Source organism: Rhipicephalus sanguineus, chromosome 2, assembly GCF_013339695.2.
Source record: "Rhipicephalus sanguineus isolate Rsan-2018 chromosome 2, BIME_Rsan_1.4, whole genome shotgun sequence".
In the NCBI taxonomy this organism is placed as follows: Eukaryota; Metazoa; Arthropoda; class Arachnida; order Ixodida; family Ixodidae; genus Rhipicephalus; species Rhipicephalus sanguineus.
This window is the reverse complement of record NC_051177.1, coordinates 137,674,141-137,746,229: the sequence shown is the minus strand read 5'-3', so window position 1 is coordinate 137,746,229 and position 72,089 is coordinate 137,674,141. Positions and strand designations below refer to the sequence as shown.

Sequence of the window (72,089 nt, the reverse complement as noted above, 5' to 3'; positions counted from 1 at the left end):
TACGTGGTCATGTTGAGCGGAGAGCGGATGACTTAAATTGTCCAACCCATTACAAAGGGCTCAGCTACAATTCTTCATCATCCTCAACATCATCCACCACAGCAACAACCAAGTGTGAAGCTACCTAGGTGCGCATATTGTCTTACAAATGCGTACCAAATGCTTTGCTACTTCTCAAATTAGGATGATTTATTGCGTAGTGGGTACCGTGGAACTGTACGTGAAGTAGGCGCCCTAACAGTTTTTAAAACGATCGCCGCTCTTTCAGCTTACGCTCTGACTTTGCGGCCCGTTCTGCACCGGTCTTCCCTTTCATGTGTTAAGTTGCGCTTGAGCGCTCGTGGTTAACAAAACACTTTGCGGGGCTCATTGGTGACGCATACGTTTAACAGCGGAGTTCTTCCAGCCGGCCGCAGTCTGTCAAACGGGGACAAAGGTTTCCGGGCGGATATGCGCCACAGGAATTGGGCAAGCCGCCCTATGGAGTACAGCAGGTGCGAGCGTTAAAAGAAATGGAACACGTGAAAGAGAGAGACAGAAAGAAAGCAGAAAGGATAAAAAAGATAGAAATAGGAAGAAATAAAGGGAATAAAGACATAAAAAGATAGCAAGGCAGAGGAAGACATAGACAGAGAGAGAAAACGATAGAAAGGAATAGACAAAAGAAAAGAGGTAGAAAAAGCGGAGAGCAAGACAGAATATAGAGAAATAAAGAGAAACAATGAAAGAGAGATAAAGAAACAGAGAGAGAGAGAAAAAGAAAGAGTAAGCGATAATTAGAGAGAGGAGAAAAGGGAAGAAAACGAAGGAATAGTAGAAATAGCGAGAAAGAGAAAGAACCAGATTGAGAAAGAAAGAAAGAATTACAGAGAAACAGTTACAAACAATAGATACAAAAAATAAAGAGAAAGAAAGAGAAGAGGAACGATAGAGAAAACTAAAGAGAAGCAAAGAAGGCCTCACAGGTCGGCACTTTCTCGGGGCTTGGCACGACTAGTGCGAAGTTGCCATAATATTCTTCATGAGAGTTATTCAGCGCTACATTTTCCAACAAACACACAGAAAGAAACACAGAGTTTGTCTTGTCATGTCTCCCTGTGTGTTTGTAGCCACATTTCTAGACACAAGGCCTTTGCCTTGTGCCTTCGTTTTTACTACCCCTTTTTACAATGTCATATCACATTGGCCAGAAATTATTCCGTGTAAGGTATACGCAAAACAATAACGAATATGTATATTAGACATTATTTTGTGAAACTTGTTCTGAAATTTGTCCACAGCCTATACCCAGCGACAGACGTGCCAGTCCATGGGTAATTCATGTGTACCATGGTATCACTGCCCCATAGATAAGTGGACATTTGCAAGTGGATGCGGGAGATGGTCTGTTTGCTGCGACCTTAGTAAGTTATTTTGTCTATTTATTTTACGTATATATGAAAATAAATACAGCTATGTTTAGAAATAAGCCTTAGCCTAGCGCCCCCTCATTTCGATAACAAATTTTACCTTAACTCGCAAAAAAACACCTATTGACACGAGAATACAGCCTTACTGCATGTGTTATTAGATAGGATTGATACCTGCAGTAGTTTCGGCTGCACTTGCTCAAGTTCATGACAACAGAGTCAAAGTATCGACCTTAAGCCTCTCGCGACTGATGTGTGGCAGAAACGACGATACCTTACCATCCGCGGAGCGCGCGCGCGCCCATTTCACTCAATGAAAAAAGTGTTAATTATTGTTTAAGTAAGCGTAGTACTAAGACTCACCTTGATCCTAATCTCAATAATATACATTAAACAATCCGACAATATCCGGGAGCAGTCGGCAGCATGCAGCTGATTTTGTGAATATGACTTTGTAGCGCCAGTGTCGCAGCCTTCAGTTTCAGCTGTACCTAAATAAAAGTCGCCGTTTTCACGGTGGGTTGTGTTGCGAATTCTCTCCCATCGCTATTCCTGCAGGACAGTAGATTTATTGAGAATTAGCAACTCTTGAACGGTGTCCTTCGCGTATATGTTTCTGCCTCATGTGTGGTTGTTTTCCAGCATTATTTGCTACTCGGATTATTGGCTACTAGCAGTTATTGCCTAAAATAGTCAATCCGCGCGTTTCAAGTATTAGTTCTTTGACATTTCTAAGCGCACAGCTTACATTTCCTTGCAGCGTATTTCTGCACGTAAATGAATCAATTTTCTTAATTTCATGAAATAACATTGCTGCATTTGCATGCCACTTTCATCCACACATCAGTAAGGATTACGTGTCATCTGCTTAACACTACTGGACATCTAGTTGCTGAAGCCAAATTACTGCATGAATGATCTTTCCTGAATGGCTCAAATTATAGGAAGTGTCTGTGGCCAGGGAAAAAACGGCGCAAACTTATGGTCGGACAAAAGCCGACGAAGGCAGAACAAGAGCGCTGTTGTTGTGACTTCTTGTTTTTGTGTCCTGTCAGAATTTTGCGATTTTTTTTCTGGTATAGGCATGAAGCAACTAGCCCAAGCCTCAACTCTAGCAAGTCTGTTGGTGCCTGGCCACATCACTAAAATTGGAAGAGCCCTTTTTAAAGCAAGCTTGATTATACAGTCATCTTTCATACATCGATGCCTGCTCAAAAATAATTAGTAGTTGATGATCTTTCATACATACATCTTACACATGGAATTAGGGCAAATTTACTTTGTTCTGAACACTTACTACCACAGGCGGCGTTAATACCTGCTACGCTGCTGGTGGAACGTGCCGCCGAGAGTGCACAAGCGGTATCCACTCAAGTGCCAGATGCTCGTGGGGCCTGAAGTGCTGCGTCCAAGTGCTATTCTAACGACACTACACCACATCCGCAAAGCAAACATTTCGGAACGTTTCTTAATGGATATCCACAAAGTACCCTTTACTACTACTTCTATCCGGCTAAGCATAAAACCAAACTAAGCTTAAATATTCAAAGCCGTACGTTTTCAATAAAATGATTATCCTAAAGTTGAAGTCATTTATCTCTTTTCTGCAAAATGAGTAATGTATTTTATGTACAATTTTATAGACACGTACGCCTTAAGATTTCAGGAATAGCCGAGCTTTTCCTTTTTACTGTTTATAACCTAAATAACGTGTCACGAACGATGAGAATCGTCAGAGAAGAGCATGTTAAATTATTGTGATGCATGCAACCCTTCGGAGGAAGTGATATGCGACAAGCCCTGCACGAACTCGATGGCGGATCGGCACTGGGTCCGGATAGGATTACTAACAAAGCGCTTAGGAACCTGGAAGATGACTCTGTTGAATTTCTTACTGATGATAGTAATGTGATACGAAAGGGAGGTGATATACCGGGGCAGTGGAAGCTGGCTAAGGTGATACTCATGCCAAAGCCCGGTGAAGCGTAGCGTGTGGATAATCATCACTCCATTACTCTCACGTCGTGCGTGAGAAAGGCGGCGGAGCACGTTATCAGAACAAAATTGCGGATTACATAGAACACAGCGATCTCATTCTACATTACCCAATTGGCTTTAGACCGGCCCTCTCTACCCAGGATGCTATGAAAATAATTCAGACTCATATTTTACAGAAATATACTAGGGATAGCAGGTCGATTTTGGGCTTGGATCTAAGGAAAGCATTTGATAATGTCCGTCATGATTTTATATTGAATTCAATGTCTAGTCTCAACCTAGGTTCACTGTTTCATACGTTTGTCAGATACTTCCTGAGTGGTAGGAGCCATCCTCATAGTTGGGGATTAGGAATCGGATGTGAATGTACTGTGCGATATGGGCACCCAACAGGGCTCTGCTATCTCATCCTTACCTTTTAACATTGCTATGTCTCTCGAGGCACCTTAGTGGAATTCCGGATGTTGGTCACACAATTTACTCAAACAATATCACCATTTGGTGTACAGGAGGTAAAAATGGCGCTGTAGAGGCTGCCCTACAGGAGGCGATCGACACTACCGAACGTTTTCTGGAAGGCACATGTCTTTCCTGCTCCCCGGAATAGTATCAGCTTCTCCTCTATAACCCAGTCAGGAAGGGCCCCCGACCCAGAGGCCAACAAAAACAACTAACAACAGAGCCAGGCGCGCGATAAATCCCCGTGACAACACTAACATGTAGCAATTGAATACGGAAATGAATGAATGTCCGAAAGAAATGTGGCGCGTAGGTGCGCAGTAGACTACGTAAAACCGGGAAAGAAGAAAAACAGGAAAAATCTTGAAGATAATAAAAACAACTACTCAAAATAAATACAGAACAGAAAACCCGCTTAAATGTGGCTACTCATGAAACGCGCTTCCTTGTTAACGAGAGCGAGTGAATCGACGCTCACGCATAACCTGAAGAAGGCCGCGGCAAGGCATCGGGTAGATCTTGTTTTCTCCGCTCCACGCAAGTTAGCTAAACTATGCAGACGCTTGACAAGTACCCAAACAAGAAAACGCTGCACTGCCAACACGAATATCAGTATGTAGACTGCACGGACTCGGTCGTGCACAGAATTCCAATAAGCTGCGGTCGTGGGGTAGCCTGGTCATCCGTATCGGAAAAAACAGCGTTTCCAGTGTCTCCCAGTGCCTTTCAGCGCACTGGGTGGCATTGGAAACGCTGTACAGTGTGCCCCAGTGTACTACAGCGCGCTGGGACGCACTGGGACAGAATATACAGCGTGGCTAGTGCCGCCCAGTGCGCTGAAAGACACTGGGAATACTGTACCCAGTGGCCCAGTGTCTTACAGCGCACTGCGAGGCACTGGCCACGCTGTACAGAGTCTGCCCGCGCACCGGGAACACTGGCAGCACTTTGGAAAAAACTCGGCGCGCTGGCTGGAATTCATATAAAATTTGGTATTGGGTCGCGAGAAGTCGAAAGAAAAACTTATCGAATATTTTCAAAATAATATTCTATTCTGTGTACTACCCATATCTAGCTTTAGCTTTGGTTAAGCGATGGACGTACGTATACGCTAAAGCAATCATCTGTCGAGCGCGCGCGCTTTCACCGACGTGTGTGATCAAGTGTCGTGAACGTACTTTATATAACTGCATCAAAAGAACTTATCACTCGCAACACTATATGACATTAGTATTAGTCTGATAATAACATCAACCTACTCTACCAGTCGGTCCTTCCACATGGGCTCGTAGCGCAGAAAGCCGCACCATGGCCGCACGTCACCGGCAACAGTGAGCCAATGTAACGCTCAATCTCGTCGTTTTTAGCTTCTGATTTGTGTAATTGAAGGTGCAAATATGGCCTCGCTTTAGTCAGGTATGATCGGAACTACATTGGAACGGTTATTCCATTCCTTGTAATTGAATATCCACGTCCTTCACAGCGATCGTGGCGCACGGAGTACAGCTCTAAGCCTAACGATCGGTTCGGCAAGGGTGCACTACTGCGGCTGTATATTACGCGGAACGTAAACAAAAAAGACGGAAAATATGTTCAAACGGGTGACGAAAACTAAAGTGTTCAGTGTGCAGTTCAGATAAACATTGTTTTCTACATAGGTATGACTAACTGCATAGCGAGTCAGTGCGATCGCCGCAACACATCTGCGGTTACGCTAACATTTTTTTGCGGCAAAACATACCAGATAATGTAATAATGTCGAAGTCTGGGTCACTTGGTACATGACGCTGACGCAAAAACCAGTCAAAAAGACGCCGGACAAGGGGAAGAAGTGACAGATAGACGTTCTGATCCTAGGCAGCACATAATAAACAAATTAACTATCTTCTGTTAGGTTCTCGCGAGCACGACGAGATTGATATCTGTGTCTAAACAAGAAAAATGAAAGTACTGGCTACCGGAAGTAGTTATAAGATGAAGAAAAAAAGATGGTTGAGCCCTCCGTCATAGGAATCGGAATAACACGAAAGTAAAGCATGCCCTTACAGAAGTAACTGAATGTTTACAGAAGTAACTGAATTGATATAACAGAGTTTGCAGGATGTATATTGATGTCTGGCAGCTATAGCGCCGTTTACCGTGTACTTAGCTTTAGGTGCACGCTAATGAACCCCAGGTGGTCGAAATTTCCGGATCGCTCCACTACGGCGTCCCTCATAATCACATCGTGGTTTTGGGACGTTAAACCCCAGATATTATTATTATTATTATTATTATTATTATTATTATTATTATTATTATTATTATTATTATTATAGCACTATTTAACGTGGATGCACCCACTTTGATGATTGGTGGTACATCTCCATCCCGACGACGAACGTCCATGTTAAATGATTTGACACACCCTTGTGGTAGCTGTAGTAGTTAACGGTGAAAGTGTAATCAGAGAACGAGGTGTGACAGCCAGAAGAGCGGCGCACATTGGACGCAGAACTTGGTCGCCATCCCGAGACATGTTAAAATGTGATTGAACACGACGGCCGGACTAGAGGGAAACGCAAAGCGCGTCGTGCCGCCCCGGTAGCCCGGCCACGATTTTTCTCGGGGCGAGCGCGTCAGCGGGGAACGCGGTGTCACAGCCAGGTGAGGCAGGCGCGCGTTGCAGAGCTATTTTCGGTTTTGATTCGCGTGATGAGCCAGACCGACGCCCTTGAGACGCTTGGTCTAAGATCGCCACCTGGCGGTGTGTTAAGGCATTGACAAAATTGAACTTTTATTGAAAACGCGCTGAATGGAACGGACGTGTAACGCGTTGCAGGTGCTAATCGCGGGGCCACAGTAATGACGAATTACTTTACTTTACCGCTCCCAGAGGGCAACACTAACCCATCGACCGGGACAGTGGTAGATATAAAAGGCGCGTTTCTAGAGTGTGTGACCGTGGCGCAGTGGATAGCGTGCCCGGCATCTGTTGTTGCGGACCGAGCGGTCGTGGGTTCGATGCACGTTGACGGAACAATTTTTCTTTGCCATCTGATTGTATAAATTTTTTTGACGTCATTTCCGTGACGGAAATACGTCACTGAAGCCTTGGTGGACCCCGGCATAAAACACTTTCGTGTTAAAAAAAGGTTGTCACTCGTCTTCCAGGTGTGCCGTAGCGGTAACGTGTCAGGCTCACGATGCACGGTGCGTCGAGGTGGTGGGTTCGAGTCCCACAGGCTCGTTTTTTTAGGTGCTTTTTTGTCGCAGTGCTCGTGTTTCAGCCCTAATTACGATCTGGGCATGACCACAGTTTTTAAAAACAATTTAAAAGCCCGATTTCTGCCTGTAACGGGTGTCCCAGTGTGCAGCGTGCCAGCATCCAGCGTGCCTCGTGCGGCGTGCCAGCATCCCAGTACCCAGCGTCACACTGGTCCAATAATCATGTATGGCACTGGGACAGTGCCACTGGGTTTTCCGATAGGGATTGCCTTAATTACCGGCTACGACAGCACTATAGGTGCTTGAAGTAAGGAGAGGGGTCTAACCTCGTCTTACACTTTAATGGTTGCGGTTGACACACGGTTGAAGAATACGGATGGCGTAGGTCGCGGAGCCATCAAATTAGAGCGAGAGATTTTAGAAGCCGCTTTTGTTGAAAATTGTAGATCCGACTTTTGCGTCAGCGTCACTTCAGTCGCTCTCTAAAACAAGAAAGTGCATTTCAAGAGTGGCCACATTTCAGTGGGTTTTCTACTCCTGTATTTGTTTTTAGTAGTCTTTTTTTTAGCGTCTTGACTCGTCCTGTTTTTCATCTTTTCCCGGTTTTACGTAGTCAACTGCATATCTACGCGGCCCATTTCATTCGCATATTCTTGCGAATTCATTTGCCACATGTTAGTGTTGTCATGGTGATGTATGTCGCTCCTGGCTCTGTTGTTAATTGCTGGTCATCAGTTGTCTTGTGCCCATGCGCGTATTGTGTAGCTGCGGCGATGTTTTTCAATAAATATTCATAGTTGTTAGTAGCGCCTCGTCCTCTCTGCCTCCCTTTTTTTTTTCATGCGTAAAGTGCAGTGCGCACGGGAAACGACGGACGAAAGAGTCGAAGCAAACAGCTCGTGTGCTTCTTCTTTTTATTCCGTCATTTCCCATGCGCGCTGCACTTTACGCATGATGAAGATGTACCAGCTTACTCAAGTTTCCATATTATTACTTTTTTGCCTCGTTTATTGCGCTTCATTTGGTAAGTATGGAGCACGAACTGGCCCAAACTTCTAATCTTCTAAATAATGAGAACAATTAAAAAAACATATATAAGTGTCCTTTTTTAAAACTATTATCAAACTTCTGGCGATCTTGGTATAATATATATGTTTCTCCGCAATTTTAAGGCATAGCGGTGCATATCAAAGCCAGGCAATTCGCTTCAAAATAAAGCAAGAGTACAGAAATCAATACCCACTATGATTTCGTATCCTCAATATATTGTTACGGAAAAACACCAACTCAGAGGGATACGTATCCCTGTATTGTTTTCAGCTTAAGCGAGCAGCACAACCGACGCGAACAGCACACGCCAGTCTGTCTGTTTCGTCCTTCTCTTCGTCTCCTTGGCCGCGATGCCGCTGGTACGTAGCATTACCCCCGGCGGCCGAAGCACCGTCCCGGAGCTTTAGAGGTCGTTTTCGGAAGCGGTGTTGTAGGGCTTGAGCCGTGAAACGTGAACAATATCGCTGGACCGAACAGATGGCGATGGACAGATGGGGCCAATCTCATAGGTAACAGGTGTTACCTGACGCAGTACACGGTAAGGTCCCGTGTAACGAGACAAAAGTTTTTCGGATAGGCCGACGTGACGATGAGGGGACCAGAGTAGCACAAGGGCACCGGGAACGAAATGTGCGTCTCGATGAGTAGCATCGTACCGGCCTCGTTGTTTGGTTTGCGACGCCGTCAGCCGAGCGCGGGCGAGCTGTCGGGCTTCGTCGGCTCGCGCGATTGCGTCTCGGGCATACTCGCTGGTGGACGAGGTGGAGGTAGGAATGATCGTGTCCAGCGGTAAAGTCGGCTCTCTTCCGTACAGGAGATAAAAAGGGGAAAAGCCTGCCGTGTCGTGACGCGATGAATTGTACGCAAAAGTTGCGTAGGGTAGGGCAACATCCCAGTCTCGGTGGTCCGGCGACACATACATAGCGAGCATGTCCGTAAGCGTGCGATTAAAGCGTTCCGTTAGCCCATTGGATTGAGGGTGGTATGCAGTGGTCAGTTTGTGCTGCGTAGAACAGGAACGTAAGATGTCGGCGATAACTTGAGACAGGAATTGACGGCCACGGTCTGTGATCAGTTGTCTTGGGGCACCGTGAACCAAGATAACGTCCCGTAGCAGAAAGTCAGCAACGTCGGTTGCACAACTTGTCGGTAGTGCTCGCGTGATCGCATAGCGTGTAGCGTAATCTGTAGCCACTGCGATCCATTTGTTTCCTATGGTTGAGACGGGAAAAGGTCCAAGAAGGTCTAATCCAACGCGGTAAAAGGGTTCCGTGGGTATGTCCAGTGGTTGAAGATGGCCAGCGGGTAGCAGCGACGGTGTTTTGCGGCGTTGACATAACTCGCACGTGGCGACATAGCGGCGTACTGAGCGAGCAAGGCCTGGCCAAAAGAAACGGCTGCGTACGCGCTCGTATGTGCGAGAGACGCCGAGGTGTCCAGCTGTCGGCGCATCGTGAAGTTCAGCGAGGACACTGCGTCGTAAATGCTTAGGCACGACAATTTGAAGGTCAGGTCCGTCAGGTCGGAAATTTCGATGGTAGAGGACGCCCTCTTGAAGCACAAAGTGGCGAACAGAGGCGTCGTTTGGGAAAGATTCCGTGCGGGTGATGAGGTCAAGGAGCACGGGATCCCGTTTCTGTTCTTCCCCAATGTGAACCAAGTTGGACACTGAGAATATGGAGCAGATCGTGTTGGCGTCAGTGTCATCAGGATCGTCGACAGGGTACCGGGATAGGCAGTCGGCATCCTGGTGCATGCGGCCAGATTTGTACACGACTGAGTAGGAGAACTCTTGGAGGCGCAAAGCCCATCGACCAAGCCGCCCTGAGGGGTCTTTAAGAGAGTTCAGCCAGCAGAGCGCGTGGTGGTCGGTAACGACCGAAAACGGGCGCCCGTATAGGTATGGCCTGAACTTGGCGACCGCCCAAACGAGAGCCAAACACTCACGCTCTGTGATTGAATAATTGCGTTCGGGGGCGGATAAGAGGCGGCTGGCGTATGCAATAACGCAGTCGTGGCCACGTTGGCGCTGAGCAAGCACGGCGCCGATGCCATGACCACTTGCATCCGTGCGGATCTCAGTAGGGGCAGCAGGGTCAAAGTGGGCCAAAATTGGAGGAGTAGTGAGGAGCGCGATGAGATTGGAGAACGCAGAAGCCTCTTCTGAGCCCCATGTAAACGGGACGTCTTGCTTGAGGAGCTGCGTAAGAGGTCTCGCTATATCCGCAAAATTTTTCACGAAGCGTCGAAAATACGAACATAGTCCGAGAGAGCTGCGGACATCCTTCACAGATAGTGGAACGGGAAAGTTCTTGACTGCGCTGATTTTCGCCGGGTCTGGCTGTACTCCGTTAGCGTCCACTAAATGGTCAAGTACTGTAATTTGGTCGCGGCCAAAATGACATTTTGATGAGTTCAGCTGCAGGCCAGCACGACGGAAGATGGCTAAGACGGCTGAGAGGCGTTCTATATGAGTTTCAAATGTTGGGGAAAAAACAACGACATCGTCCAGGTAGCACAAACAAGTGGACCATTTAAATCCTCGGAGCAAAGAGTCCATCATTCGTTCAAAGGTGGCTGGGGCGTTACAAAGGCCAAAGGGCATGACCTTGAATTGATATAGGCCATCGGGGGTGATAAATGCCGTCTTTTCACGATCCATATCGTCCACCTCAATCTGCCAGTACCCGGAACGGAGGTCGATGGAAGAAAAATAGCGGGCACCATAGAGGCAGTCAAGGGCATCATCTATTCGTGGCAGAGGGTAGACGTCTTTTTTGTAATTCTGTTTAGGTGGCAATAATCGACACAGAAACGCCATGTGCCGTCCTTTTTGCGCACTAGCACGACAGGGGATGCCCAAGGACTGCAGGACGGCTCAATGATGTTCTTGGCGAGCATTTTGTCGACTTCAGCTTGGATAATTTGACGCTCAGTCGCCGACACGCGATATGGGCGCCTATGAATAGGAGGCTGGTCAGCTGTGTTGATGCGGTGGGTTACACCAGTAGCTTTTCCCAATGGACGGCCGCTGAGATCGAAAACGTCGACGTAGGACAGCAGAAGCTGGTGGAGCTCGTCAGTCTGCTGCGGCGTTAAGGTGCAAGCAATCATCGATCGTATCGCGCTGTCGGGACAAGGATTAGATTGTTGCTGGGCATGGGGATCGGACGGAGCGGTCACCGTGAGAGCAGCCACCGCGCTGTCTTCTAAGGTCGAAAGTAATGCCAAAGAGATGCCTTGCGGGAGCACTTGCGGTGTCAAACTAAAATTGACAACGGGAAGGCACGTGGAGTTCCCTGTGACAGAAAGAACCGTGTGTGGTAGCGTAATACCACGACTTATCAGGACATCGGTGATAGGGGTCAGTACATAGTCGCCGTCGGGAACTGGTGGTGTTGTGACAAATTCGACATAGGTCAGTGTTTGGGGTGAGAGGCGAGCGTATCCCGTAGTGCAGAGGCGACTCGGCCGCGGCACAGGAGGGTCGATCATGGGCAAGTGGAGACGGAGCGTACTGGCCGAGCAGTCAATGAGGGCAGAATGCGCAGACAAGAAGTCGTGGCCTAGGATGACGTCATGCGGACATTGTTCAAGGACGGCGAAGAGGACAACTGTGTAGCGATCAGCAATGCTTACAGGAGCGGAGCACATTCCCACGACAGATGCTGTTCCGCCGTCGGCCACACGGACAAATGGAGTCGTCGCAGGTGTGAGAACTTTCTTGAGCTTGCGTCTAAAATCAGTGTTCATAACGGAAACTTGAGCGCCAGTGTCGACTAGAGCTGTCACAGGCACTCCGTCGACTTGTACGTCAATAAGGTTCCGTTTCGGCGGTATGGTCAGTAGAGGATTTTCGCTTGGTCCGATTGATGCAGCGCCACCTCCAGGGGCTGCAGCATTTAGTTTTCCGTCGGCGAACGTCGTGGGGGAGCGGGGGAAGGTGGTCGTCGGGGCTGAGGCGAACGGGACTGGCGACGGTGGGGTGAGGGAGAGCGGGAGTAGTGGGGATCGTGGGGGGCAAAGTGGTCCTGATGGGAAGAGTATGCCTGAGGGGCAAAGTGGGCCGGAGGGGCGAAGTGGGCTGAAGGGGCGAGGTGGGCAGGAGGGGCAGAATGGCCTGGGCTGGTTGCAGAACGAGGAGCGGGACGATTATTGAAGGAAGGCGGGAAATTTTGTGCAGGAGAACCCCAGCGACTTCGGCAATGACGAGATATGTGTCCTATGCGGTGACAGTAGAAGCATATGGGCTTGTCATCAGGTGTTCTCCATTCGGACGGATTACGGAACGCTGGTGGCGAGCCAGACGGGGGTCGACGTGGGGGCGTGAAGTGCGGCGGGAAGTCGGTACGGGGAGGCGTCGAAATAGAGCAGACACCCATGCTGGCAATTTCCTGTCGGATTACTGCTTGAAGAAGGGGTAAAGGGACGGAAGGAGGTGTGTCAGAGGATGGTGGTGCCACGGTAACAGGGGCGGCTGCTTCAAGTTCACGCCTAACGAGTCGGGTCAAGTTATCGCAGGCGTCCGGTTGCCGGTATGTAGCGAGGCAAGAAGACGTCACTGCGGTATTCGGAAGGCGCGGGAACAGTTGGGAGACACGCCTACTTTTAGCCTGTTCCAAGCGACGACATTGTTGAAGTACCGCATCGACAGAGGACACGTTAGTGCACAACAACAAGTTGAACGCGTCGTCGGCGATACCCTTGAGTATGTGCGCAACTTGTTCTTGCTCAGACATGGTTTCGTCAGCTTTGCGGCAAAGGGCCAGGACATGTTGAATATAACTGAGGTAGGACTCAGTGGAGCTTTGCGTGCGAGTCGATAATTCAGTCTTTGCGGCGAGGCGACGTCCAAGAGAGTTGCCAAAAAGTTCGCGAATCTTTTCCTTAAAGCTGTCCCAGCTGGTAATCTCATGCTCATGGGTGTCAAACCAGAGACGAGGGGTTCCGTCCAGGTAAAATATGACATTCGCGAGCATAAGGGTGGGATCCCACCTGTAACTGGCGCTGACGCGTTCGTACAGGCGCAGCCATTGGTCGACGTCAGAACCTTCGAGGCCCGAGAAGACGCCAGGCTCTTTCACGGCGGGAAGCGTGAAGAAAGTGGGTGCGGCCGGTGGGTTGGCAGGTAGGGCAGGAGGCAATGCGGGCGGCGGGGATGTAGCCGAGTCTTGGGAGGCCATGGGGAAATCCTCGAGACAACGTCCGCTGCGGAGTTCCGTGGCGAGGTAGGGGATCGCACCACTCCACCAAATATGTTACGGAAAAACACCAACTCAGAGGGATACGTATCCCTGTATTGTTTTCAGCTTAAGCGAGCAGCACAACCGACGCGAACAGCACGCGCCAGTCTGTCTGTTTCGTCCTTCTCTTCGTCTCCTTGGCCGCGATGCCGCTGGTACGTAGCAATATTCTACGTAGAGCAATAAATTCCTGAATTACAGGTATTTTGGACCCTTAACCATGTTTGCGAATTTGTTTCTCAATATCTTTTCCAGAACACGGTAAAATAATATACACGTTAGGTAGAATTCCAGGTGTTCTTTTTTGAGAAAATCAGTTTGATGAATTGTACCATTTTTTCGCTAAGTGCGCTCAAAATTCACAAATCGCAAAATTGCCGAAAATTGCAAGGAGGGTTCCAGCCGACTACTTAGAAGAGGACAGAGAGACATACGACACACCACTGACTAGAAACTGGACTAGCAACAGTTGGACTAGCAATGACAAACCGCTGGACTAGCAACTATGAACCGCTGGACTAGAAACTGGACCAGCAGCAGTTACTAGTCCAGCGGTGTGTCGTATGTCTCTCAGTCCTCGTCCAAGCAGTTGGCCGGAACCCTACTGGCTATGTGCAACGAACAAGCTCAGGCAAGCACCATTCTGAATTGCCAAAAAAATTGTTTTCTTGGGCCGGAAAATAAGTTCTTTAGCCATAGAATTTTTTTCACACTAATAAGTTTAATATCACTGTTCTGGGTCCAAGTTCTGCCTCTAAAGCAAATTTTATTAAAATCGGAAATGCTGACTCAAAAACACTCATCCGTTCTCGTCCGGATTCACCCTTTACATGTTTAAGTAATGCTATTTGCCCCTAGATATTTGAGTGGCACCCTCTCTCGTGTGACGTCAGCAGGATGACTCACATGCTACTCTTCGCGCACGCGCTCACTCGTGTAGGCTGCTCGACGCTGCCGACCAGTCTGTCCTGCTTGAGTTAATGACACATGAGTTGTCAAGTTCATATAACAATTTGGAATGAGTGTCCAAGAAAAATGTCCCGCGAAATCGAGCGGAGTTGCCGTCAGGAGCACGTTCGGTGTCTATGCTCCTGGTGTGGTCTGCTATCCATCAATGTGTACATCTGCATGTATGGCGTGGATTTGTGTTATACGGCCATTGCGCACTCTAAATGACTTGCCGTCCTGTTTTCGATCACTCACGTCAGCGTTTTGGCTTCCGCTTCGATATGTGCCTTTTAGCGCGTTGTATGTGAACAGCCAGCTTGCTGCGCTTGTTCGGTTGCCACGCCTGCTCCGTCGGTTAAATTCCGTTGTTCCGAGTTTTAAGCATAAGACAAACAACGCGTGATGACATTCAAATAAATAAGGTGATCGTTATAGGCAACAATTGTTGAGTAGATCTATTTTCAGCAGCTGCAGTGTAAGCGCTTCTTAAATATTTGACATTTAAACCAGACAATAACAAGGTTGGGAGCACGAAGAAAAGCGGGAGGCACGACGGTGACATGAAATATTGACAGGTATTTCGGAGTTCTTTTTTGCAACATATTTTATTCCCTACGTTGGTAAATTTATGTTTTCTGACTCGTTCATGATGGTCTGAAAATATGCTAAACAGAATTATTGTAAATACACTAATGTACAAAAATACAAACCTTTCGCACCGGAAATACAAAGAAATAGTTGAAATAACTCTCAACGGTCGATTCTTCATACAGCGTGGTGCGACCATTGTACGAAACCTGATACAGCACGGTAAAGAACTGGAATAATCGGCCAAAGCAGCCAAAAAGACGGCGGGAAAGAGAGCTATTTCTTCGCTTCCTGGCCCCTTTTCGTCGATTTTTCCTGCTTTTTACCGAGCTGTTTATCGGCGTCAAAGCAAACGTGAAGAATGCAGTGCGTGGCCCAAGCATTAGCGACTGTATAGTGCGCGCCGTCCTGTCATTATCATTGACAGCCGCGCACCACACATCAGGTTAGACAACACATTGCGCGGTCAAAAACATGAATGTGGCGCACGAGCGGCAAACAGCATAAGCTTATGTATATCTAATCAGGCGTGTGCAAACTGTGCCACGCACACCAATGCTGGCGTTTCATTCGGCTCCGATAGCAAGTGCAAGCAGTTTGAATATGCAGTGTCAAGTCGCCCAATCCACGCTAGTTATCCGCAATAACACGCTGGCTGGTGAAGTTATAAATGTTATTTTTTGAGAAACGTATTCTGCATACAAGTCCACGTGACTGCAGTTGTGAGTGAAGTGTCAATTTTTGTTCCGTTAAAGTTGTTTGTATAAGACGCTAAGTTTTGCGAGTATGCCCTAAAATCTATCGGGCTTCGTCAACTCGCTCGGTGAGGCGTTCGCGCTTTCACGCAAACTATTTCAACGCCACCCAACCCAGTGAGCTACGCTACTAACTCGGGGGCATAATACTGACCAAGATGGCTGTGGGTATATAGAAGATACAGTATATGTAAACGTTTCTTAACCTCCTTTAATGCTGGCAGCAATCTATAGGACTATTACTAGAAGAAAAAAAAAACGGAGGAGGCTTGAGCTTCGCTATCAATAGTAGAACGCGTAATCGGGTCCCGTACGCATCGGCTTCTCAATTGCTAGCTTCGCTTCGGTTCTGGTGCATGCCTCAACCCTGCCGCAAGGAAACGAACGTCTGTGCGCTTTACACTGGCCGTTTGAAACTATCCTAGGACGCCTACTGCAAGTACAGTTGCACAAGGCCCAGTACGGCATAATTCTTCGCTTTGTGAATCAACGAGGGACCACTTCGCGTCCGTAATGCAACACGCGAACCTACGTAGCTGCTCACATTTTGATGATTTTGCTGATGATGTTGTCTAATTATGTCTGAGCGCTTTATAATGGATGGGCCTGTAAAACACCCGCTCGTTGCGTAATGCATATGTTTTGACGGCTGGCGCGATTGTACGCTACTGCCGCGCAATATCAGATGCGTTAAAGTGACACTAAAGACAAATAACAATTTATGTCAGAGTGAAAGCCCAATGTATCAAAACTTCTAAAACGGCAATATTATCAACAGTAGTGCCCTACTTACCGAGAAATTAAGCTAAATGTATCACATGATGAGCGCTACGAGTGGGACATTTTCGAAGTGATCCCGATGACGTATGGAAGTCGGTCTACAATAAATCACTAGTAATCAAACTAGGAGCAGTAAAAAAACATTCCGAGCTTCAAAAGACGTGATAAAATGCTGTTTGTTCGTTTCCGCTTGATTCGTGGAAAACAAAACCTCCGTGGCGTTGCCATGGGGAACGGCGCGCGTGGTTCAAAGGTTCCGTTTTCGCCGAACTGCGCCTCGCCTGTCTCAGTGGCAGTTTCGGGATCGCGTACTGCCGTGCGTGTTTTGCGCGCTCGTGAAAGTCGCTCTGACAGAAAGTTCGACAAAATGCCGCATGCGTGTGATATTCCGGATGCCCGAATGGTGCACAACGCCAGTGCTGTAGCAAGGAAACCGGTGTGTCTTTTCACTGGGTGCCGCGGAATGAACCCTTACGCCCGACGGGGCTTAGTGTCATGCCATTGCGCCAGTGTGCTAAACAGTCAAAACCTCTGCGTGTGTGCTCGCTCCACTTTCGTACTGAGGATTACGAGACCAACCGCAACTTGGTGAAGGCTTTGAAAGTGCCCATCCGAGCAAGTCTTTGCCGCAGCGCCGTTGTTGCTACTGTGGGTCCCGCTACTTCCGCTCGGCTGCTACTAGTGTCGGCGGCCGCGCAGTAAAAGCGGGCAACGTTGGGCACGGCAGCAGTGACGTATGAAAGTCGTATTTTCAGGCGGGAGATTTGAAGCGCGCTAACGTGATGCGGACCACTAAAAACGTGATTTTATTTCAAAATAAGCGCTTCCTTGGCACAAAAGCAGCACTACGAGGTTTCTGGACCGCTATTTCAACAATCAACGTCGACTTATTATTTGCCTTTAGTGTCCCTTTAAGGAGACTTCTTCCACTACATGACATTCACATAGTTTTTTTTTTCGAAGAAGTTTCAAGCAATCTCGTGGCTGTGTGGTAGAACACCTGCTTGCCACGCCGACAGCCTGGATCGATTCTCAGTAGAACAGAAGATTTTTATTATTTATTTTATTTGCATCTTTCTTTACTTTTCGCTGACGGACAACGCTGATTTTTCGCTCACAACCGACGACGCCGGCATCGGCTTTCTGCAAACCAAGTTCATAGCGTTATCGCGTTAAAATGCAGCTAGTAGTTTAGGAGAGCCGTGCGACGCAAGCGGACTATGATGAAAATGCAGCCGTTCTAGCCAGAGCCGAGCAGACGACAAAAGCCGAACCTCCCTGCTTGCGTCACTGGAACGCCGTTCGCAGCGCTGCCATCGGTAGCGCAGGAGGGGAAATGATCATGCGGAACAATCAAATGTGCCGGTCGGGCGCCGCTGCGGCGTCCGCGGTCAGGTGTCGTGGGTCTGTTTCTCACCATGCACGTAATCGGGAGACAGGGATCTGACATCCTTCGATAGCTCCTAGATATGCGTAGCTCAGGGCCAAAGAAGCCTGAGGCGAACACTCGGCAAGAAAAGCGTCCTGGAAAAAGCAGTCCTGGTTATTCAAGCTGTCATGAGTCTGCGGATCTCTCTAACAGAAACCCACGGAAGCGTCCGCCAGCCGCCGCTTCCAACCAGGGCTCCAACCAACATAAAACCTCTCCTACGTTCACACTAGGTCCTGCAAAGTAGCCCATTCATGTATAGCGGGAGGCCACAGCATAGGAATTTGGGGGTCATCACGTCGGTGTTTAGTTTGAGAGTCAAATTCTAGCTGCTTATAAGTCATACGTGCGCGTTCGAATAGCGGTTGTACTAGGTTTTTATTAGGAGAGGTGTTTCGAAAATTGTTAGCAGCCTCATCGTTAAACTTGTAAAGGATGCCGTTCTAGATTTCATAATGGGGAAATGTTGCACCCTAGTAAGAGGAAATGTGTGCTGGGGTGTGTTGCTTTCAATGCTTGGCTTGCGACAGACAGTAATATTTGAGTGTCCGTAACACACACCAGCAGTGTCGGCTACGCCCATGGGCTGTGTGATAAACAAAGCATTGATCCCTTCAATGCTCGGAGTAGAAATAAGAGATATGCATGAGAGGTCATGGTGAAAAACAATGACAGCACCACCTTCCGACGCCTTGAAGATAATTTAAATACGCATGAAAACGCAGTGTGTAGGTGTTTAGACGACATTCGTGATTCGACCACTCTGTCGAGTTTTCATTACTGTCTAAATGTTGCTTATAGCTGGGAGAACAATTTTACTTTAAGCGCATTACTTTCAACGACAGTCTTGTAAGGCCTCTTAAAGATTAGGTACTTTAATTAACTGAAGGCTTACACGGCTTTATATTTTGCTGATACTGCCCACATAAATCAGACTATTCTTAAATGCATGCCAGCCTCTATGCAGGAACAGAAGTGATTCACATACTTGGTCAATAAATCATGCTGTCAATCGCTCAATCAATCATCGCATTTTCCACTTCAAAGAGTAAATGAAATTGAAAAGAAAATGCCTTAAGAGCTGTAATAGGCTTCTCATCCGATTGCAGTTAGGAACGTATGCAGTGGCAGTACACGTCCTAATAAAGCTTTCATGTGATATGCTTAAGCACTGAGCGAAGTGTAAACGCTGTCTTTCGAAGACACAAATGCTGCAAACCTGCAGTGCTCAGAAATAGCACATCAGACACTGTGGAGTTTCAGCTTAACTGCACTTGCTCCGGATTCTGTATAAAAAAACCTAACAAATAAGCACGGCTACCTCTGCTCTCAAGCACTTATAACCATTGTACTCAAAGTCGCTCTATGTTTCTGATATAAAAAGCACCTTCAGATTTCAAACAAAACAATGGCCTATTGTTCGTTCCATGCGCACATTCTAAGAGCCAAAGCAACTGGAACTGGCTGCAGTGTACCAAACTGCCTTACAATATTCATGAGTTCAATTCTTACACGCCAGTACACCGTTCGATACGTTGAAAATAGCGTTGCTATTGAAGCGCGTAAAGACCGTGTGTTTTTTTGTATAACGCATAAGGTAAAATATCTAAAAATATTAAGTACAGAAGCGAAGGCTGAAGACGAATGCCGAACTACTCAAAGAATTATGAAGGAAATTTTTGATGTCATGAATATTACATCCTGATATCAAAAGTAAAAAAAAAGTCTCCGTAATGAAAGGTGCGTAGTTTTGATTAAATGTTGCTTCCAACGTAGGAACGTAACACATATTCTCTATATTGGAGAAGCAGAAATAACAGCAGGTTATAGGAGAAAATATTCAAGGCAATTGGCAATGTTCGCAATAGCTTCTGTATAAAATATTAGTAATGTATCGCATCTGATCCGCTTCAGTGTCTTAGCCCGCACATCATTGTAAGGCCTTGCACAACACAGACAAAGCCTTGCACACACGAAATGGCAAGGTATCGCTACAGCACAATCAGTAGTAAGACCACATATAACTTCTGTAACCTTCGCACGCTCATTCTGCGAGTAAGCGGAAGTGTGCGTAGATACCACTGGGGTATGCGCAGTGTCGAATGTCGTAAACTTGTGCCACTTGTCCCATTGACCAGAGCGTTCTCATGATTATCACCATCATCATCAGGCTCAGTGCGCCCACTCCAGGGCAAAAGCCTCTTCCACAGGCCCTGTGCTTGCTGCGGCCGCGTTTTTCGACAACACGAAGTGCATGTCGGTGTCAAATGGGAAAGAGCCTTTGTCGATTACGCATAAAATAAAAAAAATAAGGATGTTAAGTGATCTAGTCAGATAAAATATGTCGGCGTTAAAATTACTTCGAATCTAACCTGGAACAAGCATAATGAAAATATTTATCGTTAGGCTATACGTACGCTGTGTGTAGGCGAAAATTAACCCTCTATTGAAAGAATTACACAAAAGTCATTTGAAAAATATTTTCTCGAATTTTATCATAAGTTAGACGAAGAAGAATATATGCAAATATTTTCAGATTTATTGTGACTGTATTAATGAAGGTAGAGGTTGATGCCAAATATGGCACGCTATGCAGATGGGCGAGTGATACTGCTGCCATGGCTGAAAAACAAAATATCACAAATTGAGGTTGTTTAATGTGATGAGTGGAAGGAAGCAAAACATTTGCTTCCTGTATTGAGGCATAATTGTACATTTCACTTAGTGCATCTCACCGCCGTTATCTATGTACAAGATGGCCGCTTACACGTTCGGTTATTCGCATGTTGCCGCATTGCTATGCTTTCCTGCTTGAATTAGCAGCCACTGATTCGCGGTTGGGAGCGCCAGTTGCCGAGGAAATCGGAAAAGCTAAATGTGGACTTGAACTGGTTGGAGCTAACATACTTTTTTCATGTACCTACGCCAATATTGTAACAACAAAATTTACAGGTACATTTCCTGGCACCTCAGTCTTTCGTGAACGAGCTAAAACCTACCACCACAGCCTACATCCTGCACAACAGAGCTGCACTGCATGATCTCAGAGGCTGTGCTTTATTTAAATTTGTATGGTAGCGCACAACATAGATGGCAGCATATTGCGCATTTCGTCACTGATATTCATGCTGTCCCAAATATGGCACATACCGATTTCCGGATGTATACCGTAATGGCAAAAGAAATTGAGAAAAGTAACGAAAAGCATGAGTTTTTAAGGTCATGCGATATGCCAAAATAATTTTTTCATGCTTCTGCAGCGAAAAAAAGGTTGTGATAAAAACATCGCGATCTATGTTGTTTGCATGCCGAACTTGCACGTGCACTGCTAAATCTGTTTCACGCCTGTTTTTTGTTCTGCTCCATGGATGACAGCGCTTTCTTATGTTAAGTGCGCATAACTATGAGAATTACTCTGGCAGGGTCATATTCTCAACTGGATCTCTTGCGCTCTCAGTAAAAAAAATTTAATCGGTATGTGTAATAGAGGGTTAAGAGACGCCATGCCTGAAACAAAGCTGATGGATTATAAAGCAGTAGTGCTCCCAACGCTTGAGTATGATAGTATAATCTGGGACCAACATAGTAAAAAGCTAGTTGATGAAGTAGAACGGATCCAACGAATGGCAGCCAGGTGTATTTAATCATGCTACCGGAGGACGCCACCAGTGAGGCGTTACTTCACAGGGGAAACCTTGAAAAACTGCCTTACGTGCAGTCAAATGGTGCGCTTGAAGTTGTTATACGAACTGTATAATCGAAAATTCGGCAGATCCCACGCCTTGTTGGAATCAGTTTCATGCGATGCAATCGGCGAGTAATTCTCTATGCTCCATTTCTGTCGCTTTGAGCCAAACGTTACGAGGTGTATCGACGTATCTTCGTAAGTGTACTAGTTAGGTGCTCATCGTGGACTTAGCAAGGACGTCGACTAAACTGGCGCTTAAAGGGTAACTTTAAAAGCGGAGCCAATCCTGGAACCACAGACGTTAATCTGATATGATGCCTGTATCGTAGGAGTGGTTATGTAGTGTTTATTGCTTTTTTGTAAAACTAGATAGCCAGCACAACAACCACAATTGACGGTGCACCGGCATTACGCCTGCATAAGCTGTTTTTACAAACCAGTTTATAGACCTGGCGTGGCTCTATGGTAGAATACCTGATTGTGACGCAGAATCTTCGGTTCGATTCCTGCTGGGATCCTAATTCTTATTCCTAAGGCTTTTCTTAACGCTCTCGCATTTAAACGACCATGGTCTGTTCTCACCGTTCCTGGGTAGATATAAACTGTCAATCACCTGTGGCGCATACCCGTACACCACTGCCCGTGGCAAACGGGTATGTGCCACACGTGTGTGGAGGAAAGGATTTGACGACATTATTCATATCATGAATTCACGATATGAATATCATGATATGAATTCATATCATAAATCAACGTTATTCATATCATGACCCGACAGTCATATTCGGCAATCCCTCTTACCCTCGCATGCCAATTTTGGTCTACATCGAATTAAGGAGGCGATCACGAGAGCACCCAGACGTAGGCGGCTAGATAGATAGATAGATAGATAGATAGATAGATAGATAGATAGATAGATAGATAGATAGATAGATAGATAGATAGATAGATAGATAGATAGATAGATAGATAGATAGATAGATAGATAGATAGATAGATAGATAGATAGATAGATAGATAGATAGAAACGCTCAAAGTGCCAAAGGTTCGCTAAGAAATGCTTCGCATTTAAAATACTAAACATAGATCCTGCTTTGTACTTGTACCCTCTAGCCCGAGTGTCACGGCTTATCAATCATTCAGAGGCTATTTTACCCTATGCTACAAGAATTGATGTATTCATGTTTTCCTTTCTGCCTCGTACGATTGCCGACTGGAACATTCTCGATTCCAGGGTATTTGTTGATTGTGAATCAACGGACGGCTCTCAGCGACGTTTGTAATTGATTTAATCATAGTATTGTATCATGTCATTTTCCACCCATGTAAAACTACGCGAGGGCTTACAGTAACTTAAATTGAAAAAAAAGCGGTCTAGCAATACTCAACTGCAGGAATCAGCAAGTTCTCTATGCAGCTACATATTTATTTCATTTATTTCATTTATTTTATGTATAATACCCGCAGGCCCAACCAAACTTTTACTGAGAGGAATGGGTTACTGGTAACATGAGATGATGTACAACACAATGAGTGATATTTGACATGCATTGTTCAGTAGGAATGCAAGGATTGAAAAAAGAAGCTATTAGAGGGTATTTGAGAAATACAAAAATAACAAGATTTACAATATATACGCATATAAGTACAACTGAATTCTAGTTAATAATATTGAGGCATCACGAAAAACGGAATTGACTTAAACTTCTACGCGGTCGGTTTCACCAACAGCGATAGGTGCGTGGCAGTGTCAACATATAGTAAGAATAAATGTCAATATGATAGTTATGTACCAGTGTTTATCGTGGAAGACTCTGCAACAATTAAAGCGGTTGCTGTAGCTAACAAAGCTAGCGCTTTATTATTAATACACCTCACTACGAAATATATCTTAGATCACATACTCTGAAGATACTACAAACACCGGCTATATTGGTGTCTTTGCTGTAGTACCATTTAGTGGAGCAGTCCTTGTTGTAGTATGATTTGAATATTGGTACAGCGAGTTGTGATGAGATGGTTTTATTTACAGGAGATGGAAGATGGTGGTAGCGCACTGCGGCCTTGCAAAAGCTCTTCGTTCTCTTCCTCTTCTCTTCTTCTTATCCGCCTTTCGCATGTCTGTTACATTCCCCCGCATGCAGACGAAGCCCGTGGGCCGAATTAGGGTAGACAAGGAGGGTAGAAAGGTTTCAGGCGAACAATATGAGTGAGCTGCCTTCTGCTTGATCGTCGACCATTGCTCACGAAGCGAGCTATTACGTAAGTGAGCTGGCTGAGATTGTCCACGACTACAAATGGGCCCAAATATCGTGACAAAAGCTTTTGACACAATCCGCGCTTTTATTGCGGTGCCCAAAGCAACACCAAATCGCCTTTTTCGAACGATACTTGTTCGTGACGGTCGTCGTATCGCTCCTTCGAACGACATTGTGATGCCAGAGTCCGAAGACGAGCAATTCAACGGGCGTCTTCCGCGAGGCGCTAGGTCTGCGATACAGAATCATTATTGTGCAGAATAAAGGGTAAGAAATTGTCCAGAGGTCTTCGCGGTAACCTTGCGTACAGGAAATAAAACGGACTAAAGTCCGTTGTTTCGTGTTTCCCCGTGTTGTCAACGAGACCATTTCTCTGGGGATGATACGGCGTTGAATGACGAAACTGTGTAGTACACATACGAAGTAATTTTTCAACGGCATCAGCAGTGAACGGGCGTCCACGGTCACTGATAATACGCGGTGCGCCATGGTGAAGGACCAGGGAGTGCAGCAAGAAGACCGCCACGGAAGCAGCGGTGGAAGAGGACATGGCTGCAGTTTCCGCATACCATGTAATATGGCCCACGCAGACGATTATCCAGCGGTTCCTATTGTTAGATAAAGGAAATTGACCTACAATGTGATATCCTACTTCTTTGAAAGGCGTACTGAGTGGTGTCAATGGCTGAAAGGGACCTGGCGCTGCGGTGGCCGGTCGATTGTCACGTAGGCACGTTTCGCAACCAGCGACATAGCGCTTGGTTGTTTCGTATATCTTGGACCAATAAAAGTGTTCCTGCGTGCGGTGCAGCGTTCGTACGAAGCCGAAATGGCCGGATGTCGCATCGTCATGCATGATGCGTAGAACATCGGAGCGGAGGCTCTCGGGGCCAACTAGCAGAAAACGCACTTCAGGCCTGGAGTAATCAGTCTTGTAGAGCAACTTGTCACGAACAGTAAAGCGACCGTTGCCTTGGGAAGTACGGGCGGCGATACAAAGCGGATCCAGGGTGAGATCGTTGCGTTGTTCTCGCTGAATGTCGGCCGCGTGGAGAAACGTGCTAGTAACAGCAGCGAGACAGTCGTCAAAATTATCAGCATCGCAGTCGGTAGTCGCAAGAGGAATCCGAGAGAGGCAGTCTGCGTCAGTGTGACGACGGCCATTCTTGTATGACACCGTGAAGTCGTATTCCTGAAGGCGCAGCGCCCAGCGTGCGAGGCGACTAGAGGGATCACGAAAACCGATCAGCCAGCATAAGGAATGATGGTCGGTGATTATCTTGAATGGTATCCCGTAAAGATAACGGCAGAACTTCTGTACGGCGAAAACAGCTGCCAGACATACCTGTTCCATAGGCGTATAATTGCGTTTATATTCTCTCAGGCAACGGCTGGCATATGCGACGACATGCTCATCACCACTGTGACGTTGTACAAGCGCTGCTCCTATGCCAATACCACTAGCGTCGATATATAAAAAATAATCATTCCAGTCTAAAACACGGGTTTTCTGGAAACTTTACAGCGTCATTCGCGTCAGCATGTGCACAGGCACACCATCGCTTTTAAATGGCTACTTGGCCGGTGTTGCCACGTGTGCTAATACAACACCTGGATATCGCGGTTCCTATTCTGGCTGCAGTTATAGCTGGATGCGCTTCTAGATTATCTCTAAATCAGAGTACCGAAATAAAAAATCATTAAAAGAAGCCTAGCCGCGTCATATGTGAAATATGCGCGATCAGACAAAAAGCGAAGTAGTCACATCTTCGCCCTTTTACAGCCGCGGTTGGCTAACTCTATAGAAAGTCTGTTGTTCCCATGATTATGCTTATTGACTGCAAATGTCCTCACACATATGTATGAACGTTTACTTCAGTCGACATCGCATGAAACAGGGCAAGAGCCGTTCCCTCTATTAAGGCAGAAATCACGCTGGCGCAGAGAATTATAATTGGCTCATATTGCCATTTGATATGTAACACAAGTCCCCGATAAAAATTTAATAGATAAAATGAGCGTTAAAAGGGCCATTTAGATAAAGAGACCTCGACGCCAAGCTTTCAGGTGAGTGGGTTCTATGATTCTCAGTTATACGTAGGCAACTATATCTAAATGCTAGAACGAATGTTGCCTTAGACATGTTTTAATATGGATTTAAGTTCACGTAAATGCTAATCGCACATAGCAGTACTTTTGTGAAATTGTCATCAATATCAATCATTTACTGGCTAAATTTACTGACACTGAGCGAGTAGCACTGACGTCATAGATATAAGCAGGGGCGTAGCAGAGAAGACGGGAAGGGTTGGTGGGTTCAAACCTCCGCGATTTTTTTTTAATTTTTATTGTGTAGGCATAGAAGCACACATACAAACGAACGCCCGAACATACAAAACGTATCGTTCACCGTCGCCCCTCCCCCACCTTCGAACAAAATTTATTGCTATGCTTCTGGATATGGGCGGCGAGGAGATACGGAGTCTCCCTCTATCCAATGCGCCTGTCTTGAGTGCTAGCTAGGATAGCGCTAGCGCGTTCCTCATGCGTTTGGCTGTCGGCGCTCTACGAAAGCGCCACGCGGAAGCCCTGCTCGACAATTTTGTCAATACTTTAAAGACTAGTGAAGTTTTTACATTCAAAATAATAATCTTGTGCGAAAAGAAAGCACAGAATTGTTTGCAGGCGCTCTCTGTTTACAGAACATGTACAATGAGGTCCCATAGCGCGCTGGTCGCCACGATGGGGCATTCTTAAACAAGCTCCCTGCATGAAATACAGGCGATCCCTGTGGGCGAACTGTGTGTCATACACTAGCTCTTACCTTATGTCTGTATAAATAAATTGGGGATACCATAATAAAGTCTAAGTGAAGCGATGGCGCGGACGCAGTAGAAATCGACATTTATGAATGCATACACAATTAGCCGTTCTTCCGTGAAGGTTAATAAAGGTTTTCGAAAATAATTTCTTACAAAAGTGAAAGAAACTGGCACCTCCAGTGACTTGTGCGCGGTCAACACGATTAATGTGCTTTCTTGGAAGTTTTTGGATGTTTCTCCATCATTATATCTCAAGTGATGTCGTACTCTACGTTTATTGGTCAGTTTCCTGCTGCTTCTCCTTTTTAATCCAGTTAATTGATTTGCCGGGGCTAAAACAAACGTGAGCATATGCCATGCCTTCCCTCTAACACCATTTCTACCGCTCCTTCTCTCTTCTAGTGAACTTGCAGTATCTATATGATTAAACGTGCATAAACGAAAGCTTCCTGTGAGAAGGAAAAGCAGTCTATGAGGCGAATCATGTGGAATCGAGCAACGCGAAGGCGAAAAAATATCACAACATAGTTCGCTGGACTAGCTCTCCAAACGACGGCAGTAAAAAAAGCGCCTGTCCTGTTGTCTCTTCCTCGTCCGTGTGTGTTAGCGCTATGCCCCATTCTGAAGTAAAAAAGGACCCACATGTGTTAGGAATCGCAGTGAAAAACAGAGAACTTATTACAGGAAGTAGCTGCGAAGCTGGGTATCAACGAGATGCAGAGACCATAATGGACTGTTTTAGTGCGCAACATTATTCCGTAAGTTCGCAAGCAATTGTGGAGGCAAATTCGTGTCTATAACTGAAAAGGCGCGGCAGCTACCTGACAAGTGTACATATGGCCCAGCTGAAAACAAATAATGTTGGGATGGCGCAATTGAAGTTGGGAGTGCATGCACCTAATTTTGCGGTTGATATGGAAATGGCAACATATGGACCACCTTGCGGTAGGAAATCGTCAATAAGCGACGAACGTGCACTGGACGGCGTCTGAGTGAGCGCTCTCTACTACTCAGCGAGCAGCGCAGCCCACTCCGAAGTAAGAGTCTTCCTCGCAGAAGTGGTGGTTGCATGCGCGTATGGCAGCCGATGGCTGCTTACCATTTATTTTACAATCCAAGCTACACGCAGCTTCTTCACACTGACACGTGTGAAGGCTGACACATGGGCTGTGTTGCGTACGTCCTGTACTGCGGCACCGAGTACTGGCCTTCCCTCAGCGGCGCGCATATTGCACTGCTTTCAAGTGTTCTCAAGCACACAGCCGAAGCGGGAAAACATCCTCATTTAATCACAATTAAAGAGCTGCTGGCATTCTAAAACTTCGTTTTCTGCGCGCGTAGGCGCTCCTAGAGAAGACGACATCGCTGCTGATCCTGTCTAGCACGTCACGCCGACAATGGCGCCAGCTTTTTCCTGTGGTGGGCCTCATGCCCAGTAAGGAACTCTTCGCGGCCGACGAAGGGTCGCTCTCTTTTCTCGCACTGCTGTCGAGCTACCCTCTATTTCGTTCTCGCTGCTCATACCTGTATTTTTCGAGGTACTCAAAAAGACGTATTTTTTCTAAGGCGCACTCTTTTGACCTTGAAGTGACGACTGGGCAGGCGGTTAAAGCGTGCCTTGATGCGCTCGAGTGTACCGCAAACTCAAGCGGGAAGCCATAGCACAAGCTTTTCATGTTGATATTGGTACCCTTCGTGTAACAGCAAAAAAAAAGGCACCACGCATGCTTTTATTAGACTCCTTTTGATGCTGCAGGCTTCAGGAATCAATCATCGTGTCCTTCTTTATTTATTTCCGCACCATTCTTCCACTGTCAAGTACAGGTGTGCGCTTGATTGGCTACACGAACAGTGGTCTGCAATGTGGAGAAAATCCCAATAGACCCGTATCTCTTCCGTCCGTATTTTGTATCGGCAGCACATGGCCTATACAAATGAACAGGTACTTGCCAAATAACAGAGAGATGCTATAAACAATCCCGCTGTTGCACACAATGAGGGCACGTTTTTGCAAGTAGAGAGGGCATTTTGTAGTTTATGACTCCGCACATATGGGCTTGATTGTCGGGCGCTGAAAACAGGTCTGGAACTTCGTGTTTAGCGGCTTCATTATTTAGGTGGTGGTTGGACACAAGGCAACAACCACTGGCCATTTATCTGTCCAAGATTCGGGGACCTTTTGCTTTTGTTTCCATAGACTTCGCCTTCTTTGAATGCTTCTGCTCCCTTACAAGGCCGTAAACATGCAGGATAACAAAGAGACTAGAAAAAAAGTTAAGGACCATGCGGCTTGCAACGGAACGAACAATGGAAGGCGCAACATTGAGAGATCCGCGGACGGCAAAATGGGTCAGGGAACAGACAGGCGTTGCGAATATTGTAGCTTACATCAAGCGAAAGAAATGACAACCTGGTCAGTTAAACAGCTTGGTGGACAAGCTAGCTTAGGGTCACTTGCAGCAACAAAATTTTTATCAAGAGATGGGAAATGCAGTCGAGCAAGGAAGCGATTTAGATGCGATGACGAAATTTAGAAGCTCGAAGATATAACATAGAATGAGCTCGCACAGGATAGCGTAAACTGGAGATCATTGGGCAATGCCTTCGACCACACCTGAATGCTCGTTAGCAGCCGCTACTGAAGCGCCCTACAGCTATCCTGCTATCCTGCTAATAGCTGTCCGGCTAACACATATAGGGCTATGCTGCTACAGCTATATGCGTCAAAAAATTTTGGTACTTACATTTTTGAAGAGCCACTTGACTGTGGACAACAATGCCAGCCTCCTCGAAGTCTTGTTGCAGTATTTATCATTCACAATTTTCTGTGTTCAACACCAGTTACTAATCACCACGAGCAAGTTTTCTAAAATAAAACACTGAAGTGGCTAGGGTGCGCTACACTCCGTGAGATTATGGGAAACTTTCGCGAGCGCCGTCTGCAAAGACCATGTCAATGCATGAGATCCGTATGTGATGTAATCATGTCATCACAGGTCGTCGAATTTGCGACGTCATCAGCGTGCACCGTGGCATAACATGATAACGTCGTAACTTAACATCGTCGTACGGTCAAATGTGGGCCCGTCCCGGAAGCACCCCAACACCACGTAAGCCGCAGAAAACTGCATTGCAAGGGGAGGGGCATTGCAATCGATTGACAAGGTCTTTTAACAGTGTCTCTCACACTGCAGTTTATTATGTCTTGCAGGTAGTGTGGTCCCCGATTGTGTAACCTAATGCGTAACGAAATGTACGGCAGGCTTTCTCCTTCAAGTGTTCCAGAATGTGTAAGATGCTGGCAGTTTAGTAACGCGGATGGGCTTTAATTGTCCTGTGGCTCCCCGCGCCAGCTCATCTGTTTTGGCGTATGTTTCATCGTCTACTCTGCTACAATCAATAGCCTTTCAAGCACTAGTACAGAATTTACAGGGCGGATACACCTTGTAAATCACTCGGATTGTAGTTGGCGCAGATGACTCAATGCACAGGTATGTGAGTCGATTCTGATTAAACAAATGAAGCAGTGCAGTTTTCGTACCTTATAACACTTTCCTTATAAATTGTACGAATATAACACAAATGTTCGTGCATATTACAAACCATCATATGGAATCGCTTTTCGAGCAGTTAATCACGCACTCGATTCATTTTGCAGCATACTTTCTTGCAATTCTCTGCTAAAAGTTGTAGGTTGCTGACGAATTTGTGACCATTTCGTAAAATTCCTTAGTAAAGACAACCGACTGCTTTATTCCCTAGGGGCACATCAGCATTCAGAGCATATTCCTCATATCAGAAGCCACATATTATTAAACAAAGAGATATCGTAAATGAAAGCAATGATATGCTATTTGATGCCATTTGTAATACTGTGGTAGTATGCACGCAAACATTGATTATCTTGTTGGGCGGCTACAAAGTCCACAACATTGCGTAGGCAAATCTTTACGTCAGTTCAACGAGGTCTGCTGCTGAGTGGACGCCGTGGTAAGCAGATTTTCGTTAATCATGTGTCTGGTCTTCACATTAGCTCTACACTACAGCGCAGTTTTCGCGTAAAGTGCGACAGAGACCTTCCCTAGAAAAAGTTGGGCCGAAAAATTCGCCGAGGCGCCCTGCTCATACGCTTGCTTTAGCTCTCTGGTGTTAGCTGTCGCTTGCATCGCACATGAATTGTTGTCATATATAAATAATCGGGCTATTGTGTGCTCTTGCAAATACTGACTGAAAACAGATTCGCCTGCCCAAGCTGTATTCACCGCAGCCTGAAGCAATATTGAAAAAAATTCGGACTTTCTTGTACAATGCCTTGCAAGAAGAGCCTATACCAAGCTGTTTTTTGGACGCACTTGTGTAACCTAAAGAGGCAAAGATAAGTCTGCAGGATTCCTACAGCTTAAGGCAGTCTGATTCTCTGGATATAGTTGAGATATTAACACCATGATGTCATTTCGTGTGCTATGTGTACTGTGCCTTGTCTCGAGCATTCTGGGTGAGTTTCTAAAGTATATCTAAAACTAAACTGTGATTAGACTTATGTTTCACTGGTTTGCCTAGTAATGAAACTGCCGATTTATTGTAAAAATTCTTCTTTCTTTTTTTAATTTCATTGGTGGTGCGATAGAAGGCACAGCTTTTGATCACCTGGACTGAAATCTGCTGAACTGACCACTGTTTTTTCTTGCTTTCTTTCTTGTCCTCCACCTTCTACTCCTATGCATAATGCGAAAAGAACGGAATTGAGTGAAAAATATCATTACAATATTTGAATGTTTATGGTCTTGTTTTTCGAGGTTGGAATCCTTATGCTTGCAGACGCGCTGCATACACTTATTAATGGAGTGGTAATTTTTTTCCTAACGCTATTTAGTAGAAGTCATAAGCTCTATCGAAAGGGCGGACGACTTAAAGACATGCGAACGCATTGGATCTTTTCTCCTGGCCAGTAAATCACAGGCAACAAACATCGAATACGCGAATGTTGGGTAAATTCCTGCTTGGTAATCGCGCCAAAACCGCGTCTTTTTTGACCATGAATGCGCAGAACAATGCACTCTCAAACAACATATTCACGCCTGTAAACGCACTCACCAGCCATTTCAACAGCTTGCTGGTGCACCGACGCGGAATACAACTACGTGGTAGGGGGTTGCTTTATTTGATAGCAGCAGTGTCAACATTGGTTCCTTTTAGTAGGAATTATTTTGCTTAGCTGTTTCAACAGTTGCTACTTAGAAGCCATTAAAATGCTTGCTCATCTCTGACATTACGCCTGAGGCGTCTAAAAACATGTTTTGCACGCTTCGCTTGCGTTGTTAAAGGCGGTCTGAACTTTTCTCCTAAGTCTGACTTGAGCTGAGCAGTGTCGTAAATGATTACTCATTGTGGACCATAAACGTTTAAACCACTGGGACACCCAAGAGAAACTGCGTCACGTCTACTTCTACCTAAAGTGACCTGAGGACGTGGTTCGATAACCTTGACTCCACACTTCAATCATAGGATCTTTTCCGGACGAGATTCCTAAACAACTTGACGAGCGTCTTCCGCAAGAAAGGGGTCGCAGCTATGCTGGAGACACGTGTCCAGCTACCCAAAGAAAAAATTGCGGTCTACGCGGAAAAGATGGCTTGCTTGTTTCGTCGCGCCGACCCCAGCATGCCTCAAGAAAAGAGTCAGCTTCCTCCTGCGGTGTATAAAACAAGAACTCTTCGCTGGAACGAGAAGGAAACCTCCGAAGACGCTAGCGTCGCTGATTTGAGAAGCGTCGACTATTGAGAAAGCGTTGGAGGTGCGGACGCGCGCAATACAGCAGTAGTTTCTTAGATAGAAACTACACCGACGCTCAAGCTCTTCTCACCGCAGTCCTGCGTGAGACGATCAGTGTTGTTGGGCGTGAGGAGCTGCCGAATACATTCCCGGGATCGCAACTTCAGGTGGATTCAATAAGCGACAATAGCACGCGTGGCATAGCCTTTTAAGTGTAGTTTAGCAAGAGAATGGGAAGGGAGAGTGGGTGAGGAGGACTGATGTTAAGGTAAGCAGGAGGGAAAGGAGGATATCAGAAGGTAAATCAGAGAATGCTATGTACAGTATGCATAGCTATGGGAGGGAAAGAGAAGTGATGGCGAAGAGGTGTGATGCGAGGTTAAGAAGGAGGAAATAATGATAAGGAGCTATATAGAAACAGATAAATAAATAAACATGAAAGAAAGAAGAAGATGAACAACGCTGAAGAAGGAACTCTATCTGCGTAGACCAGGTGGTAGCGCTAGGTTGCCAGATCCGATGTTTACTCAGATTTCACAGGCGTCGAACGGGCTATCATTTTTAGCAGGTGTGAAGCTCTATAAGATTACTGCAATTTCTACCGTCCACGTTTCTAGAAATCCTATCAAATTATTCTTTGTCACTACTTCCTGTTAGTATCATCACTACTTACTCTAGGAAAGATATATTGTGTGTGAGAAATGTTTCTCCGTCACTGAAGTATGCAATTGAGTCGACGAACATCACAAATTCGAGAAAGACTTCATTTTTGTCCACGCATATACGCAATCTGCACTCTGTGGTGTCAGATTTCAAGATCACCTTGAATCATATTTGATTCATATTGGTCCCTGTTAGATCACCCTGACTCTCCAATCGAAAGCAAATAAATGAACTCAACTCCCGTGTACAGAAAAATTCCTAACAAAAATATAAATCTCATAAAGTACATGCTGAATACTGAAATATTCAGGCATCGCACAATTTTAGATGGATGGAAAACGCCAGCCGTGCGCTGAGCGCCCAACACACTTACAGCGAAAGCTGGAGGAGTAGCATTCCTAGAGCCTATTGTAGACTCTCTTGCGGCGACTACTGCGACGATGAAAGAATTAACCAGTCAAAACGACGTAGGAGAGAGGATACGAGTGGCTCACACAACAAATGCTCTATCACCTGTGCCACTTCTTTCTTCTCTCCTTCGTCCTTTGACTTGTTCATTCATTCAGTGTTTTGTACCAAACGACGCAGACTTGACCCTTACTGCGAGGACTGGAAGTACACTTGCAAGGGGGTCACTACGCCATGAATATTCATAATTTTGCGATGCAGGGTAGGACCCACTGTGCCATTATTCATCATTTTGCGGAGAAGCGAGGTAGCCAATACACGTCTGGAAAACATTATATGCACTTTGTTGATGCTGTGGTTGGTGAAGATGAATAATGGCTGAGCCCTTTGTTATGTGTCGGAAGCTGTAAACCTTCCACTCATTACGCAATTCGCATCGTGTGCCGCCTGGTGTCCTCTAACACTTCTACCACGCTATATTTCATCTGTTAACGTGAATCCTAGGCTGATATACTCGCTGTAGTGTTCCAGTGGTTATGGTGCTGGACTGCTGACCCAAAGGTGGCAGAACTGTAGCACGGCCATGGCTGCTGCATTTTGATGAAGGCAAAATGATAGAAGCTCGTGTGCTTGGATTTACGTGCACGTTAGAGAACTCCAGAGACTAAATTTCTGGAGCCCTCCAATTCGACAGAAAGTTGTGCTAGTTGGCGCGGATTCATGATTAAAGTAGTTGTATTACAGACTATGGAGAAGCTAATAAGAATTCAGAGTGCAGACACGGACAGAAGAGATGAGATTGCCGTTTGTGTTGTTCTCATCTTTTCTCTACTGTCTGTGTCTGCACGCCAGCTTTTATCACAAAGCCTCCACTACGACGTCTGCCGCAATCATTCCGTGGTGATGCGATGTAAAACCCCAGCAATAATTATTATTACGTTTGCCCGACATTACGCTTGAGTAGGGTCTTTTTGCGAATGAATTGAAAACAACGTCTTGGCTCTTTGATGGTAAAGTCGACTGCCAATCACAGTGCATGGGTTGAAATCCCGATCGAACTCTGTTTTGCCTTAATATGTGCGATAGTGTGTATGGACACCGGTGGCGGACAACTACGCCAACAAAATGGACTGTTAGTGTGATCCCGTAACAGCTTTAGCTGTAAAACACAATCTTACCACATTTCGGCAGAATTTCTGGAAGCGTGTATGGGAGAAAAAAGTCGAGGAAGTTTGGAAACACCAGGCGCTTTTTTTGCAGAATCAGTGACAAGTATGAAAACTGATGTAAAACTTTTCATCCATTATGACGCCGTATTCCTACCATTTAATGTGATGATGCAGCAATGGGAACCTACCACTGGCGCTTACGATGTGCCGAAATGGTCCTAACATTTGCAGAGCCCCACGTTGTGTGTATCTGTACAAAAAATTTATCGGCGAACAAGCCACTACGTATTCCAAACAACGCGGAAGAAATGAATGGTTTTGAAATAAAATAGTTAAAATGGATAACCTAGAATGGTTTCATCTGGGGGGGGTGATTATCGCTACCGGCCTAAGTACGGTTAGAATATTTCCACACAGCGATCGGTAACTTTTCTTTTCGCAGCGCTCAAGGCATCGCCTGGCTGCAAAGAAAGCGGTTACCAATGTAAGTTCGTGCTCTTTTGTCCACGGAGGAGGAGAATAAATCTCAGTGGATGTGGATTCCTGAAAACGTGCTGTCAGAAAAGTAAGAAGTTTCCCTATTTGTTTGCTTTCTTACTCCTGCAAATTTCGCGTCATTAGTCCAAGAACTATTGTTTCGACTAATAGTTATGACAACAACACAAAGGAACCAATAAGACAAAATAGTATATGAGCACGTCAAACGTTTCGTCTTGGGAAGTAATAACGAGTTGAGATAATACTTAGGAGGACTATTGCCACATTGACTTTGCCTCCACGAGATTCAAGGTGGAGGATTTTGACACAAATAGACATTCTAAATATTTGAAATATATATATACAACCATAGAGAATGTACCAGCTATACACTTGTGCTAATGCACAGCTTACTATTGATGCTGATTGTTTCAGGTTCAAAGAAGTTTAAAATAGATGCATACCCATCCACTGCTGACGATAGGTTTGCGCTATTGTACTCTGCTTCGAAAGCTTGATTCTTGCCCTGGAAGACGTGTTGCCTTGGCGGCAGTGTAGTTCGTATGATGATCGTGTAGTTCGTAATCGGGGCGTGCGAAAAATGTTCGCCTTCCAAAAGTTAATAGTATGTTATTCACTGTAACATCTGAATAATAGAGTGTGCAGTTACGGCATGAAAAAGATCATCAACCGTATTGATAAATAGAACACATAGAAACAATATGCATATTTCCACAACGTTACCTCATTTTACAAATATTTTATTTTTTGGCTAGTACTAATACGTGTGCTATACTAAAATCGCCACATATAGAAAACCCTATGTATTTCTCTTGTTTAATTCACACCGTCTCTAAACGTTTCGATGTATATTTTTCCTGCTCAGTGTTTGTATAGGCTCTGAATTACCTGTAGCTCACAGTCATACACCATGGATGTATGTGGATACATGACATACGTGACTGTGGGAAAGATTTTCATGACATACGCCAGGCACGTAGGCAAGGGGGGTGCCCGGGGGGCCCGGCCCCCCCCCCCCCCCCCGAAATTCGTCCGGCCTTCTATATTCCTGGGCAACTTTTGTTTTATTTTTGCCATAGAAATACTTTCTTTCTAACAATTAGGCCTTGGCCCCCCCCCCCCCGAAAAAAAATCCTGGCTACGTGCCTGACATACGCAACAGGCATGTCATGTTATTTGTGTCATGATTGCCAGTCATAATCGTCATACTCTCAAACCCTCCTATGCCAATTTCGGTATATACTAAGGTAACAAGAAGATTACCAGAGCGCCCAGACAAATGCTCCTTGATAGATAGATAGATAGATAGATAGATAGATAGATAGATAGATAGATAGATAGATAGATAGATAGATAGATAGATAGATAGATAGATAGATAGATAGATAGATTCAAAGTGCATTTAGTTCGCTAAGAAATGGTTCGCAATTAATGGCTACAGATACGACATATGTGGTGTACACCCGCTACGCGACTCTCAACTTTGCTGACACGGAAAAGTAAATCCGACTGGAAAAAATTTTCTATGTTTTTCCTTGAATGCATTACCTTCGAAAGGGATATAAAAGGAGTGGTAACACGGAGTTTAAAGGGCCCCGCATCAACGTCTGAATATACAAAAAGTGAGCGTGTTATTCCCTGTTGCCATTTCCAGTCTTTTCGTCGCGCTTCCTGATGCCACGAGTTTGGCCAACGTGACTTAATAGGGTATAGGGAACCCAAGCCCAAGTTTGGGCGCGACGCTCGCGCGGCTTAGCTATGCGTTACTAGGGGCAAACTCTGCACGCGGAGGCGCTTTGTCGCCGGATTTGCCAGCGGCGGCGGCTAGGACACGTGTGCGCATGCGCTCCTCATTCGGCGCAGAGCACTGCTAGTGAGCAATAGTTACATTGTGACGCACCGCAGATGCAATCTGAGAGCTCTGCGCGTGCGCGGAAGTGGAGCCGGCAGCGTCGTGGCTGTGGATGCCCCAATTGCGATAAGAGCAGTGGCGCCGCTCGACGTTGCTTTGGAAGCCTATAGGCTTTCGACATGACCACGTAATTTTCTTTTACTAAGCTTCCATTCGCCACGCAGTCACATGCCCGTTCTGCCTTGCTTTATTGAATACCGAAGACGATCAAACGATTTACCTTCGTTCAGTGCGTCTTCGAATGTGCAAGGCGAGATAATAGCGTGCCGCCACAATGCTCGAAATCGTCATAGGCTCGACGCTCTGTGCGGGCATTCTCCACATGTTTACCGAAGAAATAAGCGGCGGGGAGGAGATAGCGCCTGTAGGAAGCAACACGAGAGCAGCAGCTTTGTCTTGGAACTCGGCGTGGTTTCGGGGCCCTTTCACATGTTATGCATGCGAAATCAAATAAATCTTTGTGACCGATATATTTCATAAAATACAGGGCCACGGCTTGTCAGATTCATTGGCATGCAATACATACATACATACATACCTACATACATACATACATACATACATACATACATACATACATACATACATACATACATACATACATGCATGCATGCATACATACATACATACATACATACATACATACATACATACATACATACATACATACATACATACATACATACATACTGTAACAACGAAAAGCGCCACCGGGACTCGGGCGCTCACCCTCGCTCGATCGGCTAGCGTGAAGCAGAGAACGACGAACCTAGAAATTAGAACAGGCGGCCCAGCTTATGGCGTTGTATTTGGCTATCTCAGTACAATGGCTCCGTCGTCTAAAACGAAGCCTTCATGGCCAACTCCGGCGATAGTTCAAGGTCAATGGATGTCAATAAAATTTGCTGGGTACGTTCATTTTCACGTTCCCGTTATTTATGCCAAATTACAAGCTGGGGACATACGTATATTCATTACAAATCCATTTTATTGATTCCCCGACTCTCCCCACCTCGCTTTCCAGAATAAGTGGCAAAATTGGGTGCGTGATGTCATTTTTCTTAAAGCGGAAGTGAGGGAACCGAGGGGCCACTAGAGCGTCTGCTATCCGCAAGGCAATAATCGCGTGTGTTTGGCGATCGCTTCGTTGGCTGGGCGTGTGAATTTCAGTTCCTTGTGGTAATGCGTGCGATTGGTTGCAAGTGGTGTTGCGTTGTGGGCTGCACACGATTCCCCGTTGGCAGTCACGAAACACTCGCACCTAACGATTACCATGCGTCTTTATATTAGAGCTAGCAATGCAGTTTACTGCACGGAAAGCGCGGCAATACCGTACCGGCTAAAGAATGCACATGCGTGAACATTACCGTACGGAAACACTTTCCGTAACGCTTATAGGGTGCACTGGGCCTACCGGTATACGGTGAGCTGCGCGTCGAGCGAAACAACGTAGCATAATCTAGTAACGTTGCTGCGAAAAGGTGGCTCGTACTTGGCTTATATTAAATATCTCCGGCCCTACCAACGCGATGTTGAACGCCGCTATTGCCAAACTTGTCCACTCTTTCCATAGCAATATTAAAAAGCTTTAGTTTGTCCGCAAACATCTCAGCGGTAGCATTTCACCCGATCGCGGACCCGCAAACTTGTGCCGCCTGGACATGTGGCGCCATCTGACGGTGAAATGCGCAAACAGGCAATCAAAGAACTAAACAGGTGTCTCTACTTCATCGAAGAGGAATGGAATGGCGATTTCAGTTCGCCTACAAATACGTCCGAATCGCAGCTGTCATTTTCCGACAACTTCGAGGAGCTTGTGCACGTAGCACGGTCAGTCACGCACAACATTTATTTCCAAGGGACTCACCTTTCCCCTGAGCGTGTGCTCATCGCCGCTTTCGCAGCTTTCATACTACGCGCTAGCGGGACCGGCATGCCTTGCATGATTTCCGGTTTTTTCCTACTTATACGTCACGGGAAGACAGTATGCTCGGTTGGGTTTCGGTTTCGGTGTTGCGCTTTTTTGCTTATTTAAATTTATTCCCCAATTTTCCGAGTATTTCTTCTTTCGGCCCCGTGACAGGAGCGTCTCAGGAACATAAAAGCACCATTACTTTCACATGGCCAAAAAAATCGCCGGAGTTCGCCTTTAAGTGGGTCGCTACCTTCAAAAACGTATTTTTTGAAGAACAAATTATTTTTTGGGATTTAATATTTCCAAGTTCCCTGTCTATTTCAAACTATTTAGCGTAAAGAATTATCTAGTTGTCTTGAGCAATTCGAAAGTTATGGCCATTTTTTCCAACCCCTCCAAGACGCAGCCGGAACCGAAACTGAACTTTTCCGATTTCACAACACCTGCCATCTCGTCATAAATGTATTGTCGTACACATATTACGTAATGCTAAGTTCTCTAACTACTTTCTAAAGCTAGCGGAACATATTTTTATTTATTTTAAAATTTCCGCTACAGGGCTGCGGCTGTCTTTTTTAAGGCGCGCGTTCTCGCTCGCTCGCTTGTCTGCCTTTTTTTGTGTATGCCATTTCGAGCTCTTGGACTTAGTTATGGCTTTTCAAGGACAAAGTTATGCACTTCATGAGATATGGCGAAGTAGAGGAGGAAAAAGAAGCGTCAACGCAAGTTAGGGAGTTAGAATATCAAGCGTGAACCCACTGTCGAGCACATCGATGAGAGTCAGCTGGAGACACAAAATGAACTTGGAAAACATCGTGCTTCAGGTCCCTCAAAAAGACATCGTGCCGCTTCAAAAGTGGTCCCAAGCTATGAGCTTGGTGAATTTGAGGCATATTGAACGTTGCTTCGCGACATGGACACTCGGTTGAAATCTTTAAAGCCGTTTTTCTCAAAATTTTTTTATTCCTACAGTTACCCGAACAGTGATAACTTTCCTTAAAAAAATATTTTCACATAAGATTTGTCGTACAGTTTCTTTATAGGTTCAACTGTACATTCCAGCAGAATGATTCAAAACAAGCGGTAACTTTATGTACTATGGCCAAGTATGTGCGGAACAAGCCTGTTAAATATCAACTTTATCAGTCTTTTTTATGATAACGCACCTTAACTTAGAGATATGGTGTTTGTTGAGGTTAGATGCACAGTATATTGTTATTACTACGTACCTGCGAAGTCGCGTTTGAATCCCACCAACACTTTTTTAGTTATGACTTTATGAATTGCATATTTTGGCACATTTTGATTGTTGTAAATTTTATTTTTGATATTTTTGGCAATTTAAGAGTTTTAAACATTAACTTTACCTAAGCTCTACAAACAAAACCAATAATATAACTATTGGACAAAAACTGTAAAATTTTTTCTCGATGGTGGTGACCTGCCTAAAGGCAGAAGCCGCCTATTCAACTGCGTCATTGGCGTTGCGGACCGGTCTCCCTAGGAACGTCGCCCATGTTTTCTCGGTGGGCCATGCATCCCACATACCTGTCGGCGCGCCAAGCACAGTTCAGGGATGGCTTCCATGGCCCCTTGGTACATGTCAACCTGTCGGCGCTGCAGGCACCGTCTGGGGACGGCGTTCAGGCCTTCTTGACAGCTCAGCTTCTTCTCACCGAAGCTGCCACCAGTTCCCAATATATCATACGAGATCAGCTTGTCTGGGAACGCTGTTCACGCCTCCTATGGCATGGATCCCGTGCCCAGGACTGTGACCAGATCTGTGCCTCCAAGAGACGCTGTACACGCGTCCTTGGTCAACGTTTCTAGAACCAGGTCAGTTTCGCAGCTCCGTTTGCGTGCCGGCACAGATGGCCTACGCGTAAACTTACGGTGCTGCTGCTCCATTTTGCTTCACTTGCCGTGGCCCCCGGGATCGGATACGGCAACGCACCGTTGCTCTCAATTGCGCGTTGGCGAAACTAATCGCGGAGGCGACGCACCTGCCGCAGCGATCTCAGACGCACGAGTAGTAACCGCTTGCGACGCGTTGCGCGTTTCTCTGTGCTCGCTTGCTCCGTACTCCGTGCGTGACTGCGAACGGTGATCGCTTGGGAAGCAGTTCTTTCGATTTAGCACGTGTGAAAGGGACAAAGCTGAAGAATGTCATCTTGATGCGCGTGTTGCACGAGCTGCTCGGAAAAGAACACCGGTCATCACTTCTCCGAATCAGGGCAGGGACTTGCAAGAAATATCTTGTGAATGCCAATCCCACCAGAATCGTGAAGACTAACTTCGCTACAAGTCGTCTAACCGAGCTCAGGGAATAAACTCAGGTACCTTGATCAACCATAGTTCGCGTTGTACGACTTTCTCAAGAAATCAGAATTAATTTGCCCGAAAATTAACAACGGTCCTCTGTTTTACGACTTGCTGAGTATGACAAATCTAAGTACATGAGCAAGCGTCATTTTTGCCTACACAGAAAAAATGCAACCGCCGTAGTCGTGTTCGATCCCGCAGCCCTCGGGTCAGCAAGCCGAGCACCGTAACCACTGTTCCACCGTGGAGGCTAAACACAGGTTGACGGCAATGGAATATTCGTGCGCCGAAAGCTGCAGCTGCGATAGGTCACATGGGTGTTGCAGCAGACGACACGTGAGGCATGATGCAAGATGGAACTGCAGCGCCGCTAGTACTTGCGTCGGCCGTCGCGTCCACTTTGGAGAGCAAGCGTCTATGGGGAGCTGCGAAACTAACCTGGTTCTAGAAACGTTGTCCTTGGTCATGGATCCAGCCGCCGTGGGAATCGAGGCCGCTGTATCCTCCGAGAGTCGGCGCGTCACCCGACAACGGTGCAAAGCTCTTGCGTGTCTTCACGGAACTATCACGACAACTCGACCATTTGGCGTCGCTGAACACCGGGTTCTCGCCTGCCGCTTCGACAGCGTTGGTTATTTGGGCAGTAGCGGAGATCCGAGGCTTTCAGGACGACGTCGTCGGGTGGATTGAGACCATCAACTCGCTCGGCACCCCCCATGCCTTGCCTGAGCATCATAAATGGCTAGTAGCCATTGACCGCCTTCGCGATGCCGCCAGGGCATGACATGCCTATGAAGGTGTCCGACAGCGATCCTGGTCTGAATGGTGCGCTATGCTGATAAGTCTCTTTCGCCCGCTCTCAAATACCTGCAACCCCCTCCGTGCGCACCCATTGTGTGCCGCGGATAGCAGCTGCGAGACGCACAACCTAAGCAGTGCAGCTCGGGCCTGTCCTCCCTCGATGACTAAAATCGTGAGGGATGCCGTCCAGACGGTGCAGCTGTGTCCTGCACCAACGTGCCCTCTCTCAGATACCGAGAACCCGAGGTGCAACGCCATGACAGTACATCTTTGTCCTGCAGCTCCTAACAGCAAGCTTCGCGGAACACCCAGTGACAGATACCGACAAAGACCGCAAGGTGGGCTTCGCGGCCGAGGACTAAAACTCCGCGTCGAGACCCACTTCATGACTTTGCTTTCCCGATACCAAGACTGCCTCTGCGCCGCAGAAGTCGATGACATAGGCCGGAAGCTCATCGCTACCATGGCACATGGAGACGTCGGCTCGTCTAATTGTCACCACGCCACCAGTTCCCAAGTCGACGAGTCCATGCCAGCAATCAGTGTTAATGTGCGCTCTGACCCAACAGAGCTACATACGCGATGTCCAGTGCAGCCATTGGCCGAATGCGCACACGGCTGGTACAAGACCTGCCAGTAAAGCCCATGTCCGCTGATGGCTTGACCGATGGTTTCCGCGGCGATGTTGCCACATCTGTGACTCCGCAGCCGACGCCACCAGTATATCACAAACACGCACCGGAAAGTGCTTGCAGAGACGTTCCTATGTCGTTCCACGATGTGTTTCTGTAGATGCCCGAGAGACCAACACGGCTGCAGATGTCAATGACATGCCGCTTCAATCCGAGTGTCGCTCTCTTACGACTGAAGAACGCGAAGACTTGTGGCAGACGCAGCATTCACATGCGTGTGGCGCTAAAGTGGTGGACACTGATGACGTGGCAGTGCGGAAGCTTGCCCGAAGTTGCGAAAAAACATGGCTGGTCCCTCCGTCATAGGAATCGGTATAATACGAAAGTGAAAAGTGTCTTCGCAGAAGTAGTGCTTATTGTGTAGTGATATATGAGAGCTTGTGCAATGTCTATTCGTGTTTGGCAGCTATAGCACTGTTTGACGTGGATGCACCGACTTTGACGCCTAGGTTCATGTTTCCATCGCGAAGACTAACGCCCATGAGCATGGTCAAACCGCTGTCGCTATAGCTGAAGTTGTGAACATATATTTGGACACAGCGAATCTTGAATCCAGCGTAAAGATGACATTAACAAGCTCATAATTTAACACTGGCACCCGACAGGCTGATATGCACTTTTTCAAAATCTCGTCAATTAAGGAGAGAAACGGCACGGTGTGCGCTTTCTAGTAATGGGTTGCCGACGCCTGTGCTCATGCACACACTACCACACAGCGCTTCAGCAACACGGGATGCAGAGGTTCGTAGCTTGAGCCGCAAACGTGCGCGTACCGCTGGCCTTTGTCTCGCTCCACCAAGGCACGACATTCGCCCGTCGAAATCGTGTCCTTTCTGCACTATTCTGATGAGCCGGGGCACGCTAAAACGAAGCGAATGGCAAAGAACGTAACTGCGTTTAGGGTGCTTCGGCAACGCCGGCGCGGCCAGTGTCCCTCGATGGTATCGAGACGCTTTAACCATGACCTCCGATATCGCGCGCTATCTCGGAGTAAGCGCTAGTAATTGTCGATTGTGACGCATTACTTCTTTCCACCTACCACAGACGGCGGCACCGCCCCACCCCGCCCCGCTACGCCCCGCCTACCTACACCGCCAAGAGAGAGCACAGTGCGAGAGACAATAGGCAGTTTTAGAATTGCGTACGCTAAGTTAGCGTTAGCGTTTGCGGCCCGCTATTTCCGTCACTTAACGGGAGCCCGCAAGCGGTTAGCGTACGACGCATGCGCAGTTACGCGAAAAGCCAACGCAAAGATTTGCGTATGCTATTCTAAAACTGCCTAATGTGTGAAAGATATAAGGTGCGTTCGTGCAGTGTCTAGCATCTGCAATATTAGCTCAACACTAGTAAGCGTTCAAGCTCAACGCCGAACGCTCACTTTCTGCGTCGTTCGCCCCGCGCAGGCGACGAGGACGCCGATCGAGATATGGCAGATGTATTGCCCTTTTCGCTGCTGCCTTGAGCGACGGACGCTCACGGCGTTTCTGCTCGCGGTCGGAGCCGCCCTCGATCGGCGTGGTAGCACACCCAACATTGACGGAAGAGCGCGTACGCATCCCAGAAGTCTGGAGATACGCCCTGCACGTGCGCCCTCTTCCGGCCAACATGACACGTGACGACCACAGTGGCAGGCGCCTTGCGCGGGCGGAGGCACTGGCTCGCCACTATGGGAACAAACACGGTATCTTTTAGGTGGACGCCTCCGGTCCTCACCATGGGGGTTGGTACACGGCTGCAGTCGTCCACCAAAACGTCGCAGTGAACGGCCTAACATTCAGGGCACAAATATAACACATGCGGAGGAGGTCGCCATCGCGCTAGCTGCCGCAGACCAGGACTCGCGCGTCATCATTACCGACTCGAGAAGGGCCTGCAGAAATATTGAACAGGGGTACGCTCACCTTGCGTATCGCATCCTGCAAGATAGCAATTACGTCGGGGCCCCCGCGTCCCGGATGATCATATGGGCTCCAGCTCATATGGACCTCGAAGGCAACGAAACGGCAGACGCCGCTGCCCGCGCGCTCACTCTCAGGGCAACGCCTTCAGACCCTTCCGAAATGGATCCCGAACCCAATCCGGCCTTAACGTATAGAGAAATTACTGAGTTCTATCAATTCGGCCACGCAATTTATCCTAAACCCTGTAAGGGCCTTACAAAGGTGGAGGAACGCACACTCCTCCGCCTTTACACCAAAACGCTGCTGTGCCCGGCAGTTCTAAAACATTTTGATCCGGCCTGTACAGGAAAATGCCCATACTGTGAGGAGAAGTCTTCGGACGTCTACCACAGGGTGTGGGCATGCCAGTCAACCCCGAACCTCGCCCCAAAACCACACCCCACCCGGGAGGACTGGGAGGCAGCCCTGCTTGGCTGCTCCGACCTGGCGAGCCAGAAGGCCCTGGTCGACCGAGCTCGAGTCGCGGCGATCGCCAATGGGCTCCTGTAATGAGGAACCCAGTGCTTGTGAGGGGTGGCCCCCTCCGGGCCACCTCGCGCTTACTCCCTGTATATACCTCTAATAAAGCTTTTTCCTCCTCCTCCTCCTGGTAGCATCCTTCGTCGGACGCTTCGCCTGCGTCTCGCTGGCCTCCGCCAGGTCGCAGAGTTTCTGTTCCTCTACCATGTCTTGAGTCATCATCTCTTCGGCGGCTTCAGGCTCTCCCGTTGACTTCCAAGCGCACTCCATTTGTCCACCTGGCTCGCGATGAGGAGAAACTTCATCCTTCGTAGGTGCCGTAGACTCTGCCTCATCCGCGTCCTTGATGTACTCGTGGCTGTCTTCAACAGAAGGATACGCACCAATGACGCTGGCGTACGTTCTAGCACAGTCCTCCCTAACATGCCCAAAAGCACGACACGCAGTGCAGCGCGGAATCTCTCAGTCACGTCTGATATGCCCGCGCGCCTGCGGCACCTCATTCAGATCGGTGCTCGTCCAGGTATAACAACCAGTACATTGCCGCTGTAAAACTTGAACAGACGCGGTAGCTCATCCACTGTCACGCCTTCTTTCAGGACCATCCGCACAGCACGCGTTATTGATTCTGCGCACTCGAAGCCAGGAATATCCCACTCGTCAAGCTGAACGTCCTTCACATCACCCAACTCACTCAGAGCCTTTCGATGAGCTTCTCCTGGAATGTGGAAAGGCACCCAGTGAATCTTGAGCGTAATTTCTTGCTTACAAGGGATAATGATTGCACAATATCCATTGTTCGCACGTAAGCCACCTTCGGCGAGCATGGTGTTCTTCGCCTCTGGCGTTCGGAACATGACAATCCAGAGGTGGCTCATCTGAAACGCACCTATGGACACACTGCGCTTCTAACTCTCCGCTGACGGAAACGCCTCTAGCGGCGGCGCGACCGTCCCTGGGGTGATGGAAGTTTTCGCACGCCGCGGCCGGTGACAACGTTCGTGCCAGCTCGTTCGTGTTTTTTCGCAGTTTTGCGAAGCGTTTCTTCTTTGTTGGTCGTTCCATGGGTCAGCATCGCAGCAACAAGGTTTGTTGCGTTGTGGGATGTCACGATACCCGCAGCAATCCACCTGGAACAAAGTTTTACCACTTCCCGAAGGATCACTGGGAGAAAGAGAGACTCCAACGTTTGATACGCCTTGTTCGCCGCGACAAGACGTTTTGTAATTTTATTAGGTGCATGGTGTTACGGTTATTTTATGGGAGAGGCGCCCATGGAATGAAACATTGTTTCAGACCTGCCTTAATTTTGATACACCCATTAACCATGGTCTCCAAATGGCGATATGTCTTTTTTCACGCTGAATTGATATCGCGAAGACATTTTTTAATTCTAGTTCTTATTTCATGAGCAGCGTTGATGGAACAGACTGGGAGCTAACAGAAAATAGCAGAATTTGGAGTAGGCATTTCGTGGCCAATGCAAAGGCAAGTGAACAGAAGCACCCAGCCTAGCTCCTGACGATTTTTTCCATACCCTTACAAGGCTGTAACAGCTCGCTCATGCGAATGGTACGCAATCTGCGGTAACGTTTATGCGTGTTTCGCATGTTTAAACTCGACAGCGATCAATATTCCTTTCGTTCTAGGCGTATTCGATTCACAGTTTATATCTATAGGGCTAGTGTATACCTGTTTAGCGCTTGTCATGCTCGTATATTATTTGTTAGCTTTACATAACAAAATCTTCGTGCTAAGATCAGTTTTCTGTATCTCTGCACGTACGCGGCCACTGCCACAGCGTGCCTGCACTATCCTGCTTAGCCTGCTCTGCAGTCGCAGGTCGCATCAATGACGCATCTGTTTCGAGAGAGCATCAAAACAACAAAACAGAATGAAATGAAACGAGATCATTGAATAAAAATGCTTGCTTACTCTCAACATCATAGTCTTTGACGGAGCGTTGATGCGCGTTTGGGACACACGCCGACTTGTCACCACGCTTCCGTCCTAAGAGACAAGTACGTTACCACTGTGTATAGTCGCGCTCAATATGACTTGCAAGACGGGAGCGTGCGGCCTCACGAGATTAAAGATTTCGCATTCCTTCCACTAGCCCTTATTTCTACAACAAAACACTGTTATCTCACTGGGGGTTGTTCCCAAATAAGAAAATAATATTAAGTTACAGAAATGAAGCAAGTTGAAGCCGTGCGCATTCGTTAAACTCGTGAGGCCACGCTCTCCCGTGTTGCAAGTCATATTGAGCGCGATTGTACAAGACCTGCCTCGCACAGAAGTTTGCATTTATCAATGTTTACTGCTTTGAAAAATTTATCCAAACCTTTGACGGTCTGAAAACCAGCCAGCAGTTGCAGAGGAACGCGTGCAGACGACACCGTGCTTGCACAAGCAGCCGCGCGTGCGGTCAGGGAGGGAACGCTATCACCCCAAGGACGCGGAAACGGCCGAGTTGGCGCTGAAGGCCGCCGCGCTGGTGTAGCTGCCTACGCAAGTGCAGCGTGCTCATACCGCTGACAGCTTTAAGCACTCCGGCTTCTTCAAGTGGTTCTCGAAAGTCTTCGATTAGATAGGGTCGCTTCGAAGGGTCTCCGTGGAGAAAAACACAAAGGTTCATACCTTCACCTGTCGGCAAAGTCGGCAGTAAAAAGCGGTAGCCCGGTGGTGGGCGCGAAACAGCTTCATCCCGGCCAGCGTCGGCCATTTGTTCACCTCGCAGACAGCGAGCCATCCCGCGTCTGGTCTAGTCTAGTGCCAGAGGTGGATACTTGCTGTCGAAGAGACAAAGGTGGAAAGTGAGAGTGGAACCGACCATATAGTCGCTCAGTTCAGTGCGCGTTATAACGTGTGCGTTAGCCACGCAGTAGGTACTTCTGCAGGGTGTGCAATATTTATTAAGAGATGTTTAGGCATTGCTGAGGAAACAGTCGTTAGCTCTACGTGTGGATGGTTTGTTTTGTGCGACTTTACGTATGAGAAGGCAAAGTTCAGAGTAATCTGTGTGTATGCGCCGACAAACCCTCGTGAACGCTTATCGTTTTGCCTGGAATTGTGCCCTTATTTTGACACAAATAGGCTTCTCGTTGTCCTTGGCGATTCCCGCCAAGGAATAGGCTTCTCGCTTTCCTTGTCCTCAGTGCAAATGATCGATCCAGCTACTTAGATTCATAAGATGATAGTCCTATTTACCTAAGAGAGAGTATTGAGAAATATTCGCTTCAGGATGCTGCTTTCTTCGCTAAAGGAGGATCGCACCGTCATTATACCCATTTTCAGGGTTCTAGTCACGCAAGATTACAAAGAGCTTATGTTATAATAGAGCTGGCGAATGTATGTGATGGCTATGGTGTTGAACAAATCTCATTCAGTGATCAGTCACTTGTTATGTTCTTCTTAGGCAAAAAGGAAGCTCCTAAACGTGCATTTATATGGGCCCTCTGGAAGCTAAATGTGAAACTACTTAGCGATGATAAGTCTATCAGTTGCATCCAAAAAGAACTCCACAAACTTAACACTCGAGCGTTTACAAACTGGTCGGAAAATTGGGAATCATTTAAACCTACAGTAAAGATGGGTGTCATGGAAAGAGCTGCAGAAATCCGATACGAGGAACGAGCTGAAGAGAATAGATCAAAGAAGTTACTTGAGGAATGCAGCAAAGCAAAAACAGAAAATCCTGGAACGTATGGTGACGCTATTAGATACATTAAAAACAAACTCGAGGCTATCGATGTCACAAAATTTCAAGGTGCGGTTGTAAGGGCTCGTGCTGACAAGTTACTCGTAAATGAAACGTCTAGCCAAAGATTTTTGGTTACAGAAAAGTATGCGCGTGCTAAAGACATCACAGAAATCGAATATAATGGCAAATTAACGAGTGAACCGGGAGATATAAAGAAGGCATTTACTGAATTTTATCGCGAATTATTTTCTAGCCGTATCCCTAAAGAAAAAAGTTTTGGAAGAGACTTTCTAAGTTCCTTGACAACACTTGGTACCGAAGATACAGGAATTTTATCGGCTGACATAACTGCGGCGGAGATAGAAACAATTATAGACAGTTTGCATAACGGAAAATCTCCTGGCCCAGACGCAATAACGGCATTATTTTACAAAAGCTTTTAATACAGAGTTGGCCGCCTTATTGCAAAAAGTATTCGCTGAAAGGTAGCCTACCACCTTCATTCAAGAAAGCGCATAGCGTACTGATCCCGAAAAGGGGAGACTCTGTAAAACCGAAATGTGTGTCAGGCTATAGGCCGATAACAATGACTAATCTTCACTACAAAATACTAATGAAAGTTCTAGCGATGCGGTTGCAAACAGTTATATGTGCACTGGCTGGCCCACAATGAACATGTGGAATCAAAGGAAGGCCAACTTTTACGAATATTCATGCAACACGATGCATATTAGAGAGCTGTGACGCTGACTTCAGAAGAGTTGCAATGTTGCAAATTGATCTAGCGAAAGCTTTTGATCTAGCTTGTTATAACATTCTGTTTAAGATGTTAGAACACGTTGGCGTTGGCTCTGTGATACTCCAGGGTGTTAAAATGGCTCACGACAATTGTTAAACAAAGTGAAATGTGAACCTCCAGTCAACTGAAAGAATTAATGTATGTTCTTCTGTAAGGTAAGCTTGCCCACCTTCTCCATTATTATTTGTTTTTTTTTACCTAGAGTAGCCATAACAAAAAATTCAAGTATTCAAGGTTTTCAATTAGGAGCGTGTGAGGTGAAGATATTAGCATATGCTTATGATGTTGCCGTATTTTGCAGCGATCAGGAGAGCGTAACCATTGCCATGAACGTTGTGCGAAGGTTTTGTGATGCTGCCGGTAGCATTGTAAACTTGGACAAGTGTGTCGGCCTGTGGCATGGAAATTGGGAGGTGTTCCCTGCGATTCACGAACGAGTAAAAAATAAGCCTACTACCTATCTCGGTGTACCATTAGAAAATATCGAAAAAAGCGATGACCTGTGGGCTAAAAAAACCAAACAGCTCTCTGTTCTGACGCAGAAATGGGGTGGACGTGATTATCTGTCTTCGCACGCGCGACAATATGCAGCATCTTCTTGGTATCGCGGTTGGTCTATTTGTTCCATGTACTGCCGTTGACCAGGGTCAATATTCAGAGGATTCATAGGCTATTGGCAGTTTTCGTGTGGCAGTCCCAGTATGAACGGACAAGCCGCAACAACCTTTTCTTAAGACTAAAAAGACGAGGATTGGCCTTTCCGCACCTATTCTTGAAGCAAGTTGTTTCAAGGTTTCTTTTTCTACGTGACCAGTGCGACCCATTTTTACGTACATTTCTTGAAATCAAGTTTGCATCAGCTTTGACAAACTTTACTGTTACTTCAAATGATGAGCTCCGTTATGGTATCAGTAGCTTTCTGCGAGAAGTTTTTTTTTGGCTATTCGTTTTCTCAGTGCCAGATTTAGTTTCGATTATCTGTCTAATAGCACTCGAAAGCGCTTGACGAGAGATTTGATTGAAAGTGTTTTTCCTGTTCCTTTGTATCGATCCATGTATAGTGGAGGCCAAGGAGAAGACGTTTTGAAGAGAGTTAAAAAAATAAGCGTACCAGCCAGAGTTAAAACTTTTTTTTTTAAGTTACACACTGATACGCTGCCGGTTAAAACGTGGCTAGAGCAAATAGGTGACTTTTTACCGTGGGGATCCAATTGCTTACTGTGTCGAAAACCAGAGTCGGTAGAGCACGTCTTTATCAATTGCGGGGACGCCTTTTTATTTTGGGATGTTCTCCAAAGAACACTTATGAAGGATTTCCCACTTACGCGAGATTCGGTTCTTAGCAATAGAACCGGGACGTTTAAAATACGATATGTTCTTTCTCCTTGGCTTGCACAGCATATGGCGAAGCCGCATGGCAGTTAGGCATTGTGATTTAGATGCTCGGCCAGTTCGTATTTATTTTATTGAACAAATGTGAAATTTGCGAGAAGTATTTGCAAAACTTTGCTACGATGATGAACTACTGAATGTTACGTACGACCTGTGTTATCTGAAACCATTTTAAGCGTGTGTGGCAAGTGGCATACTATTCTTAAGATCTAACACTAAGCTTGAAGCTTAGCGGAGATATATTTGCTTTTGTTTGAATGTTACATTCTGCAATAAAAAAAAGGTAGCTTGCTCGGTTGAACGTCGGGCGCTTACCGTCGCGGCCGCAATGTCGTGGGTTCGATTCACTGGGGCGAATATTTTTATTTATTTTATTTCTTTCTCACCCGCTGACTTTCATTTTATCAACGTCATTTACTATGGGGGCGCTCGGCGGCTGTGAGCGCGTAGAAGAAAACGACGATCGCGTGCGCGCTCGTGTCGCGCGGCAGCCGCTGGCAGCGGGCAGTGGCGGCCGTGGCTTACACCAGTAAAGACGTGTCTCTACGGGTCTCGGCCTCATCTCTTAAGGGTTCAGGGCTAGATGCAGCCGCAAAACCCTACATCTGGCGCCCAACGGGTAGGACCCCGCCCCGACATGGTCTGCCCGATCAACGTACGCCGGGTCCCACCAGCCCCTGATTTCGGCCCCCTGCACGGCGATGTCGCCTTCGAGGAGCTATGGGCGCTGAAACGGGCGTTCCTGGACATGGCCGCTTACGGAGTCTACGACCTCGTCCTCTTACTTCAGCCGGTCCAGACCCTCATGCGCCTCTGCCTTTCCGGGAGAATGACCTCCGACGAGCAGCGGCGTGCCATCATCGCCCTCGAGCACCTCGGTGCTTACCTCGGCGTCCCGCTGCCCGCGCAGGCCATGGAGGCTGTGGCGCGATCGTGCGGCGAGGCGGCACCTGGGGCCAACGACGAAGGCGGCCACGATGCGTGCGCTGATGAGGTCGGCGTCGAGGCTCGTGCGGGCTCGTGCGGCGGGCCGGCACCGCGGGACGACCAGCGACGCGGTGGCGATGCATCGTCCGCCAGCGAGGGTGCAGAGTCCAGGAACGGCGAGGCAAACACGGCGTTGGACGACGCGATTTCTGGGGACACGGCCGGTGACTGCGACGACCTTGAAGCAGAGGTTAGGAAGTCCCGGGATGACGACGATGCGGCGGCCGTAAAGAAAAGAAAGTACACCGAGGCAGAGCGAGGAAATACACCTTTACTGGGCGGAGTCCCGGGCTCGACTGCCGGCCGCCGTCCCGCCGTGAGCGCGCGAGCGCGTGAGCCCGAGCTGCGTAGCGTCTTCCTTATCCAGAGCGAAGGGCAATACGCACAATACGTAACAGATCTACTTGGTGGACCTCGGCATAAAACAATTTCGTGTTAAAAAAGTCACAGTTTCGCCGCAACGGTGAAGCAATGAATGCTATAGCAATAAATTGGAATGTAACGGGAAGAACGAAAAGGAGCTCGAAATTGCCAGCGCGTCGCTCGAGCCCAAAAGACGCACGAAAAGAACGCACGCAGGACGAGCGCGAACTAATGCGTCACAGCTCGACACTTGAAGCGCACTGCTCAAACATAAAGCAGGACGCACGAAACGAACGAGCAGGTACACACAGGACGAGCGCGAGCTAATAGACAGAGTTGTTACATTTTCTGTTTGAACAGCGCGCTCCTTTCTCAAACGCGGCCGCTGCAATGAGAGAAGTGACCTTCGTACGCTCTTTGACTTCCGCGCGGACCTCGCGGGGAAATCACAAGACATACAACCCCCCGCTCCACCACCCGCTTCTTTCCTCGAGATAAGCGCAAGTAGGCGACCATGCCCTGTAGGGAGAAGAGCAACGGCGTTCGCAGGAGCGGGGCGACGATCTTTAAAGCGCGCAACACGCGCGCATCGCGCCATCTATGTGGCAACTAAGAAAGCATGCTAAAGTACAGAGTGTATATAAATAGCTCGCCGTGAGCAGGCTGAAAGACGGTGCTGTTGTGGCCTAACGTCTAACGCGGCGGGCTGCAGAGCGAGAGGTCGCCCATTCGATACCGCGCGTCGGACATTATTTCTAAATTATTTTCCTTTGTGGCTTTATTATATATATATATATACATACTTATACATATACGGTGAATGATGGCGGCGGCGACGGGGACGGACACTTTCCAGCCGAGACTGTTTCTGCCACATGGGCATAGTTGTCCATTTTTGGAGCTGTTTGCAAGTTTGTGTGCGTATTTAGCGGCGATGGGTGCACTATCCCGGCATTTTTCGAAACATGGCATCGCGCAAAAAACGTAGCGTGATGGCCTCGCCAATGCGCCCACAAATCGCCGAATGGGCTCAGTTTTGTCGTGACACCCGCCGAACAAAATGCGTTAAGACTCTTTCTACTACATGGCATTTATGTAGTGTTTCTTTCCTAAGCAGTTGCAAGTAACATCTCGGCTTTGTAGTATGACACCTGTTTGCCACGCAAACGGCCAGGGATAGATCCGCAATGGGACCGAAGATTTTTACTGTTTATTTTATTTGCATCTTTCTCGGGTTTTCGCCCACAAACGCCGCCGTCACCGACGACCGAATTTCTGCGAAACGAGCTCTCTAAAGGCTGGTTCACACAGGCGACTTGCAACGGTCGCGCGACTAAGTTAGTCGCAAAGCGACTGGTCAAATGGCTGCAAATGGCCGTTTTGGTCGCAAAGCGACTGCTTTGGCTCAGTCGCTCGCTGCTCGATTTTTCAGTTGCGCGACTGCAGTCGCAAACCTCTGAACCAATCAGATGTGCAGGAACAGGACGTCAGCCTATTTTACGGGGCAACGGCAATGCAAGCTGCATACGAGCAGACGTGAATTCTATATGGCGACGGTTATAAGTCGCACGCAGGTGTGAACATCGGTCGCTTTGAGTCGCTTTTTGACTTCCAGTCGCAAACGGTCGCGCGACCATTGCTAGTCGCCGGTGTGAATGAGCCTTAACACTATCGCGTTGAAAGCGGAACGAGGACTCGGATACTCACGCGTGCTCGATCGGCTAGCGCAAAGCAGAGAACGACGAAGCTAGAAAATAGAACAGCCGGCCCAGCTTACGGGCGTTGTATCTGTTTATCTCATTACAATGCATACATACATGCATACATACATACATACATACATACATACATACATACATACATACATACATACATACATACATACATACATACATACATACATACATACATACATACATACGTGACCTGACAAAGCTGCGGTTCTTGCTATTTGTTCGAAAAGACAGCGTTGCAAAGTGGGCCATATAGCAGCAATCTTCATATCAAGATCAATAATCAAGAGGACACAGAAACTAAATTTACATCGTTGCTAACTCGTGCAGGCACCACAATAGCGTGATACTAGCATTTGAGCGTTCACCATATTGTTTGTACAACCTTTCCGGCATAATATAGCCTCATAAATAACTTTACCTAACTGAGGAACTGAAGGCTGTGTTTCCAAATTATAGCACGACAATTAGCCAGCTGGGTCTTACGTTGGAGTCTATATAGTCCCCGGGTGTAGCCTTGTATACTTTAGCATGTATACAGGTGAGTTAAGATGCGTTAGTCCTCAAAACCGCAAGTGCGGTATCTGACATAGAGCACATTTTATCACATGTGAGTAAATACGAATTATGTCAACATAATTATCCCATGATAGACCCGATTGCTCTCCTAATCAACGTAATCGAGAACGCAGCAGAAAACATAGACGACCGTTTCTTCTGTTTATTAACTAACAACGGCTGTGTATAGAAAATTCTTACTGAACATGTACGCAGGGCGTTAGCACTAATTTATAATTGTAGAGGAACGGAGACCGGAAGTCTGCTAAAGGTTTTGAAGACAAGGAACTGTAAACAAAAGGTGCAATAGACCCGTTCTGCACAGATCACGGGTCGTTTTCATTTATTTTCATTTTCTCGCCCCACAGAGGAAACGGGTACCTGCTCATCGATGCACGGATCCTGTCAAAATAAATCGATGCCATGCGCCGGACTTGTACACGGAAACATGAAATGCCAACATGGACAGCACTGCTGTGTCCCCACTGTGCACTAGGGAAACTTGGTGACTGCAAGTACGCGGTTTTCACTGGTGTCTGTGGATGACTTTTTCATTCTTCTTGTGATGCGTTTTATGGAATAAGCCTAATAAAGGTTCGTATATTGCGTGAATAAGTAGCCTGATTCCTACTACGAAATGTGATGTCACAGTGAAAGCTGGAAGAGCGGCATTTCTAGAGCCCCTATAAGCTCCCTTTGGGATTCTAATACAAGTGCACTAGCGAGGTACCCATTACGCCATAAATCGTAATTTTTGTGAAGTTAGGAAGCACTCACTACACCATTATTCGTCGTTCAACGGAGAAGCGACGTACCGGCTACATATTTAGACATTATGCGCAATTCGTTGATGCGACGGCTGACGATGATGGAGAATTATGGCTGAGCCATTTGTAATGGGTTGGAAGGTTTAAACGACCTACAAGTAATGTAATTCGCAATGTGTGATGCCCGGTCGTTATTTAACTCTCCCGCCAAGCAATATAACATACATAATGTGATAATGCGAGAAATCGAGGGAAAAAAATTGGCCGCGTATCTGCGTGCTTCGCTCCAAATGTCGTCTAAAGACGATAGAAGAGGCGCTGCGTGAGATATGGACGCCATCTGGCAATACGTCGGGAAACACGAGTGCTGTGTTGCGGGCTGGTAGTCCCGGCGCAGCGACAGGCGAAGACCGGCGGTGACCAACGCGACCGGTGGGGACGCCGGCCAGCCTGAACACGCTGTTTGGCGCGATGCGCCGAAGGAGAAGAAACGTCCGCACTCAACGAGTACTCTCCACAAACTCTCTTACTTACACGTCGCCTGGGTAAAACAGGAATGCCAGAGCGGCGCCCCCTGTCATTCGTACAACGATATACTGAACCGAAACCGAAACACAACATGAGCTTCTGCAGAGGGCACGGAGGAAGACAAGTTTCAGCGCAGTCGCATTTTCAGCGCACCTTAAGAAACTAGGGTTGTGACATTGTAGGGCGAGTAGGGCCAGAAGGACCGTCACGACGAAAACCTGCCTCCTCAGTCGTATTCGCCTGGAACGTTGGTGTGGCTTCGCGTTCCCTCCTCCGCTCCTGGCCTTTCCACAAAGCTACTGCCTAAGTACGAAGGCTCCTACCGCGTCCTACGTCAAGCATCCCCAGTTAACTATATGATTGAGCATGTTCAATCATCTACGGACCGCCGTCGTCGCGGCCGCGAGACTGTTCACGTCGATCGACTGAAGCCGCATTATGACCCACCAGTTGTACCTGTTCCTTAGGTCGCCAGGATGGCTCCTTTTCCGCGGGGGAGTCATTTGTAACATGGTAGGGCGCAGACAAGAACGCCTGCGAAAGAAGACGACGAAGACGGTTGTTGTTGGCGCTCGCGCTTGCTCGGCTTGGACCGCTGATCGCTTCAGCTGTAGCAATCTTTTAATAAACGCGTTACTGTCTCAACGTTAAACGCATACCATCAAGGTCTTTAAAATTGCGTATCTATGTATTTTCTGTTAAAGGAACACACCGCCTAATACTTACCTAGTGATGTTGCGCCTCAGATATGCGTTATGTTTGCTTTTTGATCAACAATGTACACAAGTATGAACCTCGTCAGCCGTTCACGATGGCTGGCCCTTGGGCAAGTGGTTCAACTTTGGCCGAGTGGCTGAATCGAGGGACGTGCCGACAAACAGAAAGACAGACAGAAGGACAGACAGAAAGACAGACAGAAAGACAGACCAAAATTTCTGCGTTTAAGTTCCCCAAGAAAGACTATCGTCTTTAATAACTTTATTGGGACCCTGAGGAAATGGATCATGGGGCCTTGCGAGTGCACTTGCGAGGAACCCACTACGCTATAAATCATCAGAATTTCTTCAAGTAGGGAAGCAGCCGCTCTGCCATTTTTTGTCATTCTTTGGAGAAACGGGGTACCCGCTATCCACTCCTAAGACATTATGTGCACTTGTTGATGCTGTGCCTGATGAAAATGTATAAATATGGCACAGCCCTTTGTAATGGGTGGGGATGATTCAACTACCGACTCGTTGCGCTGTTCGTATTGTGTGACGCCTGGTTACAGAATTCGCGTTGCGTGACACCTGCTTATTATTTTATTCTTCTACTACGCTATATTGCATTTATTATTGTGGTTCCTTCTCGACATTAGGCCTGTATAGGATCTCTCGCTGTGACTGTGCTGCGGTTTCAGCGCAGGCCTGGCATTTTTTTCTTATTTCGCCCGATGGCGGTTACGGACACCCACGGCGGCGGCGGCGGCGACGCACAACTACGGCGCCAAAAACGCCCGCTGTTGTGATCTCAGCAGCTTTCGCTGTAAATAAAATCCTGCAGATGACACGCACTGCGGGAATCGATGTAATGCGAGGCAGTCAGCAAATATCTCCATGCATGGACTTGTTTGTCGTTGATAAAAAGGAAGTCATTCTTGTCAAGGCATCTACTTCACTATATGCCCCATGTTTGTCATCCATTCATGCATGCACAATATTTTATATAACGAAACGTATATGCTGGTATATACAATGCATGATTTGTCAATTATGTTCGTCACGCACTCATGTCATGACATATGAAATTTGGTGTATATCCAGTTAACAAATCAGTCGGAACCGCATCAAGACACTGCCATGTAAGTCATGTCGTGCATAACATGCGTGTTATGATTTGCGTGTTAAGACCTGTCATTTATGTTCGTCATACAGTGACGTCACGCAATACCAGTTCTAGTGTATACAAGACAGGGAATTGGCCGGGAGCGCACCATGAGCGAGGCATGTACCCATGCTGTACACGAAATCTATGTCATGACTGTCATGTCACCGCCTGCCATTAGTGTTCATCGTACAGTTCCGTTGCGCAACACCAATATGGGTGCATGTCAAAAGCTAACGAAACGGGTGCAAGTAGACCATGAGCGTGGTATATAAATCAAGCACCACACGACATGGATGACATTATTTTCATCTTTCCACCTCTGATTTACTTTCTTCATACAGTCATGTCACACAATACCAGTTCTGGTGTATATCAATCTCGGGAAAGGGGCGCGAGTGCAATGAGCGTGGAAAGAACTGATGATGCTGTACATAAAATTCATGCCGTGACTGTCATGTTAGCCCCTGAAATTTGTGTTCATCACACAGTCGCGTCGCGCAATCGGGCTATAGGTGGTAGCACCGCCACCGCGTTTGTGTGGATAGGTGGTCGACGGCGCGTATACAAATGTACGCAGTGGCGCTTCGCCGTATGCGGTTTGAGTCGATTGTTGGCGAGTAAAGCGCGTTGACTGCAGCCTAATGGTGATATATGTGCCCTCCATTACCACGTCAATGCACGCAACCGTCCTAACGTACATATTAAAAATGAGAGAAGTGCACTCTGCCAATCAATGGGGTAGTGGCCTTCAGTCACATTTGTGTTTTGCCCTGTGCTCGATCTTTTTTCTTGCTATATTTGCACGTGTTTGAATTGTGTTTTGGCTATACCACAATATAAACTGTGTTGCGCGTATGAGCCATTGAAGTATTTACTTCTTGCTCTAGCGGCTAGAAAGAAAAAGAACCAGCATTTGTGCGTAATTAGATGAAGTAGAACTTCGTGCACTCTGCTTTTCTGTTTGCATGAATACGCATATTGCTGTAGAAATGCGTGGCTTCAGGTCTTTTACCACTTACCATCCTCTGCAAACGCTAGTTCATGCTTTGCGGTATCACAAGGATTTCCAAATCGCGAACACCCCATCACGAGGTGGTGTCGCTAAAATTCTGCATTCACACCTATACATTTAGTACTTTTTTTCGTTTAGGACGACGCCGAATAAACTATGTGACGTGCTTGAACGAGAAAGCGGTACCCACATTGAAATGATTTTGGCGAATGGACGATACGATGGTTAGACCTAGCGCCATACCGACACGGGTGTGGACTCACTTATTAGAGTGCATACAAGTCTCATAAGGCGAAATGCTTATGTATATCGTGTAGGCATACGTACAAGCATTTGAACTGAATTGAAATATCTGTAAGAAAGAAAGGGAGCCGCGGACAGAGAAGCCCTCTCTAGGTGGAGGTTCTCTTTAGACGTAACCTCCTGTAAATCATATAGGAGGCTTCGCAGTGTTTATTATAAATTTAAAATGGGCTGAGAAATCGAGCGCTGAGCGCCGTACAAGCAGGGCCAGCGTACGTAAAGCTTTAGAATTTTTCTTCTTTTTCTATGCAAGAGAAAAAAAAGAGAATGTTTAGGGTGAACAGGGCGAAGTATTTCTAAAAAAATGCAGATAAAATACGTCGCTGCTAACAGCGTGCCTAGAAGCTTGAAAACTGCTAAAATATGAAACACAGAGGTGGCTGGCAAAATATCGGCTCGAGGGGGTAGGAAAAATGGCATAGGGGTGATTACAAAAGCTGTGTATTGTACTACATAGAACACCTGACGGAATCAGTTGACTGTTAACCATGCTTTTTTGTTATTTTGATACCTATGCTGCAATTTTCAGCGATTGCAAGCGGCCAGGTCGGAGATGCACGACGGAGTGCATGCATGCAGACATGTGAATGGGTTGTGACTCCAGATATTTCATGCTTCGCCGTCAACAAAAATTCGTCGCAAACAATGATTCGCTTAGTCAAAGTTGCGGCATGCTCGCTTGCCGTTCAATCATGCGAAATCATTGTCCAGTCTTGCCTATGTAGTAGCAAGTAAAGGCTGCATTCTGCAGATAATAGAACAGCTTAGCTGATGGTCCTGTAGACGTCGGTGAAATCTTACAAATGTAATTTGATGATGTATATTTTATATTGTAGCCAGCTGTATAAGGAGAGAAATTCGGCCTTGTTGGTAGGACATGAACCGATATTTAGCGCAAAGTAACACGAGGACGATAAGCGAGGACAGAACACGTGCGCTAAGTTTCAGCATAATGGTTTTATTGCAACCGAAGCACGAATATATACAGTGGTGGTGCTCACATGCACCCAGATGTCATGTGCGCAGAGAAGTGCATTTTTTCTGTGATACGTTTTTTTACAAGACATGCGAAAGAAATCACTAAATTTTGCGTGATCAAAAAACCCAATTCATTACCCGATAGGGACAGGGACGGCGCGCTTACACAATTGCTACCCAACTTTGCAATTTTACCGGCTTTTACTATTTCTACGGCTTCTATTAGTTAATTCATGATGGTTGGTCGATAACACTTTCGTGTTCTCAAAAAAACGGGGTGCACCCACAAGCCCTGCAATGCATCGCCAGCCGCCCGTCGTTGCCCTTTCTTGCAAGGTTGCAGTGCTCTCGTAACATGTCGTTGAGACATCGCCCCGTTTGTCCGACGTACTGCTTTCCGCATGACATCTGGTGCAGAACCGCCTCACTACACCCCACCAACCGAGTCCTATGCCTTATCTTGCAAGCAGAAGAGAAGCGTTCTGCCGTGACTGACTAGTGAGTTTGCAAATTGAATTCAGCTTGCATGGAGCGGAGAAAAGTACCTGCACGTTAGAACAAGACGCCACTCCTTTTATTTTGTGCGACATTTTCTGTAGGTACGGCACGACAGCTATCTTTTTCGAGTGACATCAGTGTTGTAACGGCGGTCTTGATCAGCGTGGTGGTATTTCTTTATCAAGACCTCGGCGACTGACTCTTGGATGTGCAAGGGGTAGCCTGCTTCCGATAGGCTGGAGGACTGCTTCCAGAGAATGTACAACACGCAGTGCTTATATGATTTGCTAATAGCGTTATCTAGGCAGTGTCTAATGGTACTTCTTTTAACGAGTTTCGTGTTGGCAAAGCTGAACGGCAAGAACTGCTTGTTGCATCGTGGTTCATACTGCCAGCAAGGTCGGTTATCAGAGCACGTGAACTTGATATTAAGGAAGCGAAGCTTTCCATCATTAGTAGGCAGTTCACTCGTTAGTGACGAGGGGTCTAGCCACTGTCTAAACAAGTTTAGTACGTTAGCAATTTGCGGTTCGGTGGGAACTCGGTCGTGTTTAAAATGATCAGGTAATTGTCAACGTATCTGAAGGTACGAGAACACTGCAACCTTGTGAAGAAGGGCAACGACAGGTGGCTGGCGATGCATTGCAGATCTTGCGGGGATCCTGATGGCTCCACATTTTTCCGTAAATTAACGAAGAAAATGGCATCACATGCAGGAAAATTGCCCGACTGGTACATCTTGTAAGACACAAAATTTATAATTTTTTCATAACGAGAACACGATAGGCTAGGTGTAACTTTAAAGAAGAAATCCTTAGATACGTCACCCAACGCAATAAAAATGACCATCGGCGTCCCGCGTCGGCGTAGTCAACATGAGTGATTCAAAAAATCATAATCACGTGATGACGTCACACACCGCCAAAATTTGCGACGTCAACACATGACATCGTCGCTTTGCACTGCCTCCGTGATCGGTTGGTCGAACGATCACGGAGGCATCACCTGGTCTGATCACCTGGTCAACACCTGATCACCTGGTCTTGCACTCCGTGATCACGGATCACGGAGTGCAAGACCAGGTGAGGTGTAGAAAGCTTTTGCATGGGGGTGAGGCAGGACAGACACATCGACTGAAGCAAAGAACATGGCTTTCGCCTTCGAGTCGTCTTAGCCTAATGCATAAGGGACCCTGTAAGTTTTTCAACAGATGATGAGACTTACTCTTCCAGACGTGCTTCTCGTAAACGTAGTCATGAGGCGTTAGCTGTCAATCTTTCCTTGGCATGGCGTTAGCCCACGCTTCCAACCTCTCAGGGTGACTAAGAACATTGAAGGTAATTACCTTCTCCTTGCAGGATGTGTACCCACCGTTGCAGTTCGGCGCGACACATTTCCGCCCGGCCCTAAAGGAGCACGGGTGGAAGTCTCCAAAGTGTTCTTCTTTGTTCACGGAGCAATACTGCTTTCTCTGTGCCTTTGTTGCGGCGTGAAAAGCGCGGCCGCAAAGATCGAGATGTCAGCGCCACTGGCGCAACGCGAAAGCCACTGAAAGCGTTAAGGAGACCGAAAGCCTGCAAATCGCGAAGGAGTGTGCGACAGCTTGCTCACAAGAATTGGGACCTTTCTCTCCCAAGGCCACCTCATGTTGTGCGCACTCAAGCGTGCGCACAACATGCGAGCGAGGGGCCCATGTATGTGGCAGACGTCTCCTCAGGAGCCACAACTAGCAGCTCGCTTCAAGGGCTGTACAGCCTATGTTTCGGGCAGCATCTATTAGTAACTGCAGCAGAAATAACTTCCACATCTACCAATTGACGTTACAGACAGAAATCTGAGAAATTTTACAATGTACGAGGCGGTATCACGATTTTTATGTGTCACGTCCGTAGAAGAGCATACAAACGATAGCAACACCCCGGAAGCGTCATCTGTCGTGCTGCGGCGAAAACCGCATTTCCGCCGTGACGCTATTGCGCCGCCCTCGCGATCTGCGGCGGGCGAGCAGTTTCTCCTCCTCAAATACTTCCTTGTCCCTGAATAGACAATGGAAATTCAGGACACCAGAAGAACGGTATGGATACAATTCACGAAAAAAGGAACAAATTCGCCTTGCTGAAAATGGTCGCGCAACCAATCCCCGTCTACCACAGCGACCACAAAGTCATGATAAGTACCAATACTCTAAACAAATGATAAAACATAACCCCCTGCCGCATGTGTGGTGTTTGATACAGGTCCCCTGGACATTCACTTTTCCAGGACGGGATGGAAGCGAATTTTTTCCGGAGGCCTGTCACGCTGTACATCGCCGGTGGCAGGTCCGAAAACAAAGGAGATCACTGACTGCTCCTCTCTTCTTCGACAAAAGTGAGCCCAGACCTGTGACCGCCGGGCCGGCAACTAGGGCCTCCGGAACCCGCAGTCGCTTCTCTGGGTGTTGGTAGACCCTACAAACACCAAATGATATCTCCCATCTTCTTCACTCTGCAATACTGACTTGCTGGCGGCCCTCCTGGACTTTAACCGCTACCTCTGCACTCACCTAACTACACCTCTTCCCACCTGCACCGGTTCAGTGCGCAAGTTTAATTTTGTCAACGCCTTACACGTCGAGGTGGTGGTTTTAGCCCTATCCTCGCTGAAAGTATCCATCCATAATAAGTAATACCTCTGCGACGTTCGACTGGCTTTCAAACCGCGTTCACCACTCGAACCATTAGAAGTCGCGGCCAGACTAGAGGAGAAACCGACGCGCGTCGCGTTTCCCGTAGCGCTTCAAGCCCGGCCATGGTGTGGTCTTTTTTGTTAACTCTAGCATTCCGCGCAATGGCGACCTTAGCCAAAGCTTAGTAAAGAAGCTCTACGTCCAATAACTGACGCTCTTCTTGCTGTCGCACCGCTTTCGCTGATTACGCTCTCCCCGTGCCAATGGAAGGGCCTGAGAACACTAGCAACGACGCGTTCCCGTAACCAATCTCGGAAACCATCAGTAATGCATCATGGCACTAACGAGCACCAACTGCGAACGTTTCGCTGGTCTCGGCACGGCGGAAGCTTTCGCTGCAATACTGTGTAAAACGCTACGGTCGGTTAAATGCGGCTTCCACGGTGATTTCATTCGCTGACAACGCAGTTATGCGATTCGCCTTTCGCGTCTGCGTCTGACGCCTTCTCGCCAGCGTAGGGCCGCTTCCAAATGGACTAACGGTGTTTGCCCGCCGCCTGCTGCTTCGACTGCACTGGCACCGACTACTAAGAAGCGCACACGTTGATGTTTCTCTTCGCAAATGACGACGTTTTCAAACAGTGCATGCCGAGTTAGAGTTTCATATGTGCATGTTGAAGCCATCTTTGCACAGGATTCACCATATGCTCTGTCCAGGTGTATCAATGCTACAGCTACGTCAAATGTTTAATTAGGTTCATGTACGTTAGTCATCGGGATGCAGATGTGCCACCAGGCGCCAACGTGGATGCGTCCACATCAAGCGGTGCTATAGCAGCCAAACAAGAATAGACATTGTGCAAGCTCTCGCATAGCTGCGACACACCAATAGGCATTGGTCTATTCTACATTGGAGAATAACGAATAGACAACAGACATTGGACAATAAACACCAATATACCAATAGACATTCAACTACTGCGAGAACGCGTTTCACTTTCGTGGTACACCCTTTCCTATGATGGAGGGATCAGCCATGTCTTTTTTCTTAGAGTGTGTATTAGGGTGGCTCTTTAGGAGTGAAATCACATCGCTTCAGCGTTGTTGCTTACAAAGGCGATCTTGTGGGATTTCGCGACGCGACTTCCGGGCTTCAGGTCGCGCGGCATCTGCCATGGTGCTGATTTAGCGACCGTTTTTCGGAGTTTCCGCGCCTTGTTTCTTGTTATCGTGTTATGTTATCGCGTCCAGCCGCCGTGAGTGCTTGAGTGTGTGTTTATATATTTAATCCTATGCCACGCTTCCCAGGCCTCATGGTAATGTATATGCTCCGCATCATTGGAATACTAGACAGAACGAAGTGGAGACCAGCTATATGAACGCTACGTATGTTCACGATGCAGGCTGCTCCTAATTTTCGGATACATGGTATTCATTATTATCCCATAAAAGCTTGCGAACGTGCATACGAATGTCCATGCTAATATTGGAATAACCCTCGACTAGGGCAGCTTGGCCGACAGCCGCCAAGCCCCCTTCACATAGCAACCCCACACTCTGCGTAGCAGCGGCGTGACCCTTTAACAGTGCAGATGATAGGGCTGCACTTAATATTCTCGGTTCGACTAGTGTCTAGAAAGTCGGCCACCCTTTTAGCTCATTGTTCAGTATTTGCAATAGCATACCACGTATTATGGACAGTGAATAACACTCGGTCATTTTTAGCACACCTTCCAGCACTGCTATTAACATTGCTATTAGCCAGTGCTGCGTATTTTAAACTTTTGCTCCTGATATCATGTATCCCACCAGTCTTAGTAGTGCCTGTCTTTTTCGTGTGGAAAATAGTTCTAGGCTAACGTGGACGCAAGAACATAAAACGACGCAGAGCTCTAGCTCACAACATATCATTTATTTCCACCTGCGAATATACATGTCTGGAAGTGATGACGTATAGGTATAATGGTAAGGCTCTTGGTTCGAATACAGGAGGATCGACCTCCATGGTGCAGTACTTGGCACTACTCCCCGCATGAATACACCTATTAACCTTTGGCCATCACTCCTCAGCGAATGCGAAGCAAATGGCCATTGCGGTGGGCAGGCCTGTGAGGCAGCTGCAGATGCTGAGAATCAGGGGGTCCGCTCAGGCCGCCATTATAATCTGAACCTGGCAACGTTTCACGCCAGAACGTTATCTAGTGAGGCCAGTTTCGCGGTGTTGTTGGTGGACCTAGTTGGGGGGTAAATGAGATGCAATTGGGCTCAGTGATGTTAGGACAGCTGAAGTTATACTGTGCCAAATAAAGGGCACGTTCCATGCTATCGCGGTTAGTTTACAGAAGTGCGGATGGGGTTTCTTATCGGTAATAATTTACCTGGACTTTAGAAACTGAATTTGTTTATGTAAATTTTATGATAGTCAGGTTCCTCTCCTTTTCGCACATGAACTCTATGTAGAGGCGGAAATACAGGCGTGAAGAATTACCAGAAACTCGTGAATTACCTTTTTAATTATTGACTTGAGGGCAGTTTATATTAAAAATTCTACTACGTGCATATTTATGGTACGCCCACTTTCTAAAAATCGTGGAAGGTGCACGCAAATTAGAGATACTTATCATCAAATTTTGCAGCCGATACCGAAACTGACTACGCCCGGCGCGCAGGAAACGCAACCGCTCTGTTACGTTAGACCGGAACTACCCGCAAGAAGGAAGTGACGAAATTTAAGTGAAGGTGCACCGAAACAGGAGCTCTTGAGCTCTTAAGGAAAATTGGCAAGCATTCTGAAATACACAAGTAAAAAGCTTATTGTTTGCGTGCGATGTGCGGTGCTTACCTGCTCCTTTATGTAGCGTTAGCTACACTTGCCTAGCCGGAGCCGATTTCGCGTGGGTCCTCATGAGCCGTGCCTGGCATGCGCGAGGATCAGTGGCGTCGTAGCCGGGCAGACAGACTGGCGCCGGCGCGCGGGACTCGCCGCTGCTGCTCTGCGCATTCGAGAGGGCTGACGTCGTAGCCATGGCGCGCGCAGCTATTCGCCTTCGCTGTGCAGTCGCCGTCTGACAATGCGCTGGTGCCGCTTGATAGCGCCTCTGACTGGCGTTTGCAGGTGCGTAACGCCATGGAGAAGGAGAGCGCAAATGCTGCTCAACGGCGCAGAAGAGCCGAGAAGCTTATCTCATCAGATCCCGAAATAGTTGCCTGGCAATTACCGGTTCAGCGTACGAAGAATGAAGAAGTAACCTGACGTTCAGCAAAAATAAATATGCATGTGCCACATAATACGTATACCGTGTGTGTGTCATTGGAGCAGCAGTAAGCATGACAATCAAGCTACTTCTAGACAATCTGGAAAGATCAGAATAATCAGCTGAACCTTTGCTAACGCTACGTATAACCTGGCATAGCCGAGCTAAGCCTCTGCAATTTTTTGGAACCATAGGCAGGTACGAAAAACTACTTCGCCTGCCTGAAAGAAGAGACGTACAGCGTTGATATCGAGTTCTGAAAGAAAAAATTGTAGAGCAAAGCAACACACGGACACACAGAGAGGACGGGACTGGCGCCAACCAACTAGCCCATCAAAACGTATTGATATCGAGGTTTTTTTGCGCACAGCTCGAAAGAAACAAATAAGTACCAAACACCACACGCAAACGTAAGGCGATCCACTGGCGCAACTGAGATGACCAAATGGTTTTCGCAAAAAGATATGGCAGGGACGCGCCTTCGTTTAAATTTCGTTACTTCCTCGTCACGTGTATTTCGGTCCTGACGTAACAGAGCGGCCACTTTTTTTTTACGCGCAGGGCACGGTCAGTTTGGGCATCGGCCTTAAAATTCGATGATGAATATCTCTATTACGTGCAACTTTCGTGATTTCTAAAAATGGGTATGTCAAAAATTGGCACGCAGTACAACTTTCTAATATGGACGCCAGCCACCAAGTATAAATAACAAGTAAATTGACGAGTTAAATGCGAAGCATTTCTTAGCGAACTTCTGCGACTGTGAACGTATCTATCTATCTATCTATCTATCTATCTATCTATCTATCTATCTATCTATCTATCTATCTATCTATCTATCTATCTATCTATCTATCTATCTATCTATCTATCTATCTATCTATCTATCTATCTATCTATCTATCTATCTATCTATCTATCTAGCCACCTACGACTTTTGCTCTCCTGGCCGTTTCGTTATAGCATGTACACCAAAACTGTTATGGCGTAACATGACTTCATGACAAACATAAATGAGAGGTCATAACATGGAAATCATGGTATGCATGTCATGAACGACATGATTTACATGCCACGGTTTTGGTGCTCTTGCGGCCGGTTCGTTAGTTTGATATATACCAAAATTGGACCGCGTGACAAGAGTGTATGACGAACTTAAGTGACAGGTCCTAACCTGCAAATCATGACACGCATGTCATGTACAGCATGATTTACATTCCATGCTCATGGTGCGCTCGCGGCCGTTTCGCTAGCTTTATATACACCAAAAGTGGTATCTCGCGACGTGACTGTGTGCCGAATACAAATAACAGGTGGTAACATGAAAATCATGAAAAGCATGTCACGCAAAGCATGACTTACATGCCACGCTCATGGTGCGCTGGCGGTCGTGTCGCTAGCTTGATATGCGCCAAAATTGGTATCGCGCGACGTGACTCTGTGCCGAACACAAATAACAGGCGGTAACATGAAAATCATGACACGCATGTCATACACAGCATGACATACGTGGCACGCTCATGGTGCGCTGGCGGCCGTGTCGCTAGCTTGATATACACCAAAATTGGTATCGCTCGACGTGACTGTGTGACGAACATAAATAACAGATGGTAACATGAAAATCATGACACGCATGTCATACACAGCATGACATACGTGGCACGCTCATGGTGCGCTGGCGGCCGTGTCGCTAGCTTGATATGCGCCAAAATTGGTATCGCGCGACGTGACTCTGTGCCGAACACAAATAACAGGCGGTAACATGAAAATCATGACATGCATGTCATCTAAAGCATGACTTACGTGCCGTGCTCATGGTGCACTGGCGGCCGTTTCGCTAGCTTGATATACACCAGAATTGGTATCGCGCGACGTGACTGTGTGCGGAACACAAATAACAGGTGGTAGCATGAAAATAATGACACGCATGTCATGCACCGCAGGACTTACGTGTCACGCTCATGTTGCGCTGGCGGCCGTTTCGCTTGCTTGATATAGACCAAAATTGGTATCTCGTGACTGTGTGACGAACACAAATAACAGGAGGTAACACGAAAATAATGACATGTATGTCATGTAGGGTGTGATTTAGACGCCACGCTCATGGTGTAGTAGCTGTATTAGTAGCTGTATGTATACCTAAATTGGTATGGCATGGCAGGCGTGCGTGACGAACATAAATAGGAGGTCACGCATCCTATATATGTAGCAGAAATATGTTTCATTAGCATGACATATACCAGATTGTACACGCGTGCATGTATGACAATCTCGCGATATATAGCGAACTAGATGTCAATACATGAATGACTTCATTAGCCTCAATGACAAACAACACGATGTATGCAGCTCTTTGCTCGCTGCTTTGCATTACATCGAGTCTCACATTGCGTGGGATCTGCCGATTTTTTTTGTTCATTAGTCGCATCCGTGTCATTTTGAGTGAGGCAAGGTATTTCCACCTAGAGGTGGAGTTAGTGTGCGAAAACGACAGCAGGCTTTAATAAACGACAGCAGGATTTTAATAAAAATCTGCATTGCGTAAAAAACACCGCATGTACAGCGTTGAAAGGCTGGAAGAAAGCATTTGATTGATTCCAAATGTAAGTCATGCAGGCATGACGATATCGGGGTATACACAAAACACATACAAAACTATCAGAAGAAATACGCAGCTGCTTCCCTGCCACCATAGTTGTCCTTAGGGAAAGCGATAAAATTTCAATAAAGAAGGGTGTGAAGAAGGGACAGAATCTCTTCAATGCTGTACACCATGTGCACACGAAATGTTTTTAGAGCACAGGGTTAGGAACAGTTATAGACAAGAGTTGATGTATATTACCGCAGTAGCCTGCGATTCGCTTTTGACATTGCCTTGCTGAGGCAACGAATGGCAAATCATTATTACTGAATTGGGCAGGGAAAGGAGAATGGTAGGTCTGAAAATTATTATGGAGCAAAATTAATCAATATTCAACAGTCTCAGGAGCGAAACGCTTTGTGATAGGTAGCGAAGCCCTGGAAGTGGTAAAGGAATACGTCTACTTTGGACAGGTAATGACCGCCGATCTGATCCATGAGGCCGAGGTTACTTGAAGAATGGCGTGGAGCGCATTTGGGAGACATTCTGAGATACTGAACGGTAGTTAATCAGCATGGCTCAAGAGAAATGTGTATAACAGCTGCATCATACGGACACTTACCTAAGAGACAGAAGCCTGGATACTTATTGAAACGGTCCAACATAAATTGAGGACGACACAGCAAGCCACGCAAGAACAATTATACCAGTAATCTTAAGAGGCAAGGAGAAAGCATATCCAAAAAAACATGGCTGATCCCTCTGTCATAGGAATCGGTATAGCGCGAAAGTAAAACGTGTCTTCACAGACTTAGTTGAGCGCTCTTTGTGCATTGTTTCGCCCGAGGGCGAAAGAATGAGTGCTATAGCAACAAGTGGTAATGTCACGCGAAGAACTGCAAGCAGCTCGAAACTGGCAACACGCTGCTCAAGCGGAAAGGACGCACGGAACGAACATACACAAGATGAGCGCGCACTAACAATTGTCACAGCTCGACAGTTAAAGCGCGCTGGTCAAATACAAAGGGAGGACGCACGAAACGAACGCACAAGTATATGCAGGATGAACGCGAATTTTCACACTTGTAACTTATTTGTTTGTGAGCAGCGCGCTCTTTCCGCAAAAGCGTCCGCTGCAGTGAGCGAAGTGACCTTCGTGCTCTCTGTAACTTCAACGACAACTTGCGGTGAGAGCGCAAGACGTACAAGATAAGCGCGCGCAGGAGTGACCACGCCCTGTAGAGGCGCACGTTCATCTCAACGCGTGGGGCGACGACCTTTAAAGCGCGCTCTTCGAGCCCTTCGCGCCATCTCACTAGTGATAACGAAAACACGCTGACGTACCATGATCTCTCAGTACCACCACCAGCAAATACTGTATATAAATAGCACACCGTTAGTATGACGAAGAACGTGCCGTCTGTGACGGAGTCGTTTCGCACTGCGCGCTGGTGATCAAGGGGTGGAAAGTTCGACTCCCGGTGACGGAACTTTTCTAGTTTTTTTTGTTTTTGATATATTAGTCCTTATATTTTACAACGTCATATCCGTGAGGGAAATGCGCCAGTGGAGCCGTGGTGGACCCCGGCATAAAATATCTTTGTGTTAAAAACGGCAGGAAGGGGAAGATGGAAGCTTGCGATGAAAAAAATCTGTAAACAAGGGGTGGGTGCTAGAGCCGACGTTTCGACAAGTGGACTTGTCTTCTTCAAGGCTAGAACTGAAGCTCTAGTTCAAGGCTAGAACTCAGTTCTAGCGTTGAAGAAGCGCCCACCCCCTGTTTACAGATTTTTCAAGGAGAGATCATATTGGGTCGCGGAACAAACGGGTGTTATGGTCGACACCATCGAAATCAAAAAATGGGCATGGTCAAGGCGTGTAGCCGGAACTCAAGATAACCGTGGGTCATTAAGAGTCACATACGGGATTCCAAGAGAAGGGAAGTGCGCGAGAGGGAGGCAGATAGCTATGTGTGTAGATGAGGTTATTAAGTTTGCGAGAATTCCGATGCCACAGCATCTACAGGACCGGGTTAGGTGTTGAAACATGAACACCCCTTTGCCTTGTAGTGGGCGTAGTCAGGCTGATGATGATCATGATGATGACGCATATATATATATATATATATATATATATATATATATATATATATATATATATATATATATATATATATATATATATATATATATATATATATATATATATATATATATATATATATATATTGTAAAGGCATTTATTGACGGCGGGATTGACGGCGGGATTGACGGCGATGGTGCACAACGCTGACAGTCACGACGGAGCGCAGACTCGCACTCTCACGAGCACGAGCACGAGGGGCGTGCTCTCCGGGAAGAGGCGATGAAGGCGACCCACTAGAAGGCGCTCGAGCCCATTACATCGTTCCAATGCTTCTCTACAATTACCCGGGGTACGAAAAGGGAGCCGCCCGGCGACCTAACAGCTTGTCACTATGAGCGGGTCGTAGTATGCCTTGAGCCGCTCCACGTTGACAATGTCGCGCCCTCGACGGCGCATGTCTGAAGATGGTTCGACGGGTTCGATCAGGAAGTTGACCAGGGATGTGCGCTCGACGACACGGTAGGGGCCTTCGTATTTCGGCAGCAGTTTCGAAGAGAGGCCACTTGCAGTGGTAGGGACCGAGAGTCATACGAGCGCTCCGGGGAGGAACGTGGGCTCAGAAGCGGTGGTGCCATCGCGAATGCTCTTCTGCAGCTCTTGTTCATGCGTCGTAAATGTCTTGGCAAGCTCACGACACTCTTCAGTAAGCCTGGCTGTGTCAGAAATAGGCCCACACTCCGATGGATCCGGCATGTATGGAAATATCGTGTCGATGGTGTGCGACGGGTGCCTTCCGTACAGTAAGAAG

General features: G+C 47.0%; 1 long non-coding RNA gene and 1 pseudogene across 1 annotated transcript; both read left to right on the top strand.

Moving 5' to 3' along the window:
• Positions 1-30,921: 30,921 nt before the first annotated feature.
• Positions 30,922-55,356, top strand: LOC119383697 (uncharacterized). Its single transcript, XR_005181715.2, has 3 exons — positions 30,922-31,129; positions 35,089-35,211; positions 55,110-55,356. It is a non-coding gene; the product is annotated as an uncharacterized LOC119383697 (long non-coding RNA).
• Positions 44,320-45,236, top strand: LOC125757223 (uncharacterized; annotated as a pseudogene).
• Positions 55,357-72,089: the final 16,733 nt, after the last annotated feature.